This window comes from Lathyrus oleraceus, chromosome 7 (genome assembly GCF_024323335.1).
Source record: "Lathyrus oleraceus cultivar Zhongwan6 chromosome 7, CAAS_Psat_ZW6_1.0, whole genome shotgun sequence".
In the NCBI taxonomy this organism is placed as follows: Eukaryota; Viridiplantae; Streptophyta; class Magnoliopsida; order Fabales; family Fabaceae; genus Lathyrus; species Lathyrus oleraceus.
This window is the reverse complement of record NC_066585.1, coordinates 510,265,677-510,337,765: the sequence shown is the minus strand read 5'-3', so window position 1 is coordinate 510,337,765 and position 72,089 is coordinate 510,265,677. Positions and strand designations below refer to the sequence as shown.

Below are 72,089 nucleotides of genomic sequence, written 5' to 3'. Positions count from 1 at the left end.
GTCGGTTAGGGATGCCAATCAATCATTCTGACAACCATACTTAGTTCTATTTAACATAAGCAATGGTGGCCTATTTTTCTAGACACCAAACATCAATGATATATTCCAGAAGCGTGTTGAGCTTCTCAAAATTCTGAGGGAGCCTAAAAGGTTTCTTGTGGTTTTGGCTTCCTTGTAAAAGTTTCTCCTTTTATTTTATTGCTCTATTTAATTTTCACGGCTTCTTCAAGCCTTTGCACATTCTTCATAGCTTCCTTTCACACTCTTGATTCCTCATTTTCAACATTCTCAGGTATGTATTTTTCTTTCCCTTCCTTTTATAGTAGTTGTGATTAGGAATTCTAAGGAATTTCCAAAATAGGGTTTAGGTTAGCGTAAAGTTGTGTGATTTAAAGATTACGGTAATCCCTTTAAGGATTATGGCGGTGGTAGTGTTTTCTTTTTTTTTCTTTCTATTTTCACAAGAAAAAAAAGATAATAGTTTCCCCTCTAGTCGTGCCTAAGGACGCCGAGGACATTGGGACTTACTATGTTTCTGACAAATAGATCCTCTTCTTCCAAATAGAAGTGGAGGTTTTCTCCTCTGAAGACAAATGGATGGTTATCCTAGAGGCTTGTTCACCAACGGATAGGGTGACCATGGTTGTCTCTTATGATCATCCTTTCACCTATTTCTACTTATACCTCCTTTTTATCAAGGATATAGGGATTATCGTCCCTTTTTCCCCTTTGGTCATGGAGGTCTTGAAGGTTCTCAATGTTGTGCCCTCTCAGTTGTTCCCTAACAGTTGGGATTAAATTAGGGCCGTTGAGATGGTCTATAAAGAGTTGGACATTTCTCATACTGTGTGAGTTTTTCTCATTTTATGCTACCAGACCTTCAATAGGTGACTGCGTGTCTTTAAGCAGTATGTCGGGTAGGTCCCCCTTTTCATCTCACTCCAACCACTACAAAAAATGGCGAAACAGATTCGTTTGTGTGAGAGAACGAAAGGGTTCTCTTGTGGAGTTAGGGGTTAATGGTGCTCCCTTTTCCCTTCGCTTGGACGGATGATCCTGTGGAGATCACAAGTTATGACAAGAAATATCTTACCATTTATCATGGAATCACACACAATGATCAAAATATGACTGGAGGGCGACGATCATCTTGATGATTATCTAGGTAAGCTTTAGATAACTTGTTTATTTTACATGTATTATGAAATAACATGTGTAACAAATGCGTGTTGTTTTAAAGATCAGATGGTGAGGATCTCAAGGAAAAGATGGGAGAAAATCCAGGCTTCTCGTGGAGAGACGGATACTACCCATAGTCATCCAGAGGGATTTATTATCAAGGGAAGAAAAATATAAGTTGATGGGCTTTATCCTGATTCTCCCGATGTGAAGGTTGAAAGGCTAGAAAAGTTCCCTTCTCAAGTCATTGGTGTCGTATCTCCAGTTTTGGGAAAGGCGAGCATTTAGACCCCGCCTGAAGGAGAGGCTCAACCACCTCCTCCTACTTTATGGAGGTATGTAAGCTTTGAAACCTTTCAATTCATGAGTTCTCACCTCCCTTTCTCCGTGGAGTTTCCTAGTGACTTCCATACTCCCAAATCTAAATCGACTCTTACAATCGTAAGCATAAAGTATAACCTCCTGCTGGGGACGTTGATGTTGGAGGATGTTGATTGGGAAAGGAAAGATCGGGCTAAGAAGTAGCTGGATAAAAAGTTCCAGAAATATGTGGATGGTTATAATGAAAGCCAAATGATGTTGAAGGACTTGCAAAAAGACATGGATACTTGGGAGAAGAAGTTTGGAAATGTGAAGGTCAGGGCTGCGGAGATCAGTGCTAAGGAGAATTCCTTGTAGGATTCTCTAGATGCCACCCTCCTTTCTAAAAAGGAGTTGGAAAGGGAGGTGTCGGAGCTTACCGACGAGCTGGTGTCGACCTATGGCGACTACTTTGAGTGGGAAAAGAGCAGGTTTCCTTCTTCTATCCCAAGATGGATATGAGAAAATTATAATTCTATTAATTTGTACTCGATGGCCAGCTAGTCAATAAATAGGTGGTGGCCCATGCAGAGCCTAAAGGCTCTGCTCCTACCACGGACACCTAGAACAATAGAGGGGTGACAAAAAGAGGTGAATCTGGAGCCCCTATGCTTCCAGAAAGGAGGCAATTCAAGAGGAGAGCTAATGGCTTGGGTTTTCTTATGATGTTTATCGGCCCACAGTTGACTTTTGATATATTTATTTTCCCATAAGGATTAGGGAGGCAAGAATTCCACTTAGGGATCCAACATTTTTATTGCCTCTTAGGAAGGCAAGGATCCAACTTAGGGCTCCAGCGTTTCGATCTCCATTTAGGGCAACAAGGATCCTCATTAAGGATCCAATATTTTGATCGCCTCCTAGGGGGCAAGGATCACTCTTAGGGATATAACATTATAATCGCCTCTTAGGGAAGAAAGCATCCCTTTTAGGTATCATATAGTTTGATCGCCTCTTAGGGAGGCAATGATTCCTCTTAGGGAATCCATCATTTTAATCACCTCTTAGGGCAACAAGGATCCCTCTTAAGGATCCATCAGTTTAATTTCCTCTTAGAGAGGAAAAGATTCCTCTTAGGGAATCCAACATTTAATCACCTCTTAGGGAGGGAAGGATCACTCTTAGGGATCCATAATTTTGATTGTCTCTTAGGGAGGCTAGGATCCCTATTAGGGAATCTGACGATTTGGTCACCTCTAAGTGATATCTTTCTCCGAGATTTTAGGATTCTTGCAAAAAGGGATTAGCCAGCAAACACAAATTCTATAAAATAATAAAATGAGGGTCATCATTAAAAACCTTCGTCATATGCAAGGCATAAAGGGAAAAGAGTGCACCCCTTAAAACAACATTTATTTACAAATGGAAAAGATGCAATACTCGCCTATCAAAATTAACAACAAAATAAATAAACTATGGCAAAGAAAGCAAACAAATGTCAGTAGGAAAAGTGGCGCTAGAGGGCATTCCTTATGGGATTTTATTCTTTTATTCCCTCACTGGTTGGAGGGGGAGCCTCCTCTCCTTTGCAAGCTTCTCCCGGCGACTTCATTCTTGAGCCCACTTTCCTAGCATTCGTGCCTAAAGTGTAGACACTTTCAACTTGAGGCTCTCTAGGTAGCACCTTATGGTGATTTCTTGATCTCCTTGAATAACTTCTACTCGCCCATCAAATAGTGGGTACTTCATGCATAAATACAAAGTGGACAAGGTGGCGCCCAACTAATTAAAATTTGTTTGCCCTATAATCATATTGTAAGAAGATGGGGCATCAATAACTAACTATCTAACCTTAATTTCTTTGCCTTGATCATGCTCTTGAAAGATGGACTTTAGCATGATGTAGCATTTCACTTGCACTTGCTCCACATAGAATCCAAATAACGAGCCCTTAAAAGGTTTTAAGTCCTCTGGGTCGAGGCAGAGTCTTTCAAACGCATCCCAATATAGAATATTTGCAGAACTTCCCTGGTCTACGAGTATAATATCATATATTCCCTTAAATGCTCAATTCGTTGTCAGTTGAGATCAATTGAGTTCCTGTGTACTTTATCTTTTGTCAGTTGGAACAACTAGAGCTCTTATGTGCTCTAAATGTTGTCAGTTGGGACCAATAGAGTAACCAGTGAACTCTGAAAAGATTAATTATTAATAAAAGAGACAGACCAATATTAATAAGTATAAGAGAGGATATTTTTGGTAACATTAATAATTGGTCAATTGGTACTGGAAGATAAAATATCAATTGAGATATTTTATATTACTACCTAATATTATTATTATTATTATTATTATTATTATTATTTATTATTATATATATATATATATATATATATATATATATATATATATATATATATATATATATATATATATATATATATATATATATATATATATATATATATATATATATATATTATGTTATATATTTGTGTGGTTATAAGAGAAAGAAGGAAAAGTGGATAAGAAGAAAAGAAAGAAAGAAAAACTAGTAAAGAAGGAAAGAAAAGAAAGAAGATAAGAAGAGAAGAAAAGAAGAAGAGAAGAAGAGGAAGGAAGGAAGAAGAAAAGAGAAAGAGGAGGAAGCCACCACCACCATCATCATGTCATCTTCACTATCACCTTCACCAAACTTCATCTTTATCTTCAAGGTGAGTTCTTAGTTAGTATATCATTAGGGGGGTAGGGGGGACTTTATAAATTTGGGGGTTAGGTTTTGTGTGTATTGCATAATCATGAACTTGATGAATCCATGATGAGCTTGTTGTTGTTCTTACTCTCACATGCTTGTATGTCTTAATCCCTAACCTTCACATGTTGTCTTAGTGTATCATGGTGTTGATACCTTATGGTTGTGGTTGTTCCTATTGTGAGTACAAATTGTTATGAATGCATATTGGTTGTTGTTGTTATGATTTTGTGTCAATGATTTTGGATATATTAAGGAATGATTATATGAGGAAAGGTGAAACTATGATGAGTGATTTTTGAGGAATTAATTAAGTGGTTGTGTTAGAGAATTTAAAGGAAGTTATGCAGGTTGGAAAAATGTAATAACGAAGGAGTTTTTGAGGAAAAAGGAAGAACCAATCGATTGGTCCTTGGGTACAATCAATTGGATGAACTTTCTGTTGTGAAGAAGTGGAATTTTTTAGGAATCAATCGATTGGTCCTTGGCATCAATCGATTGTTTAAACTTTCTGTTTTTGAAGAAGTTGGAATTTTTCACAGACCAATCGATTGGCCTTGGGAATCAATCGATTGATTCCTTTGTATTTTTGTGAGTATGGAGTTCCAACCAATCGATTGAGTGGGAGGACCTATGCTCCAGCTTGGCTTTTCTTTCATTGTCTCTCATCAACTTAACTTCTCAGAATACAAGACTCACTACTCAACAAAATGTGCGTTACTTTGTATCCATCTCAAGACAAGGAATCCATTACACATACTTGTGACCATAATGTTGTTATCACATACTTCTATTAATGCCAAGGTATAACTTCCTCCCCTCCACTACATACTCTAGAAATCTTCGATGCGAACAGTCATCAACTACACGCCCATAACTTAGCCTTAATAAATATGGATGATCCCATTGTACCTTTATCTAAAATGTACCCCATTACAACAGTTGTATTATAACATTCACACTGCTTCCACACTCTGTGTTCACTTATCTTTCTATGGTAATTCCCCCAGTTCCAATTACAAAACCATTCTACTAGAATTCCTTAAATCCAATTACTTATTATTTTCTTCAACACAAATCTCCTTCAACCCATCCTACTAGAGCTTCTGTTGTTATATAATGCTTATTCTCTGTTCGACACAAACTCTTATAATTGATCCTTAGGTAACTCAACATTCCATAACAGTTTCTTACCAACACTAAACCTTTGACGAGCTATCCTGAATCCGATCTCCCTTCTAAGTCTGAATGTACTTGATTTATCTTCTAACCTCCATTTGGTCTGTACCTGTTTCACTTGGAACTGGCAGCCATGTCCTCGAGTCTCTCCTTAGAATTTACCATTAGCTTAGGCTCCCAACAGAAATAAACATCCTTATCTCTCAAGTTCTCAACCACTTGCAAGGTACCATTCCAAATATATATACTCCATGAAGTACTCTCGTTCTTCCAAAATATTTTAGTGGCCTTAGAAACTGAAACACTGATACACTACCTCACTTCCAGATCTTATGACATATGTGCAACATAACCATCCTTTCTCCTTCACCATACGGAATTACTTACAATACTTATTCCATATCAGTGGGTATATCTTATTCCACTAGCAAATTCACTTATTCCTCAAAATTATGACAAACTCATCCGATAGAGTTCCTCAACTTCTCAACTCCGGTAACACTGCAGAATCGCTTGAATGATACACTACTCTTCAATTCCATAATACCCAAATCACAACTCCTCTGAAACTTCAACTGGGATATCCAGTTCTCCTTACTTTCTAACTCTTGGTTGGAGCCTACTCTCAAAGAATAAGTTCCACCCACACTTCGGAGTCCTCGTGGTCGCTCAACCATGATCCTACCTACCACGCACATAGCATTAGGTTGATCAGGCCCAATACTACATACAGTGATATTAAGAATCATGTTGGCCAAACACACATATGAGGCAGGAATAGATTTACTTATGATGTTTCAAGGCTAGGTCGAGAATCGACCTGCTCTGATACCAACTGTAACAACTCGTATAATATATATCTAGAATAATATCATACAAATGTTATTAATTGGTACTTATCCAACATAAGTTCCTAATGGCATCAATATATACACATGTCCAAACTAAAAATATCAATGGAACATGTTATACAATAGTGCCTAAACAATAAAAATATAAGAACTATATGCAATATCTTCATTGCACACAACTCCACAGCGGAAGATCAGAATAACTACGTCCCATGAAACATCCATAGACAGCTTCTCTTAGATTTAACCTGCAAGGAATACCTGAAAAATAACAACAATAATGGGATGAGATAATAATCTCAGTGAGTTCTCCTATCCTATGGGTCCACTCGGCTCTACAGGGTTCCTACTCGATTCTAACTCAAGTTTTCACCTTTCGTTACCTGTGCATCATTCGCACCTTGTAACTAAGACTTGAGTAACTACGGGATAATCACAATGTATGGAAACATGTCACTTGAGTACATCCACTCAACAAATCACTATTCAGATTCACGAAACATCGATCCCCAACCGGACCTGCGTCTAGGCCAAGGCTTGGTTCACACATGTCCGTATGATTCAACTTTCACGGTGGATATCAGGTTCCCGTATGGGACTCGAACCCGCTTTTAAGACCATCACTCGTATGGGACTCGAACCCACTTTGAGTATCTTTCACCGTATGGGACTCTAACCCACTTAGGTGTCCACCTCTCCCCCATGTCCACCATGGTTGGGGCTCAAACCCAATTGAGGCACGAACCACTGGTGCCACATCCCCACTTATCGATTTACCTAAGCCCTTGAAGTGGTATGTGCATAATCACAAATAATTTTTAATAAGTGATTAATTCTCAATAACCAATAGGACTTTCGGAGCAACGCTCCTCATCAAAATAGGACTTTTGGAACAAAAGTTCCTCACCAAAAACATGATTAAAAACCTTATAAAGATGAGTGATGAAACCTAGGAGAATAACTTAATAAATAACTTAGAAAGATAATCTAGGCTATGGAAATGAGTATACGGTGATGCTTGGACGTAACGGTACTTGCGTGTGTATCGTGGACAAGTATTCACTTGGTAAAAAATCAATATGATTTGTATGGAATATGTGTGATTTATGTATGAGAATGGATTATGTTATGATGCCATGAGAATTGATATGATATCATGAGAATTGTTTGATAATTTTGTGAGGAACTTTTGTTCCAAAAGTCCTATTTTTATGAGGAGCGTTGCTTCGAAAGTCCTATTGGTTATTGAGAATTAATCACTTATTAAAAATTATTTGTGATTGTGCACATACCACTTAAAGGGCTTAGATAAAGCGGTAAGTGGGGATGTGACACCAGTGATTCGTGCCTCAATTGGGTTTGAGCTCTAACCATGGTGGACATGGGGGAGAGGTGGACACCTAAGTGGGTTAGAGTCTCATACGGTGAAAGATACTCAAAGTGGGTTCGAGTCCCATATGAGTGATGGTTCTTAAAAATGGGTTTGAATCCCATAGGGGAACCTGATATCCACCGTGAAAGTCGAATCTTACGGACATGCGTGAACCAAGCCTTGGCCTAGACGTAGGTCCGGTTGGGGATCGATGTTTCGTGAATCCGAATAGTGATTTGTTGAGTGGATGCACTCAAGTGACATGTTTCCATAAATTGCGATTATCCCGTAGTTACTCAAGTCCTAGTTACAAGGTGCGAATGATGCACAGGTAACGGAAGGTGAAAACTTGAGTTAGAATCGAGTAGGAACCCTGTAGAGTCGAATGGACCCATAGGATAGGAGAACTCACTCAGATTATTATCTCATCCCATTATTGTTGTTATTTTTCAGGTATTCCTTGCAGGTTGAATCTAAGAGAAGTTGTCTATGGATGTTTCAAGGAACACAGTTATTCTGATCTTCCGCTGTGGAGTTGTGTGCAATGAAGATATTGCACATAGTTCTTAGATTTATATTGTTTAGGCACTATTGTATAACATGTTCCATTGATGTTTTTATTTTGGACATGTGTATATATTTATGCCATTAGGCACTTATGTTGGATCAGTACCAATTAATACCACTTGTATGATATTATTCTAGATATATATTATAAGGGTTGTTACAACGAGAACTCATTTGATCTCACATTCATCATATCTAACGGTAATTACCACGGGGTCATCATTGTGAGGGTGGATGCCCGCTACATCCTTCTCAGAGAAGGAAATTATGGCTTCTGGAGCCTTCGGCTTGCCCTCGCACTCAACATTGAGGAGGTTTTCTATATTCAGAATTTAGCGAGCATACATTCACCTGGCGAAGCTAGTTTCCCCGCATCCGGCAAATTCTCCTGCAATAGTATTAAGCATGTGGCACACGATTTTTCTGCCCTTGGCATGCCTCATTTGCCTTGCTAGGACCGAGGCTCCCTGCATCGTATCGCCCTCGAGAGCATGATTTGTCTGGTCCACGGGAGGAATCTTCAGTGGTAACAATCTTCAGTGTGATTCCCTTTAACTCTATGGACATACTTCTTGAGGTGTCCCTCCTGGATCAGCCTCTCGATCTCTTTCTTGAGTTGATAAAAATATTCAGTGTGATTCCCTTTAATTCTATGGAACTTTCCCCACCTACTTGGTTCAGGACCTATCAAATTTGTTTTTGGAGCTGGAGGTGTGGGATGTTGTGCAGGTGAAGAACCTCGCGCCAGATCAGTTCATAGTGATTTTTCAAAGGCGTGAAGCTTTTCATCGTCTTGGCTACTCTCTTGAATGCAGTCTTGTCTTTGATGGGATAGTTACAATTACTCTTCCTCTAGTAGTACGAACCTTCGGTGTTGAGAACATACTCATTGACATCTCACGCATTCTTCTCTGTGTTCCTATGACGGTTGGCAAAGAACTGGTGTATAAGTTTCTTCACCAGTTCTTGATAACTAGCGATGGAGGTTTGAGGTAGACCTAAATACCATCGCAAGGTTGCATCCCTGAAGGTTCTAGATAGCAATTTTCACTTCAGGGAGTCAGTTGTTCCAATGATGATCATTTGTGTGTAGATGGAGGCGATGTATTCATAAAGATCACAATGTCCATCAAACTTGACCAGAGAGGGAGGTTTGAATCCTTCAAGAACATACGCTTCCCATATCTCGTCTCATAGTGGTTAAGGTTTCAACACTTCCATCTCCTCTATGGGATTGAACTCTTGTGGGCGCTTTCTCAAATTGTAGACGGTGTCCTCCAATGTTTAATTCTGACGATGTAGTTCGTTCATGGTGGCATGCATCTCCGCCAGGGCGTTGGTATCACTGCTGCCACTAGTATCCTCCAGTGTAGTAGAGGGTAGCAGTGAGTACGGTGATTGTAATAAAGAAGGTATGGCCCAGGTTAATTTTACGAGGGCCCATTATGGGTGCCATTGTACTGCTCAAAATGTATAGGTGTATGTGGTATCCCTACAAGGGCAGGGGATACTCAGAGGCCTTAGTAGATTTATAACAATTTAGAGTGGTTAGGATTTGTCCTCTGCGGCGAGAAGTCCTGTATGGTGGTACTACAGTGTTTACGATGATTTAGAGTGTGAGAGAATTCTTTACCTTGAATTAATTTTTAATGATAGCAAATTGTGTGATCATCATCCAAATGTTGGTTGTGCATTGCATTACATGATACATTTGTGTTTTTATTATGTCTTTCATCCCACTCTATTGTTGCATAACTGTACATATAAACCTACATTGATACTTCCCTTAAAATAACAATTAAAATGCATTTTATGTCAGTATGCATCAATACATAAGCCTCTGCATCGATACATACAGCAAGTGATAAATCACAAAACCTTTTTGTTCAGTATGCATCGATGCATACGAGTCATGCATCAATACATGGAAGGCTAAAGACTCTATGCATCGATCCACACTATCCCTGCATCGACACATGACCAATTGAAACAACCTGTGTATCAATACATGCGCATTAGGCATCGATACATACTAGTGAAATAATCACATGCATCGATACATACGAATTATGCATCGATACATGATTAATAAATTTCACCAAAAATTCACATATCTTACAGTATGCATCGATACACACTCTTATGCATCAATACATAAAGTTGTTTTATGTTATAACAGTAACTGTTTTGCAGCATATATAAGACAGGTTATGACAGCAGTGAAAATTACGAATTCATTGAGGGAAAACAATTGAACACAAGATCAAAAGCAGTGTTGGAGCAATTGTTTGAGAGCAATTAGAAACCTGAAAGAGACTTCATCTTCTTCATCTTCTCAATCACTTTTCTTCAAGAACATTTACACATAACCATTCTTGTTCTTTGGATTAAAGAAGCATCGAGATAACGTTCAGTGGTACGATCAAGGATCTAGATGTGGTTTGCAGTGGAACGATCGAGGATCTAGCTGAGTTGAAGATTGAAGGGGGTTTCTAGGAAAAACCTACTGGTTTGTCCTTCAAGAACTGGAGTGTTCTTGAGGGTTTGGGAGTCACGTTTGCAGAACATATTCAGCCGCAGCGTTGCGTTTGGAGATCGGGGGATTTCGCAAGCAGGTCGTGGAACCGGTGAATTGTTTGCAATTTCGTGCAGGAAAATCTTGATCGTGCTCAGATCAAGTGAAGGTTCATACAAGAAGAGGTTCTTAGAGTTTAGAATTCTGTCTTTGTATCATAACCTTGTATCAACGGATTCGGCAAAAATTGATAATCAAAGTTCTCAATTTCATTTGAAATTGAGAGGGAGACGTACCCACACGCGAGGACGACGTGGGGAACTTCCTTACCAAATCTCTGCGTATCGTATTCTTACCTTACTCCTCTTTACGTTTTAAAACTGTTTTCGCAATTTCAGTTAGTGTGTGGTGATTGTTCCTGTTGCAAGACAGCAGTGGCAAGAAAACTTTTAATCAAACTCCATTGTTGTTTATCATCGATCACATACACACCAACTGTTTGACAAAACGGTTAGCTAGATTTTATTCATTGGAAATAGACTTTAATGATAAGTGCATTCAATTAGTTAAAATTCTGGTGTAAATTGTTTCTGTCATTCTCATTAAAATCCAGCGTTAAACTTGCGTGTCCGGCTTTCTAGTAGCGGTTCAGAATAGACGGAAGTCGATTCGGGACTGATTTTTCCACCAACTTTGAAACCTCTGATAAAACTTTAAATCCGTTAAATTTCAAAGAGGTGATCTATTCACCCCCCCTCTCGATCACTAGCCACACCGTCTAACAAGTGGTATCAGAGCGCCGGTTCGCTGGTGCTCTGTGGCTGCCTGTAACAGTATGGATTCTGAACCAAAGGGGGCGTATAATAGAGCGCCTATTTTCAACGGTGAAAATTACGGCTACTGGAAAGACTGCATGCGAGTTCATATAAATTCTGTGGATAGGCTAGTATGGGCTGCCATTGAAAACGGTCTATTTCAAATTACTATGACTAATGCAGCTGGCGCCATAGTACCTAAACCAGAAGATGATTGGAATGAGAAAGATGAGAAAAAGTGGTCGTGTGATTGGAGAGCTCGAAACATGTTAATTTCAGCACTTGGTGTTGATGAGTATTATCGAGTATCCCATTGCACGACAGCTAAAGAAATGTGGGACGCTTTAGAAGTTGCCCATGAGGGTACTACTGAAGTAAAACAGTCCCGCATTAACACACTCAATCAAGAGTTTGAGCTCTTTCGCATGAAACAAGGAGAATCCATCTCCGACATGCAAAAGAGATTCACTCATCTAACTAACCGATTGAATGCTCTTGGAAAACCTATTTCCAATGAAATTGCTACTAATAAAATTCTCAGGTGTCTTAGCAGGGAGTGGCAACCTAAAGTAACAGCAATCAAGGAAGCCAACGATCTAACAAGACTTACTATTACAACTTTGTTTGGAAAGCTGGAAGAACATCAGCAAGCATTGGAAAGTCTTGAAAAATATGAGAACAAAAGTAAGAAGGAAAAGGAGAAGAAAAGAGACAAAGAGGGAGAGAAGAAGCCAATAGCTCTTGTGGCCTCTAGCTCTAAGTCCTCACGAAAAGAGCAAAGCGACAATGATTCAAGTAGTGACAAAGACTCGGATGATGAGGAAATGGGACTGTTTGTAAGGAGATACAATAGATTCATTCGAAAGAATGGAGTCAAGCATTCCGACAAAAATCTCATGAAGTTTCGAAAACAATCTACAAATTCGAAACAAGAAGAGAACAAGAAGAGTAGAGGAAGAGGATCCTGTTTTAATTGTGGTAAATCTGGACATTATAAAACGGATTGCCCTATAAAGTATAAGGATCAAAGAAAGGATTCACCAAAAGGGTACAGCAAACAAAGAAGAGCGTACATTGCATGGGAAAGTGATAGCGATTCATCAAGCACACAAAGCTCAAGTGATGATGATGAAGCAGCAAATCTGTGCCTTATGGCTCACACAAAAAATCTGTCCTACCACAAGAAGAAAAACAATGACAAAAAGGTAAAACAAGCCTACTACAATAATTTCTCTTCTATGTCTTTTTTGGAACTAAAAATAGCTTTTGAAAAACTGCATAACGAAGCTGTAGATGCTTTTAAAAGACTATCTTCCGACAAACATATTTTTTCATTTTTGGAAGGTAAAGTAAACAAAGCTGAAATTGAGTTTGAAGCGTTGAAAGCTAGTATTGCAGAAAATTCAAAAATTATTGACATTGACGGATGTAGTAGAGTTAGGTATTGTGACGCTTGTTATATTTGGCAAAAAGAGGTAAACACTCTTAAGGTCAAATTAGAGAAAGCGCTACAACCTAAAGTTACTTATGCCGTTGACCCCAAGTTATTTAAGAAGTCATTGAATCCTCCATATGCAAAATACTCTTTTATTCTAAAGGATTCAATGAACAAGAAACAACAAACACATCATCATGGTTTATGTCATTATTGTTGCCATGCTGGCCATACCATTGAGAAATGCAAATTTAGGAGATTTCTTGTCCCTAAAGGCATTTATCAATGGAAGCCAAAAGGCAACCATGTTAGCACTTACCCACTTGGACCCAATGAAAATTGGGTACCAACTTCTCTCTTTTGATGTTGTAGGATGAGTTCCTTGCCTCCGCAGATAGAAGGTGGTTTCTTGACAGCGGCTGCTCGAGGCACATGACCGGTGACATATCGCTCTTTATAGACTTCAAGGCAAAGAAAAAGGGATATGTTACTTATGGAGACAACAACAAAGGAGCTATACTCGGCAAAGGTAGTGTAGGTAATCCCTCCACCACTACTATTTCAAATGTCCATTTAGTTGAGGGACTTAAACACAATTTGTTAAGCATAAGTCAACTATGCAACATGGGCTATAAAGTGTCGTTTACAAAAACTTGCTGCATAATTGAACATGTTGAACAAAACATTGTGTTTAAGGGTGTAAGAGTAAACAATATCTATGTGCTGGACTTGTTTGATGTACCTTTAACAAATACTAAATGTCTAGTCACCTTGAATGATGATTCTTGGCTTTGGCATAGACGTTTAGCGCATGTTAACTTCGATTTGCTAAATAAGGTTGTATCTAAGGATCTAGTAGTCGGTCTACCAAAAATAAAATTTTCAAAAGACCACCTATGTGACGCGTGCCAAATGGGAAAGCAAACAAGGGTGTCTTTTAAATCTAAAAATGTAATTTCAACTTCACGACCCCTTAAGCTTCTCCATATGGACCTCTTTGGACCTTCTAGGACAAAGAGCCTAGGTGGAAATTACTATGGCTTTGTAATAGTTGATGACTACTCTAGATTCACTTCGACTATATTCCTTCATAGCAAAGATGAAACTTATTCTGCTTTTAAAAATTTTGCAAATCTGTCCCAAAACAAAATGAATTCCAAAATAGTTACAATTCGTAGCGATCATGGTGGTGAGTTTCAAAATTATCACTTTGAGAAGTTTTGTGACAAGTATGGTATTGAGCATAACTTTTCAGCCCCTCGCACTCCACAACAAAATGGCGTTGTGGAGCGTAAAAATCGTGTTTTAGAGGAGTTGGCAAGAACAATGCTTAATGAGGGTGGATTACCAAAATACTTTTGGGCTGATGCTGTCAGCACAGCCTGTTATGTTCTAAACAGAATCTCAATTCGCCCTATTTTAAACAAAACTCCTTATGAACTTTTGAAAGGAAGAAAACCAAACTTGTCACATCTTCACGTATTCGGTTGTAAATGTTTTGTTTTGAATAACGGTAAGGAAAACATTGGGAAGTTTGATGCAAAAGCAGATGAAGGTATCTTTCTTGGTTACTCACTGTCAAGTAAAGCATATAGAGTGTATAATAAGCGTTTACTTACTGTTGAAGAATCTGTTCATGTTTCTTTTGATGAGTCTTATCCGAAAAATGTCGGAAAAGGTATTTCTTTTGATGACGCAGGTGTATCTACAGAAGACATACTCAAGGAAGCTGTTGAGGAAACTGATCAGTCCAAAATACCTGCCCATGAGCAGGAGGAAGATACTAGTCATGAAGAAATTGAGGAAGAAAAGACAGCTGAAGTGAACGATCTTCCAACAGCTTGGAGATCCTCAAAAGACCATCCCATTGACAACATCTTGGGAGACATTTCAAAGGGAGTAATGACTCGCTCTAAGATAAGTAATTTTTGTTCTCACTTCGCGTTTGTTTCACAAGTAGAACCTAAGAATGCCAAAGAGGCCTTGATTGATGAATTTTGGCTAATGGCCATGCAAGAAGAGCTTAATCAATTTAAAAGAAATGACGTTTGGGAACTTGTCCCTCGTCCGCGAGATCATCATATCATAGGCACTAAGTGGGTTTTTAGGAACAAGCTTGATGAAAACGGAGTGATTACTAGGAACAAGGCACGTTTAGTAGCACAAGGGTATAACCAAGAGGAGGGCATAGACTATGAGGAAACTTATGCTCCAGTTGCTCGCCTTGAAGCTATACGTCTTTTGCTTGCCTATGCGTGTTCTAAGGATTTTAAGCTTTACCAAATAGACGTAAAGAGTGCCTTTCTCAATGGTGTCATAAATGAAGAAGTATATGTTTCACAACCTCCCGGTTTTGAAAATGCTGAAAATCCAGATCATGTTTACAAATTAAAACGAGCTTTGTATGGTCTTAAACAAGCCCCTCGGGTTTGGTATGAAAGGCTTAGCAAATTCCTGATTGATCATGGATATTCAAGAGGTAAAGTGGACAATACTCTCTTTATTAAACACAAAGGGAAGCACATTCTTTTAGTTCAAGTTTATGTCGACGATATTATATTTGGTTCAACTAACATACACTTGGTCGAAGAATTTTCTAAGGTTATGCAGGGTGAATTTGAGATGAGTCTAATGGGGGAGCTGAACTACTTCTTAGGACTGCAAATAAAGCAACTTGATGAGGGTACAGCAGTATGTCAAACAAAATACTGCAGAGAACTACTCAAGCGCTTTGGAATGAATGACTCAAAATCAATCGACACCCCAATGCCTACCAACGGAAATCTAGATAAGGATGAGCACGGTAAGTGTGTAGATGTCAAAAGGTTCAGACGTATGATTGGATCTCTCTTGTATCTTTCTGCTTCTAGACCTGACATCATGTTTAGTGTTTGTATGTGTGCACGCTATCAATCAAATCCTAAGGAATCGCACCTAAAAGCGGTGAAGCGCATATTTAGATATCTTCACGGAACACCTAAATATGGGCTTTGGTATTCCAAAGGAAGTGATTGTAGCTTAGTAGGGTACTCCGATTCTGATTTTGCTGGCTGCAAATCAGATAGGAAAAGCACAAGTGGTACATGTCACCTGTTTTCAAACTCCTTGGTCAGTTGGCATAGCAAAAAGTAAGTTTCTGTGGCTTTGTCAACTGCAGAGGCAGAATACGTTGCAGCCGGTAGTTGTTGCGCTCAGATTTTATGGCTGAAACAGCAACTACAAGACTTCAACATTCAACTCAAACGTATTCCTATCAAATGTGACAACACTAGTGCCATAAACCTTACTAAAAACCCTGTTTTACACTCACACACTAAACACATAGAGATTAGACATCATTTCCTTCGTGATCATGTTGAAAAAGAAGACGTTGTCTTTGAGCACGTTGATTCCAAAAATCAGCTTGCTGATATTTTCACTAAACCGTTGGCAACGGAACCTTTCTTCAACATTCGCCGCGAATTGGGAATCTTAGATCTTTCTCAATTGATGTCACAAGCATGTTACCTCTTAATTATATTATGCCTCACCATGGTTGATAAGAGCTGTTTTAGATGTCAATTATCCATCACAAGAGTTCTCCAACAGAGGTAATATCAATCCTTTCTACAATTTTCTTATTGCTAAGTGATTGTGTATGTTAGAACAAATGTTCTTGCTCTAGTTGATATAAAATTTGATTGCATATACTCCTTGTCCATATTGTGTGCACATTAACAATCTGACTTCTGAATCTCTCTTGAGCATAATCATCATGACATAGTGCATAATGCATATTCATACTGCATTAAAATTCATTAAAAGCTAGTTCAGCATCAGTATGCATCGACACAAACGAAGCAAGCATCGATCCATACATTCTGAAATTCAATTTTTTTTTTTAAAACTGCTTCAGGATGCATCATTGCATCCATCGCATGTATCGATACACATGCCCATTGTGAATATTTGGCATCGACGCATGACCATCTGCATCGATACATACTGATGCTATCTGAATTAAATGCATTTCTTTCTCTCTCATGCATCGACACATCAGCCAATCATATCACTTCCTATCTCAAGACTTCATATCATCTGCCCTCAAAAACCCCAAAACCAGTGGCTAACCCTAATCCTCCTCATCTTCACTCTCTCTCTAAAACCCTAAATCTCACATCACCATGCCTCCACGCACTATTCCAGCCAGAGCCAAAGGAAAAGGAAAGGGAAAGGAAACAGCCGGTACATCTCAGCAACCACCAGACGTTCCTGTCGCATTACGCGAAAAACCGGCGGGAAAAGAAAGAACAACAGAGCCGCCACCGTGCGTTATTTATCCCAAAAGAGGGAAAGGAAACGCTCAGAGTAAACCTGGGAAAGACATGGTCTCGCGACCAAAGAGGATGGGTTCGGGAGTCGGTTATGCGAAGGGAAGGTGTTAGGCACCCTACGCATCCGTAGTACTCTACGGGATCCACGCACAAAAGGAAGGAAAAATGGTTGCTAAACACTGCTCAAACTCACACACTCTGGCTGAAAGAGACAAAAGAGACTGACTGAAACTGACTCGGCAGGATGTCGCATCCTGGGCCTACTTAGTCTATTAGGCATAGACATCAGAGTCGAAGTAGTTCGGACCGGGGAAACGACACATGCTCGCTAGGATATCGTATCCTATGCATACGTATCTTCTCGGACGAGAGAAGAATCAGAGCATTCGTAGCTCGGCTGACACGCACACAAACAAACAAGGCAAAGGCAAACATGGAGCCCGAATGCCAATCACTGGACTTACATCAGCATCCGAACCAAACACACGCACACTGGAACCCAAATGCCACTCGATGGACTTACATCGGCTTCCAAGCACACAACAACACAACAGGTCGATAGGGAGTCGGGGACTCAGCCTATAACTGTCAAACACACACAAACAGACAGACAGCAAATGCTAAGGAGTACGGGGACTCGAGCCTAGCAAAGGTCAGACGACACACACAAAAAGAAAAAAGGGCGCCGGAGAGATCAGCTCAATCTCCTGCCTACATACTTCATCTGGTATGAAGATCAGGGCGATGTAGTTCCCCTACGCAGGGACAAGGATCTAGCCTAACCAGATAACAGAGGGAGACACAACTCTAGGGAGACTACGACTCGAGCCTAGATGTTGTCATGCAAAGTCAACCCTAAGTTAAGGTTTCTAGCTAAATGGCACACGGGCCGACCTATCCTAGACAAGGCTTGCACAGGAAGCAAGGGTCTCGATTGCAACTAGGGCAAGAGAAAGGGGAGGTCTCAATCGCAACGAGGGCGAGAGAAAAGAAGAGATCTCAATCACACAGGGGTGAGAGAAAAGAGTTAGTGTTAGTCAAACTCGGCAAGACATCGCGTCTCGTGCCTACGTATCTCACCTGAACATGAGAATCAGAGTTGCCGTAGTTCGGCCGGCTGGGAAAAAGGACTCGATTGCAACTAGGGCAAGAGAAAGGAAAAGTCTCGATCGCAACGAGGGCGAGAGAAAGGATCGCAACGAGGGCGAGAGAAAGGATCGCAACGAGGGCGAGAGAAAGGATCGCAACGAGGGCGAAAGCAAGCAAGGATTAGCTGTTAGTCGTTAGTCAAACTCGGCAAGACATCGCGTCTCGTGCCTACGTATCTCATCTGAACATGAGAATCAGAGTTGCCGTAGTTCGGCCGGCAGGGAAAAAAAACTCGATCGCAACGAGGGCGAGAGAAAGGGAAAGTCTCGATCGCAACGAGGGCGAGAGAAAGGAAAAGGCTCGATCGCAACGAGGGCGAGAGAAAGGATCGCAACGAGGGCGAGAGAAAGGATCGCAACGAGGGCGAGAGAAAGGATCGCAACGAGGGCGAAAGAAAGGATCGCAACGAGGGCGAAAGCAAACAAGGATTAGTCTAAACTAAACCTAACTTGCACAGGAAGCAAGTCTAAGCTAAACTAAGAAGCAAAGCAATCACAATCACAGATAGCACACACTATATACATACAAGAGGCTCACACAAGGGTTAGGTTTTAGTCGAGGGGTCATATCAACCTCAACAGACAAACCTCTGGAATGGGGTGAAGTGTGCTCTTAACCTTGACATTGAGAGCCAAGGTGAAGCAGATGAAAGGAGATGAGGGGTGTGCCTCATTGCTTCTATCCCTGATCAGGGAGAGCATTTGACAAGAATGTGTGGGTTCAGAAAGTGGGAACCCTTCTACACATTTAATACTGACTCAACTGTGCAATTGCACAAGATCTTGGGTTTTTATCTGAAATGCATCAACACAGTGGTGTGAGCAAGACAGAAGACACACTGAATAGCAGGGGATAGATTGCTTATCCCTTGGTTCTGCCAATTGCCTCTTCACTTAGGAGGTCTTTGACTCTGTACAAGGACAATTTAAACATACACAAGCATTGCCTCTTAAGGAGGGCTTCAGACAGTTTGCCCGGTCAAATAACAGACCGGGTCTCCAGACTACATGAAGAAGAAGTAATTATACCTCAAGCAAGTTGCTAAATAGCAAAGCAAAACAAGTTCAGAGAACTTAAGCAACTAAAGTACCTGAAAAAGTCAAAACAATCAGCAAACAGTTCAAAAGTTTAAATCAAAAGGAATTGGTAAACAGTCAATACAGATGGTCAACTGTGCAAGGCACAAGACCCAAACACATGAGTCAAACCTACAAAACAAAGGTTAGCACAATATATAATCCAACTCAATCAAATTTGAATGATCTTTGAGGCATTGGTGCTTAACCTGAAACAATAGCTCAATTGTAAGCTTAAAAGATCACTAGGACTAGCCTAGGGTCAAAGGTGAAAGAAAAAAGTCAAACAGCAAAGAAAAGTCAACCCAATTCATGTTCAAACATGTAAGAAGTAATCTCAATTGGATTCAAACTCAAATCATGCATCAATGTCATTTCATACACCAAAGAATGCAAAGCAAAGCAAAGGAAGCAAGCAAAAGGTCAACAGCAAGACCTCATTCAAAAGTCAACCCAAACAATCTCAAAAATTATCAAATAAATCACATTCAATCCTAACATCTAGCATGGCAAGCATGTCAAATTTCATTGTATTTGGATGAGAGGAAGGCAGTCAATTAAAATCATGAAGTCAAACCAAATTCAAGCAAGCATAATGAAAGTCAACAAGCATGGGTCAACTTCAAAAAAATATATCAAATTGAAAACAGAAGAGAAATGAATGAGATTAACACCAATGCAAAGCTTGAGATGTCTAGTTATCACATATGAAATTTTATGGTCATACAATATGATGTGAGAATTTCACAAAAGATTTGGCAATGTGTAGCACAAAAAGTCAACATATGACTAAGCATGGAAGAAAATTCTCAAATAAATTGGAAACAGCATGATTAATTCCAGGAAAATTCATACACAAACTAGACATATGAGAGATCATTCATGCAAAATTGGGGTCATTTGGATGTAAGGAAGCATGTGAACAAAAATTGGGAAAATGCATATTATTCATGTAGCACCAAATGTAACACATAACTTCAAAAATTTGTAACTCACAAACCACAAATGATAAATGCACAAACTTTATATGGAAATGAAGGTGAATGAGTCTAGTTTCACCACAAAAAGTTTCAAGCTCATTGGATACAACATGAGTATTTCACAATTGAAATGGCAAAGGGTGTCAAATATGCATACTTGTCAAGAAAATAATTATCAATTAAAATCCAGCCAATGAAAAATTAATTAAAAATCACAATCAAATACTAGACACATTCATGAACATGATGGAAAAAATTGCATGATTTTTGGATGAAAATTGAGAGAGAAATGAATTTGTGAACTTGAGTGAATAATTGGAATGAACATGAGCAAACAACATGGTTTAGTGGTCAACAAAGGTCAACGCAGTGGCAGAGTTGTAAATAACGCATCACTTATCAAAGCTGTGCGTTTTGGGCAAGGCAAAGGAAATGTTTTCATTGGCTGTTGCCCAATGAAACAGTAAACTGGCCAATCAACTCAAATTCTGGGTTTAACAAAACCCTAGGGTTTCTAACAGCATGGCCAAGGCATCGTTCTTCATGTAATCGATCAAAAATACCACCAAGTAAACAGCAACATGTCACATAACAATCATGCAGCAATCAAGTAGCCACAACCCAAACACGACAAACACAAATCATGTACATTTTCTGGGCATATTCAAAACAGCAGCAGGGCATACATTCATCATCCAATGTTCATCATGTTTAATCAAAATTCGAATGGCATCAATCACACAGCATGGCGTGGCATAATGAACATCAAGCAACATCAACCAACAATAAAACAAACATTAATCATGGAAATTCTGGACAGGGTAGGTTTAAACAACAGCAACATTCATCATCATCATGCAAAATCAACATGAACAAATGTGCCCAGAAATCAACAACATGTATACCAATAGCTTCAGCAAACTAAATACAAGCATTATATAGCAGTGGTCTTCACTGAATCAACAAAGAATAAGCAACTCGATGGAAAATAGGTTTGAGCATGCAGAATAAAATCCAGATTTCTCCCTCATGTCACAACCATTTTAAGCATGCTTTAGTTCATTAGAATCAGCTCAAGAAGACCTTTCATAAACATATCATGGCATGGCAAATAATGGAGATCGATTACTTACTTGGTTTTGCAGAAAATCGAGCTGCAGTGGTACTTTGATGGATATGGGTGTAAACAGATGGCCCTTGTGCTTTATGTTGATGGATGATGAAGTTCTTTCAGCTCACACTTGCTTGGAAACTCTCACAGCTCGATTTGCCATGGAATAGCTTGGAGAAAACAGAGCTTGAAATGATGGTTCCAGCTGATAAATGTTGCTGCAGCAGGACTCCAGATGGTGACTAGGTCATGGAATAAACAAAGGCTGCTCGAGTATTTGGAGTCTTGGCAGAAAAAAATGTCAATCGAGCCAAATGGGAAAAATGAGAGAATCAATATGTTTTCTGTGATGGCTGCTGTAGCTAGTCTCTAGGGTTGTGAAAATGAGCAGACAGATGTTTATATTGTCTGTTTAGAGTTGTTAATCCAAATGATAAGTTGGTTTAACTCAAAATGAACCAAATGCTATTTTTGCTAATTGTGTACAAATGAATCATGGAGGTGCAAAGCTGGTCGAGTTGGGCTTGGAAAGGCTGCAGAAGGACCATTCAATTTGCTGTTTTGTGTGTGCTTGTGAAATGCTGTACTTGATTTGCTTATATGCTCCCATTTGCAAAAATACCAAATTATGCATCCTATGTCAAAATGGTAGTAAAATGGTGGTATGAACATGATTTAGGGCTTGGAGCAAGTCACAAATATGATTTAACACATTTCCCAATTGGCCAAAGTGAGAAAAAATCAAAGAATCAAAAAGTCAAAGTTTGGTCAAACTTGGTTTTTTTAATGAAATAGGTCCAAAAAATGCCATTTTGATTGGCAAGGTTTTGGAGGGTGAAATTTACATTTTTGGAAAGAGGATGAAAAATGTGGTTTGTAGGAAAAAACCCCACCAAATTTGGCCTTATGGTTTGAGAGATATGCCCATTTGAAGTTCAAGATTTTGTGAAAATGATTTGATCATATCTTGACAACCATACATGGGATTTGAGAGTTCTTGGACTTTTTGAAAATGGGAGAACAAGATCTTCAACTTTCATGTTGGGCAAAAATTCATTTGAAGCTTGTATCATGATGCAAGTTGAGGATCAAGAAGTTTCCATTTTTGGCAGTTGAAATTACAGGTCCAGTTTCTATTTTGGGAAATTTTCTGATTTGCTTCAAATTCTTCCATGATGTTGATTGCCATGACATATGAGGCCTATTAGGACATGAATAAGCTCCTTCAAACCATTTCCATCCATCAGAACCAAAGAATCAACCACAGTTGACCAACTTTGACTTTCTAGGGTTTTGGACTGTCTATGTACTGACTGATGAATTCTGAACATCCAACCCTTGACTTGAACACTTCAAATGGACCTCCAAGTCATGTGAACTTGTTGGACAAACCCTAGGGCCTTCGCTCCTTGAGAAACACATCTGCTTGATTGGTGGACTGATCTCCTGATCAGTTTGACCTAACTCTTTGCTTGCTTGCTCTTGAGGCAACTGGGGACAATGCAAATGCTATGCAATGGATCATGATATGCTATGACCTAATATGAGATGGTATGCACAATGATAGGTGCAAATTTGAGGTGCTACAGCTGCCCCTATTCAATCAGCTGGGAACCCGAACGGATGATAGCGATGGCTGTCAGACTTTCAGGGTAAACAGGGATTGAATACAAAAGAACCGTAGAAATTTGCACCGACTGGGATCCACCAATGGAAACGTCCACTGGGATTTGATTTTTATTACTGGGTATTTTGTTTTTTTTTGTTTTCAAAAGGTACGGCCACATCCAGACATCGCAATGACGATGAATGGGAAAAGAAATCACAACTAGATGCCAACGGGCAATCTAGGAAACACTCAACGTTCACCAAGGCCAACGGAGAGGTAAATCCACAAGGGGACAGGTACAACTAGACGTCATAGGACGAATAGGAAGACTCACGTTTATCGACACCAACGGAGAGGAGGATATCTTCAACCAGACGTCATAGGACGAAAGGGAGACTCACGTTTATCGACACCAACGGAGAGGAGGAAAACTTCAACCAGACGTCATAGGACGAAGGGGAGACTCACGTTTATCGACACCAACGGAGAGGAGGAAAACTCAGCCAGACGTCATAGGACGAAAGGGAGACTCACGTTTATCGACACCAACGGAGAGGAGGAAAACTTCAACCAGACGTCATAGGACGAAAGGGAGACTCACGTTTATCGACACCAACGGAGAGGAGGAAAACTTCAACCAGACGTCATAGGACGAAAGGGAGACTCACGTTTATCGACACCAACGGAGAGGAGGATATCTTCAACCAGACGTCATAGGACGAAAGGGAGACTCACGTTTATCGACACCAACGGAGAGGAGGAAAACTTCAACCAGACGTCATAGGACGAAAGGGAGACTCACGTTTATCGACACCAACGGAGAGGAGGAAAACTTCACTAGGGAAGGGAGGGGGCGTTATGAACATCGAAAGAGGATATTTACCGATATCAAAAGAAGACCAGACACTTACGCATGACTGGAAATCACCGAAGGATGGTGTTTACCGACACCAAAGAAGACCAGACACTTACGCATGACTGGAAATCACCGAAGGATGGTGTTTACCGACACCAAAGAAGACCAGACACTTACGCATGACTGGAAATCACCGAAAGATGGTGTTTACCGACACCAAAGAAGACCAGACACTTACGCATGACTGGAAATCACCGACGGATGGTGTTTACCGACACCAAAGAAGACCAGACACTTACGCATGACTGGAAATCACCGACGGATGGTGTTTACCGACACCAAAGAAACAACACACGCGGGTGCTGACGGGATACTGACATCCACAAGATGACAGGGCAAGGCTGAAACACTTGCAGGGGGTCTCACTGGGGATCAAGGTCACGACGGCGAGCAAACAGGAAGGAACACCAAGGATACCGGGTTGTAGGTATGAAACGGGTGACCGACCAAACGTGAATTGGTTTGTGTTCCAAAACACTCAACATCCTGAAGAGGGCTAGAAAAAGCAGTCTTGTTAAAGGATGAACATTCGATTCCACAAGGAATACGAATCTTACTCTGCTGGTGATAACAATCGAAGGATTGACCAAAGAGTGCATGAGATATATTATCTATAGCCGTCAAAACGTAGATAATAACCTCGCATGGAAGATTATCCATAACCGGGTTGTAGGTTTGTTAAATGGATAAACGACCGAAAAGAAAAGCATCAGGGTACCAGGAATAGGTATGCAAAAGATGACCAATCAAAAGAGGACAAAGTTGCTAACTCGGAGCAAATATCCAAAAAGAAGGGGAAGACCCAATGGGGACAATACTGCTTGATCAAGGCAAGTATCCAAGGGGAAAAGACCATAAAAGCCACAAAGGGGGGATTACATCTACCGGTTTGTAGGCAGAAAACCACGGAAAAGTAACCAGTCATCATCGGGATGAGCAAAAAGGGTTAACTCCAACAAGGGGAGGAATGTGGGATTTTACAACTACCAGCTAGTGGGTAGAAAACCACAAAGATAGGACTTACAACTACCGGTTTGTAGGTAGAGGCCAACAAACAATATCCGCCAGGGGATGAAAGTGGGATTTTACAACTACCGGCTAGTGGGTAGAAAACCACAAAGATAGGACTTACAACTACCGGTTTGTAGGTAGAGGCCAACAAACCATATCCGCCAGGGGATGAAAGTGGGATTTTACAACTACCAGCTAGTGGGTAGAAAACCACAAAGATAGGACTTACAACTACCGGTTTGTAGGTAGAGGCCAATGGAAAAGTAACCAGTCATCATCGGGATGAGCACAAAGGGTTAACTCCCCCAAGGGGAGGAATGTGGGATTTTACAACTACCAGCTTGTGGGTAGAAAACCACAAAGATAGGACTTACAACTACCGGTTTGTAGGTAGAAGCCAACAAAATCCGCTGAGGATAAGATGAATGAGTGCCGGTTAGCGAGCGACTATTCATTTATGCCCCAGGGAAGTACAAGAGACAGTCAACGGGGGGCCAATTTAGGATCGATCCAAAAAGGCAGACTGAAACAAGACTCATCCTAATGAGGAAAGAACTCAATAGGGACAACCCATCCCGTGTAGGGAGGGAACGGAAGCAACCGTCATCCACGAGGATGTATCTCAGTGGGGAAATGGCAGGAAAGGATAGACACTTTCTGCTTAAGGGGTAGACTCTACATGGAGAGATCGGACGCACCCATATTTGCTTGAGGAAAATCTACTGGAGAGATTTGTATTACCAAATAGCAAGAAGCAACAATCAACAGATACCCGGCAACAGCTGCAACATGAGTATCCGAATGCTATGATTATGCATGTATGCATTATGCATGATGAATGTTGACAAACAGACATGTTCAACACGCGGGTCCAGGAATCAACCGTCCGGAGAGAAAACCAAAGCCACCAGAGAGCAAAGAAAATCCACTGGGGACTGGGATAATAGGGAACAATCATCATCCTGCAGGGGAGGAAGGCCACAAGAGGCTTCCGGAGGGATCGTCGGTCACAAATGGAGAACAGCGTTCAACATACTGGCGGATGCCACAACAACTCGTGATGAAAATCAGAGATACCGAGAAGTAACCAGATCTCTGATGAGGATACATAGGCATTGATAAAGCTCATCCTGCCAACAACCCCGCTGGGGGATCTATCTGAGGGCATGACATAGTACTGGGATGTCAATTCACCGAATACTGAATCTTCCAAGAAAAGCACCCATGCTGGGGGGGAGAGGAAGACTACTCTGCTGGAGAGAGGAAAGTTAAAGTCTTCAGTAAACACTCTGCTAGGGGAGCTGCCCCACAAAAGTATTTCAACAGCAACCTTGCTGGGAATGCCCCACGGTAGGGCTCAAACAGCACTCTACTGGGGATGCCCCACAATAGAGCTAACAGGGACTTGGAGGAAGAATCTGTACTGCCGGGAACATGAAGATGAACAACTTCAAACAACACTGCATCGGGCAAAATCACTGAGGAGAAACCATACGAGGTTCTGCAGGAAAAAGATACAGTCATGCTCGAGATACGAACAATTGTCTTACCTGTTGGTAATCATACCACCCCCGGGAGAGCACTGTGGGTCTCCTAAGTATCCTTCCATCATCGTGAATGTTCACTTTGTTTAAGAACATTTTTTTGAAAAATTTGTTTATTTTGAAAACAATGATACTTTATCAATGAAAACATGCAAAACGTTTGTTGAGTTGAAACAAATAAGAGTGCAAATAATTGGGTAAAAGCTCAAATTGATGTGATGGAATGGTAGTCTGCAAAGGGCAAGACTCCATAGATCTGTACAAGTTTGAAATCGGTGATATATATTGGAGAGGGCTACATTGAACATAATGACCTTTCCTCTACCATTCTGAATTTTCGATGTATTCGGAGCTTCAGTCGACGACGAATCGAGAATCCCTGACGGATGACAGATGTACAGCACAGTCTTGTCAAGATGCAGTTACTTGCCAAATCCCTAATTTTTGCCTAGATTGCCCCAGTGTGAGGTGTTCAATCTAGCGGGATGCAAATTCTCCTTTTTTTTCAATGTCTCTAACTTTTGCCTGGATCGCCCTTTCGGGTTTTCAATCCACCGAGACGCTCTTTTTTGCCTAAGTCGCCCTTTGGGGTGTCCGACCTAGCGAGCTTTTGCTTTTTTTTGTTTTGTTTTTAGGCGAAGTATTTCTTGACTGCATCTGGATTCACAGGACGAGTGAACTTCTTCATCCATTGATGTAAGTGTTAAAGCACTGCCTGAAGAGGCTCTCTTGAAAGCGTATGGACGTTCTTAGCTTGTAGAGTTCACTTGCCCCTGGAATCGGGTACGAAAGGCAAGACTTTCTTGAGCATAAGGTTCCTCGGAACACACGAGGCTTGACCTTCTTGTTGAATGCTTTTTCACTCTCTGCTGATATGACTGACCATGACACATGGCAGTTGATATCTTCCTTTCGATCGAATTCAGCATCAGTCAACTTGGGACTTTGAGGGTGCTATCTTTCTTTTGTTTTTCTTTTGATTTTGCTTTCTTTTGATTTGGTTTTGCACCCTCCTCTTTCTTTCTTCTTTTTTTTTTCCATTTATTTTTTTGATGCCCCAGTTGGCTGTTCTGCTGATTCTCGAGATGCAGCTGAGTGTGATCTTCTTTTCTTGCTCAAGAAGTCGGGAAATACCGTCAGGAATCCCTTCAACATCATCTTCGTCCGCTTCGAATACAGGGAATTCAAAATTGGGAGATGACGTCCGATCACTATGTTCAATGGGTTTGAGAAACAACCTGCATAATGATTTTGATATGAAAAGCTTTTTTGAAAATCAAACAAGACAATCGTTATGCAGATGAAAAGATTGCTTTTATTCTTGTTTTCTAAAGGTTTTTTGTGATCACCAATTTCATGCAAAAAGCGAAAAGGGAAAACAATTGGAAAAACAAATGTTTTAACATGAATTTATTTGAATGAAAATATCATTGCACAAAATGTTGCCAACAATGTCATCACTTCTCCTTTTGGCATGGGAGAAGGGTTTTTAAACAAAGTGATTATTACAAAGACTTATGAACAGACTGTAGGAAAGCCCACAGTGACCCAATTGTGACAGACACCACCAGGAATGATGAAATTGTTCAAGTCCTCTGCGTCCTCTTTCAAGATAGCAGCATCCTCTTCTTCAGGTTGATCGTCATGGATGAATCCTCCACTCTTGAACAGACCTTGCTCATTGCATGCCCCAGAACAGTAGCCAATGCCAGCCCGGGATTGGTTAACCAGGAATGAATCCATCAACACCACTTAATCTGGCAAACTCCTCTCTGAATCCACAACTCTCTTGCTCAGGATGATCCATCAATCTGGCAGAATCGGCTCTGGTATAATACCGGCAAAGTGCGTCTTCAAAATAAATGAAGATCGCAGGGTCAGACCACAGGACGGGAGACCGGAACAAAACACCCGCTGATGCAAACGATGCATGAAGTGTTTGTGCATATGCGTGTTTTTATTTCAAAGGAACTCGAGGGTTGTATTTGCAAACTTTGACATATTTAGCATTTTGATCATTTATGAGAAAATCTCATCAGATATATCAGGTGAAAAAATTTTCCCGGTTTTTTCATGTTTTGAAAATTTTTGCAAATAAACTCCTTTGAGTTCCTTGAAAATTTTCTTTTTTCTGATGATATGGATGCAGATGAATGTATGGATGCATGGATGCAACAAACATACTCAAGGGTCAAGCAAAGCACGCCAAACAAAGGTCGTGGGAAAGCTCATTGTATCCCTAATATCAATCATCCATTTTGGTGGATTTAGGTTTTCACCTTATCGACACCCAAGTTCCATTGATATTAACGGTACATGAACCGGCTCTAACATCCTTAATATCAACCAGCCGCTTTGGTGGACTTAGGTTTTACACCTGATCCGGGATCCATTGATATTAACAATGTTTGAACGACTCAACCACGAATCATGGGTTTGTTGAGAGTCACGAGCATGGAGTCTCGGTTAAGAACCACCCAAAGGGAGTGTACTAGGGTTTAAAACCTGCCAGACATGTTCTATCAGAGGTTCCCATAATCATCGTTCCATCTCTCGAATATTATCGGAGGAACGAATACTCGTATTCCAAGAATATTCTCAAGAGAAACTCTTATGAGTGTAGTATCGCGTAACAATCGTATCAGAACTGACATCTGAACGACCTCCGCACTACGGTCCTAAAAAAAATAGGCCAAGATGGGTTTGGTAAGCTAAGGTCCTTGGCTTCTGCGGCACATGATTGAAAGAATAATGCCTAACCACAAATAACTTGTGTGACATTATTAGTTCAACATGACCTCCACCAAGTGAATGGTCTCGCAAGTCAACTGGCTAAGGAATACTCCACACCAGTCAACAAGACTATGCCATTCTCCTATCCTAGAGTGCACTCGAGTTCGGGTATAGAACTCATCTCACAAAGGAAAACAGACAACCAGCCAGGCAGAAAGAATAATGAATATGAATGCAAACATTAATGCACACAATCAATGCAATCAATAAATGTACATATATACAATGAATGCAATAAAATACAACAAGCAGAAAGCAACCAAAACCCTAATCCTAGAGAGCGCTAGGAGAGACTCGCTCAGGGAAGATGGACCAGCACAGGTCAACTTCTCCTATCATCCCCAGCAGAGTCGCCAGCTGTCGCATTACGCGAAAAACCGGCGGGAAAAGAAAGAACAACAGAGCCGCCACCGTGCGTTATTTATCCCAAAAGAGGGAAAGGAAACGCTCAGAGTAAACCTGGGAAAGACATGGTCTCGCGACCAAAGAGGATGGGTTCGGGAGTCGGTTATGCGAAGGGAAGGTGTTAGGCACCCTACGCATCCGTAGTACTCTACGGGATCCACGCACAAAAGGAAGGAAAAATGGTTGCTAAACACTGCTCAAACTCACACACTCTGGCTGAAAGAGACAAAAGAGACTGACTGAAACTGACTCGGCAGGATGTCGCATCCTGGGCCTACTTAGTCTATTAGGCATAGACATCAGAGTCGAAGTAGTTCGGACCGGGGAAACGACACATGCTCGCTAGGATATCGTATCCTATGCATACGTATCTTCTCGGACGAGAGAAGAATCAGAGCATTCGTAGCTCGGCTGACACGCACACAAACAAACAAGGCAAAGGCAAACATGGAGCCCGAATGCCAATCACTGGACTTACATCAGCATCCGAACCAAACACACGCACACTGGAACCCAAATGCCACTCGATGGACTTACATCGGCTTCCAAGCACACAACAACACAACAGGTCGATAGGGAGTCGGGGACTCAGCCTATAACTGTCAAACACACACAAACAGACAGACAGCAAATGCTAAGGAGTACGGGGACTCGAGCCTAGCAAAGGTCAGACGACACACACAAAAAGAAAAAAGGGCGCCCGGAGAGATCAGCTCAATCTCCTGCCTACATACTTCATCTGGTATGAAGATCAGGGCGATGTAGTTCCCCTACGCAGGGACAAGGATCTAGCCTAACCAGATAACAGAGGGAGACACAACTCTAGGGAGACTACGACTCGAGCCTAGATGTTGTCATGCAAAGTCAACCCTAAGTTAAGGTTTCTAGCTAAATGGCACACGGGCCGACCTATCCTAGACAAGGCTTGCACAGGAAGCAAGGGTCTCGATTGCAACTAGGGCAAGAGAAAGGGGAGGTCTCAATCGCAACGAGGGCGAGAGAAAAGAAGAGATCTCAATCACACAGGGGTGAGAGAAAAGAGTTAGTGTTAGTCAAACTCGGCAAGACATCGCGTCTCGTGCCTACGTATCTCACCTGAACATGAGAATCAGAGTTGCCGTAGTTCGGCCGGCTGGGAAAAAGGACTCGATTGCAACTAGGGCAAGAGAAAGGAAAAGTCTCGATCGCAACGAGGGCGAGAGAAAGGATCGCAACGAGGGCGAGAGAAAGGATCGCAACGAGGGCGAGAGAAAGGATCGCAACGAGGGCGAAAGCAAGCAAGGATTAGCTGTTAGTCGTTAGTCAAACTCGGCAAGACATCGCGTCTCGTGCCTACGTATCTCATCTGAACATGAGAATCAGAGTTGCCGTAGTTCGGCCGGCAGGGAAAAAAAACTCGATCGCAACGAGGGCGAGAGAAAGGGAAAGTCTCGATCGCAACGAGGGCGAGAGAAAGGAAAAGGCTCGATCGCAACGAGGGCGAGAGAAAGGATCGCAACGAGGGCGAGAGAAAGGATCGCAACGAGGGCGAGAGAAAGGATCGCAACGAGGGCGAAAGAAAGGATCGCAACGAGGGCGAAAGCAAACAAGGATTAGTCTAAACTAAACCTAACTTGCACAGGAAGCAAGTCTAAGCTAAACTAAGAAGCAAAGCAATCACAATCACAGATAGCACACACTATATACATACAAGAGGCTCACACAAGGGTTAGGTTTTAGTCGAGGGGTCATATCAACCTCAACAGACAAACCTCTGGAATGGGGTGAAGTGTGCTCTTAACCTTGACATTGAGAGCCAAGGTGAAGCAGATGAAAGGAGATGAGGGGTGTGCCTCATTGCTTCTATCCCTGATCAGGGAGAGCATTTGACAAGAATGTGTGGGTTCAGAAAGTGGGAACCCTTCTACACATTTAATACTGACTCAACTGTGCAATTGCACAAGATCTTGGGTTTTTATCTGAAATGCATCAACACAGTGGTGTGAGCAAGACAGAAGACACACTGAATAGCAGGGGATAGATTGCTTATCCCTTGGTTCTGCCAATTGCCTCTTCACTTAGGAGGTCTTTGACTCTGTACAAGGACAATTTAAACATACACAAGCATTGCCTCTTAAGGAGGGCTTCAGACAGTTTGCCCGGTCAAATAACAGACCGGGTCTCCAGACTACATGAAGAAGAAGTAATTATACCTCAAGCAAGTTGCTAAATAGCAAAGCAAAACAAGTTCAGAGAACTTAAGCAACTAAAGTACCTGAAAAAGTCAAAACAATCAGCAAACAGTTCAAAAGTTTAAATCAAAAGGAATTGGTAAACAGTCAATACAGATGGTCAACTGTGCAAGGCACAAGACCCAAACACATGAGTCAAACCTACAAAACAAAGGTTAGCACAATATATAATCCAACTCAATCAAATTTGAATGATCTTTGAGGCATTGGTGCTTAACCTGAAACAATAGCTCAATTGTAAGCTTAAAAGATCACTAGGACTAGCCTAGGGTCAAAGGTGAAAGAAAAAAGTCAAACAGCAAAGAAAAGTCAACCCAATTCATGTTCAAACATGTAAGAAGTAATCTCAATTGGATTCAAACTCAAATCATGCATCAATGTCATTTCATACACCAAAGAATGCAAAGCAAAGCAAAGGAAGCAAGCAAAAGGTCAACAGCAAGACCTCATTCAAAAGTCAACCCAAACAATCTCAAAAATTATCAAATAAATCACATTCAATCCTAACATCTAGCATGGCAAGCATGTCAAATTTCATTGTATTTGGATGAGAGGAAGGCAGTCAATTAAAATCATGAAGTCAAACCAAATTCAAGCAAGCATAATGAAAGTCAACAAGCATGGGTCAACTTCAAAAAAATATATCAAATTGAAAACAGAAGAGAAATGAATGAGATTAACACCAATGCAAAGCTTGAGATGTCTAGTTATCACATATGAAATTTTATGGTCATACAATATGATGTGAGAATTTCACAAAAGATTTGGCAATGTGTAGCACAAAAAGTCAACATATGACTAAGCATGGAAGAAAATTCTCAAATAAATTGGAAACAGCATGATTAATTCCAGGAAAATTCATACACAAACTAGACATATGAGAGATCATTCATGCAAAATTTGGGGTCATTTGGATGTAAGGAAGCATGTGAACAAAAATTGGGAAAATGCATATTATTCATGTAGCACCAAATGTAACACATAACTTCAAAAATTTGTAACTCACAAACCACAAATGATAAATGCACAAACTTTATATGGAAATGAAGGTGAATGAGTCTAGTTTCACCACAAAAAGTTTCAAGCTCATTGGATACAACATGAGTATTTCACAATTGAAATGGCAAAGGGTGTCAAATATGCATACTTGTCAAGAAAATAATTATCAATTAAAATCCAGCCAATGAAAAATTAATTAAAAATCACAATCAAATACTAGACACATTCATGAACATGATGGAAAAAATTGCATGATTTTTGGATGAAAATTGAGAGAGAAATGAATTTGTGAACTTGAGTGAATAATTGGAATGAACATGAGCAAACAACATGGTTTAGTGGTCAACAAAGGTCAACGCAGTGGCAGAGTTGTAAATAACGCATCACTTATCAAAGCTGTGCGTTTTGGGCAAGGCAAAGGAAATGTTTTCATTGGCTGTTGCCCAATGAAACAGTAAACTGGCCAATCAACTCAAATTCTGGGTTTAACAAAACCCTAGGGTTTCTAACAGCATGGCCAAGGCATCGTTCTTCATGTAATCGATCAAAAATACCACCAAGTAAACAGCAACATGTCACATAACAATCATGCAGCAATCAAGTAGCCACAACCCAAACACGACAAACACAAATCATGTACATTTTCTGGGCATATTCAAAACAGCAGCAGGGCATACATTCATCATCCAATGTTCATCATGTTTAATCAAAATTCGAATGGCATCAATCACACAGCATGGCGTGGCATAATGAACATCAAGCAACATCAACCAACAATAAAACAAACATTAATCATGGAAATTCTGGACAGGGTAGGTTTAAACAACAGCAACATTCATCATCATCATGCAAAATCAACATGAACAAATGTGCCCAGAAATCAACAACATGTATACCAATAGCTTCAGCAAACTAAATACAAGCATTATATAGCAGTGGTCTTCACTGAATCAACAAAGAATAAGCAACTCGATGGAAAATAGGTTTGAGCATGCAGAATAAAATCCAGATTTCTCCCTCATGTCACAACCATTTTAAGCATGCTTTAGTTCATTAGAATCAGCTCAAGAAGACCTTTCATAAACATATCATGGCATGGCAAATAATGGAGATCGATTACTTACTTGGTTTTGCAGAAAATCGAGCTGCAGTGGTACTTTGATGGATATGGGTGTAAACAGATGGCCCTTGTGCTTTATGTTGATGGATGATGAAGTTCTTTCAGCTCACACTTGCTTGGAAACTCTCACAGCTCGATTTGCCATGGAATAGCTTGGAGAAAACAGAGCTTGAAATGATGGTTCCAGCTGATAAATGTTGCTGCAGCAGGACTCCAGATGGTGACTAGGTCATGGAATAAACAAAGGCTGCTCGAGTATTTGGAGTCTTGGCAGAAAAAAATGTCAATCGAGCCAAATGGGAAAAATGAGAGAATCAATATGTTTTCTGTGATGGCTGCTGTAGCTAGTCTCTAGGGTTGTGAAAATGAGCAGACAGATGTTTATATTGTCTGTTTAGAGTTGTTAATCCAAATGATAAGTTGGTTTAACTCAAAATGAACCAAATGCTATTTTTGCTAATTGTGTACAAATGAATCATGGAGGTGCAAAGCTGGTCGAGTTGGGCTTGGAAAGGCTGCAGAAGGACCATTCAATTTGCTGTTTTGTGTGTGCTTGTGAAATGCTGTACTTGATTTGCTTATATGCTCCCATTTGCAAAAATACCAAATTATGCATCCTATGTCAAAATGGTAGTAAAATGGTGGTATGAACATGATTTAGGGCTTGGAGCAAGTCACAAATATGATTTAACACATTTCCCAATTGGCCAAAGTGAGAAAAAATCAAAGAATCAAAAAGTCAAAGTTTGGTCAAACTTGGTTTTTTTAATGAAATAGGTCCAAAAAATGCCATTTTGATTGGCAAGGTTTTGGAGGGTGAAATTTACATTTTTGGAAAGAGGATGAAAAATGTGGTTTGTAGGAAAAAACCCCACCAAATTTGGCCTTATGGTTTGAGAGATATGCCCATTTGAAGTTCAAGATTTTGTGAAAATGATTTGATCATATCTTGACAACCATACATGGGATTTGAGAGTTCTTGGACTTTTTGAAAATGGGAGAACAAGATCTTCAACTTTCATGTTGGGCAAAAATTCATTTGAAGCTTGTATCATGATGCAAGTTGAGGATCAAGAAGTTTCCATTTTTGGCAGTTGAAATTACAGGTCCAGTTTCTATTTTGGGAAATTTTCTGATTTGCTTGAAATTCTTCCATGATGTTGATTGCCATGACATATGAGGCCTATTAGGACATGAATAAGCTCCTTCAAACCATTTCCATCCATCAGAACCAAAGAATCAACCACAGTTGACCAACTTTGACTTTCTAGGGTTTTGGACTGTCTATGTACTGACTGATGAATTCTGAACATCCAACCCTTGACTTGAACACTTCAAATGGACCTCCAAGTCATGTGAACTTGTTGGACAAACCCTAGGGCCTTCGCTCCTTGAGAAACACATTTGCTTGATTGGTGGACTGATCTCCTGATCAGTTTGACCTAACTCTTTGCTTGCTTGCTCTTGAGGCAACTGGGGACAATGCAAATGCTATGCAATGGATCATGATATGCTATGACCTAATATGAGATGGTATGCACAATGATAGGTGCAAATTTGAGGTGCTACAGTTCCTTCAAATGCCTTAGAGCTACTTCATCCTGCTGTTGCTGCTGAATTTGAGGAATCCTTCAAGACAAGGTTAGTCATGAAACCTCACGCCTTTGATAAAACAGATGCTATTCACCTACACCTAAATGAAGTGGTTGAACTCTTACATGCACAAAGACTTGGGTCGTTTCTGTCCACAAAGGATGATTATCATGAGGATTTCATTCGGGTCTTTTATGCTGGCTTACAAACTGGTAGAGGCTATATGTTCCGGTGTTCTATCGGAGTCAGAACATATACCTTTGAAGCCTCTGATTGGGAAACGGTATTTCAAATGCCGCTTCCGTCGATGGCTGTCAAGTCCTGGCATGACCTGCATTTTGATCCTGAATTTGACATGAAGGACTTTACTCCATCTATCCTAAAGATAGACAGACCGTTGAGTGATGATGAACACGTCACGTCTGGTATGATCAAGCAAACTCCGCGTATTCTTCACTGGATTATTACACACATTCTGCGTCCAACAAACAGTGGACATTCCCGGTTGGACAGGCCCAGCATACATCTTCTCTACATTCTGCAAAATAAGGTTTTCTTAAATTGGGCTAACTACTTTGTAAAACGTCTATTTTACGTGCGAGACAGCTCCAAGAATGTGGCTCTAGGTTATGCTTCTCAAATAATGAAAATTCTTAAGTTTTGGAAAGTTGCAATACCTATTGTTCCTCTCCTATCTCCATCTGCTGCTCAAGAGTTTGACTCTGCCACTCTATCGCATATGGGATATCGGTGGGACAAGGACCGCAAATGCTTCTATTTCTACGAAAGAAAATCCAAAACCAGAATTTACAATTTTTACGTACCTTCGGAACGCATCCATGTTGCTGAAGATCAGCCTGATGAAGAGATGCAGGATGCGGCTGAAACAGATGCACCACAAGCTGAGGCCAATGCTGGTTGGGGTGATTGGGTGCCACGAAGGTGGTCTCCTACCAACTATGTACCTGAACCTACAGCCCCTCCATTCTCCGGTGGTACTTCAGCCTCAACACCAACTGCGGACATCACCCATATGCTTCAACAGATGGAACTTGTCAACAAAGAACGCCATGAAGAAGCACGGTACTGGCATGTTCAACAATCTGAATGGCACAACGAGCATCGTGACTGGCATGATGAGCATACACGGATGTATCAGAATCAACACGCTTGGCACCAAGACTTGGTTAAATGGCATCAAGTTTTCTACAACGAAATGTCCGGCTTTATGGATGACTGCCGTGAAAATCCTGGGATTATAGACAGCTTTAGAAGCATTGAAGTTCAGAACCGATTTAGGCAATACTCCTTCATGGGCCAAAATCCAGACACAATGCCTCCTCCTCCACCTCCGCCAAGCTACCGAGATCCTGACAAACATGATGAGGAGTCCTGTGGTGGCCACAATCCAAATTAACCCACCATCTTTTCATCTCACTGCATTTCATTTCATATTGCTCAAGTTTTATTTTGTTGCACAATATATGGTTTAGCTTATGTAACTCTTAAACTCGTTCGTATCTTTAAAATGCTTTTCTATTTCTGTTTATCTCTATTGTTATTGCCCTTATTCGTCATTCTTTGTGAATGATTCTTTACTTTGAAGCTTCATTCTTTGTGATTGATAGCCTGTTATCCATTTTTTGCCATGTCCTGCTACACTATGCTACCTTGATAAATCTGTTTCTTCCTCTTTTTGATGTTGCCAAAGGGGGAGAAAATGCAGATATGCACAAACTCAGGGGGAGTATCACACATCTTGCCAAGAATTTGCCATCATCAAAAAGGGGGAGTTTGTGAGAGAATTCTTTACCTTGAATTAATTTTTAATGATAGCAAATTGTGTGATCATCATCCAAATGTTGGTTGTGCATTGCATTACATGATACATTTGTGTTTTTATTATGTCTTTCATCCCACTCTATTGTTGCATAACTGTACATATAAACCTACATTGATACTTCCCTTAAAATAACAATTAAAATGCATTTTATGTCAGTATGCATCAATACATAAGCCTCTGCATCGATACATACAGCAAGTGATAAATCACAAAACCTTTTTGTTCAGTATGCATCGATGCATACGAGTCATGCATCAATACATGGAAGGCTAAAGACTCTATGCATCGATCCACACGATCCCTGCATCGACACATGACCAATTGAAACAACCTGTGTATCAATACATGCGCATTAGGCATCGATACATACTAGTGAAATAATCACATGCATCGATACATACGAATTATGCATCGATACATGATTAATAAATTTCACCAAAAATTCACATATCTTACAGTATGCATCGATACACACTCTTATGCATCAATACATAAAGTTGTTTTATGTTATAACAGTAACTGTTTTGCAGCATATATAAGACAGGTTATGACAGCAGTGAAAATTACGAATTCATTGAGGGAAAACAATTGAACACAAGATCAAAAGCAGTGTTGGAGCAATTGTTTGAGAGCAATTAGAAACCTGAAAGAGACTTCATCTTCTTCATCTTCTCAATCACTTTTCTTCAAGAACATTTACACATAACCATTCTTGTTCTTTGGATTAAAGAAGCATCGAGATAACGTTCAGTGGTACGATCAAGGATCTAGTTGTGGTTTGCAGTGGAACGATCGAGGATCTAGCTGAGTTGAAGATTGAAGGGGGTTTCTAGGAAAAACCTACTGGTTTGTCCTTCAAGAACTGGAGTGTTCTTGAGGGTTTGGGAGTCACGTTTGCAGAACATATTCAGCCGCAGCGTTGCGTTTGGAGATCGGGGGATTTCGCAAGCAGGTCGTGGAACCGGTGAATTGTTTGCAATTTCGTGCAGGAAAATCTTGATCGTGCTCAGATCAAGTGAAGGTTCATACAAGAAGAGGTTCTTAGAGTTTAGAATTCTGTCTTTGTATCATAACCTTGTATCAACGGATTCGGCAAAAATTGATAATCAAAGTTCTCAATTTCATTTGAAATTGAGAGGGAGACGTACCCACACGCGAGGACGACGTGGGGAACTTCCTTACCAAATCTCTGCGTATCGTATTCTTACCTTACTCCTCTTTACGTTTTAAAACTGTTTTCGCAATTTCAGTTAGTGTGTGGTGATTGTTCCTGTTGCAAGACAGCAGTGGCAAGAAAACTTTTAATCAAACTCCATTGCTGTTTATTATCGATCACATACACACCAACTGTTTGACAAAACGGTTAGCTAGATTTTATTCATTGGGAATAGACTTTAATGATAAGTGCATTCAATTAGTTAAAATTCTGGTGTAAATTGTTTCTGTCATTCTCATTAAAATCCAGCGTTAAACTTGCGTGTCCGGCTTTCTAGTAGCGGTTCAGAATAGACGGAAGTCGATTCGGGACTGATTTTTCCGCCAACTTTGAAAACTCTGATAAAACTTTAAATCCGTTAAATTTCAAAGAGGTGATCTATTCACCCCCCCTCTCGATCACTAGCCACACCGTCTAACATAGAGGACCTAGTCACGTGAGGTGGAGGTTCTGTATGCCAGCGTAGTGCTTAGGGTATTCTATTCAAGGTATGATTTGTCCCTTCTCCTGTTAGGGGAGAAGTATTTATAGAGGCCTTTGGGTCTAAGGCTTAGGAAACCCTAGAAGACGGTAATCGCTCCCCTTTGACTATAGGAGGTTGTTGACCACCTATTATTAAGGAAGTTATGGCATGACTCATTCCGGTATTGACTTGGTGGGGCGATAACGGTATTATACATGTCATCTGTTCCCGAGCGAGACCTCATACTTCGTAAAGGTAGCGCCTAACCGATGTTTTATTGAGCAAAGATCCTGGAGTTGCACCTATTTGGGATTCTCATAAATGTAATACAAGAGAGATAATTCAGCAGATTTGGAAGACATCAGTCCCCTCAAAAGTCATAGTTTTTGGATGGAGAACAATGATCAATATACTCACAGTAGAAGAAAACTTGCAACATTTATTATTTTCTAATCCTATAATAGTAAAGGTGTCGTACAAGATACAATTTAGGCTAACAATATAAATGCCAGATGGATTGTTAGCTAGGGAACATTTCAAGGAATTCTCAAAGCAATTGACAGGAAAAATTAAAAGGAACAATGCATCTACGTTTTGGATTGCGATCTGCTGGAGTCTATGGAAGAAGAGGAATGCAGTGCTTTTTAATAATGATTATATGTTGTAGAGGATATCGTAACAAGTATAAAAGTTACATCATGTATTTGGCATGTAATTGGAAGAAAAAATAGGATGTGCAGATTTTTTATGATTGGTGAAAGAATCCAATAGAGTTTCTAAAATTATAAAATTCCTTTGTAACTGGGTTGGATACCTCTCTTATACTCATTCAATTAGTTTGCTTCTTCATCATTAAATACTTAATGTGGAGAACCTATTATGGAAATTAATCTATCACACGCTGAAAATTATTGCAGGATAATTTCCTTGTATAGTTGTGCCGCAATGTGCCAACCATTGTGTCTTTCTGAAAAGTTATATGCATGTAAAAACCAAAACCAGCAGACACAACTCTTAACTTGTTTATCTATTGGTATATATATATTTGCATGTGTAATAAATCTTAAGAGTAAAAAATATAATCATTCTTACAATTTTAATTAATTTTGTCAATACTGCAATGGTTTCATCAGTTACTCCACTTTGTCCAAAGGAACTTGAAGACAAATCAGTGTTGTTTAATGCATCAATTAGTGAAAAACATGAAAGCAATTGTCTCAATCTTGAAGATGCGAACCGTACAACTACAACTAATCTCGATGTCAAGAACAAGCTTTCAAGAAGTGTTTTAATCACAAAAAATGGTATTAATAATTAATTATCGCTTTTTTATTTGTGTAACTTGTGAAATATTACGGAGACCTAACAATTCATGAACTTTTTTTAGGTAGGAAAATTCCAATTTTTAAGAAGTCTAGAATTCCTACGAAGAAACGTTCGCCGGTGGTGTTTGTGAAGTTGGCACCAATGGAAAAGTTTCATAGACAACTTCTTGACGAGTGGAATGAACAAGTGAAGCTAAGTGAGTCATCATCGGAAGAAGATATTTTATTGTTTGATAATAAGAACAGTTTCATAGCAGATAATGAAATAGGTCTTGGATGCATTCTTCTTAAACCAGATTGTGACTCTATGTAGAAGTGATCATTCATATATGAATAAATGGGACATGTATAGTTAGTGTAAACTGAACTAGTTTTACACTAATGATAAATAAATATCCAAAACTTTGTGATGATTTTTCATTTGCGATTATAAGATAAATATGTGTGACAGTTTTCATTTGGAAGATATATATTTTTGTGACCATATTGTGAGTTTTCATTATTCTTGGTGTTAAATAATGTCATCTACAATGTTTTAATTAAACTCTTGATATACATATTATTATGAACAAAGTAATTTTCTCATTAGAAGTGCATACAAATCGAATATTTTGATACATTTAATTTGTAAATCTTGCAGTAGGCATAAAAGTTGTTGTAATTCATATGTAATTGTTGCAAGTGCACAATATTTGCCTCATTGAAGATAATGAGACTATAAGTTGCTTCTTAGTTCTCCACAAGATTAGTGCCTTGCTAAGGAAGGAACACAACCTTGAAATTGACTTTCTTGATTTTCTCATGGAATGTCGGATTTTGTTGTAAAGTGTATGGTACTTCGAAGCTCTTGAGAGTGTAAGTTGTTTCTTAGTTCTTCACAAGTGACTTGCCAAGAAAGAAACATAACCCTGAGATTGACCTTCTTGTGTCTAAACACCCTACCCAATTAAAATTGAAACTCAATTGGATTGTTGAATCTCTAGGGAACATACTACCTCGACCTCGATAGATTTTAAGGGCTTTAAGGACTCTATAAGCTGTATTGAAAAGGGTTGTGGTAGAAAGTGATATTATTTGGCTTATTTGTTATGTGTAGAATGTGATCTATAGTTTAAGTGAAGGATCAGATATTGTTGACACAAGATTTTAAACTAGTAAATCCCGAGTCTTCTAGAAAGTCAAGGTAATATTTCCTTTGAAACAAGGATATGTCATACCTTGAATGTGTCACTTTAATGCCAAAGAAATGCTTTAATTGCCCTAAATATTTGATGTTGAAAGAGTTATGTAGTTCAAAATTGTTTCTAGTGATTATCATATCATCTACATAAACTAGTAAAATTGCAAATGAGGATGAAGTGTTTTTTTATTAACATTGAGTGATCAACATTAACTTTCTTGTAGTCGTATTGTTTAAGGTATATTGTGACTCTCTCATGTCACCTCATGCTAGCTTGTTAAATCCCATATATGAGTTTAACAAGCTTATTGGTTGGCTTTGGTAGTAGTGACACAATGAGGGACAATCATGTATACTTCTTCTTGAAGCTCAATTTGCAAAAATGTATCATTGACATCTAACTTATGTATGTTCTAGTTATTAAGAGAGGTCAGTGCAATTAAAGTTATTGAAATTCTGGTTAGTTCACATGGAAAAATGTTAACACAATGTATGGGACAATATATATAACTTGCTTATAACAGATTAACAATTAAGGGGAAATAAATCATAAGGCAACAAAAAAATACAAAGAATTGTTAATCCAGTTCGGTGCAACGTCCCCTATGTCTAAGGGGCTTCTAACCCAAAAAAAAAATCACTCTCAATAGTATTAGTACAATTAGTCTTAAATGAAAAAACCTAGTTCAATGTCTTTCTACTTAATACTACCTGTGACTTTCTATTTAGGACTTCCCATAAATATGAGAATCCCTCTCACTTTCTCTTAATCATAACCTTAGTGATCAATACATAAAACGAATTTAATGATTGTTGAATTACAACTCAACTAACAAAACAACCTCTATCTCTTTGATATAGAACTTAGGCGTTATAGAGGTGCACAAATAACAACAAGTACAAAGACTCCAATATCAAACTCTAACACACTAGATCTTCAATTATTGCACTCTCATTCTTGTTAGGAATGAGTCTTCTTATATAGAAAAATATTTGTTAGGCATGGGCATCTGAATTGAAACCAAACAAATTTGATATATATTTACCAACTTCAACTTGAACAATAGTGTGTGAAATGGTCTAGGGAGTGTAATGATTTTATGAAGAAGTCTGCCAATTGGTCTTGGATGTAATTAGTTAAAGCTTCATAACTTTTGTTGCTTGCCTCCCTCTCACAATATGCCAACCTATTTCGAGATGCTTGGTTCTCTCATGGAATACAAATTCGCAGCAATATGTAAGGCTTTTTTATTGTCATAGTATAAGAAATTTATTTTGATACATTTAATTTGAAAATCCTGTAGTATGCATAAAAGTCGTTGTAATTCGTATGTATTGATGCAAGTGCATGATATTCTGCCTCAATGAAGATAATGAGACAATAAGTTTCTTTTTAGTTCTCCACGAGATCATTGATTTGCTAATGAAGAAACACAACCTTAAGATTGACCTTCTTGGTTCTCTCATGGAATATCGGATTTGCTGCAAAATTTAAGGCATTTTTGAAGATCTTGAGACTGTAAGATGCTTCTTAGTACTTCATAAGATCAGTGAGTTGCCAAGGAAGAAACATAACCCTGACATCGACCTTCTTGTGTTTAAACACCCTACCTAATCTGCATTAAAATTTAAATTCAACTAGATTAATGAATCTGTATGGAATATACTACCTCGACCTCGATAGATTTTAAGGTCTTTCAGGACTCTATAAGTTGTATTGAAGTGGGTTGTGGTATGAGATGATAGGATTTGGCTTATTTGTTGTGTGTAAAATGTGATGCCTGGTCCAGTTGCATTTAAGTATTATAATCTACCCACATGTCTTTTACAAGCATGAACCTCTTGATATTGAGCACTTGAGTATTTTTTAAGTTTAAGTGAAGGATCGGATATTATTGACACGAGATTTGAACTAGTAAACCATGTGTCTTCTAGAAAGTCTAGGCATTATTTCCTTTAAAACAAGGATGTGCAATACCTTGAATGTATCACTTCAATTTTAAGGAAATACTTCAACTCACCTAAGTCTTTGATCTTAAAGGAGTTATGTAGTGATGCTTTAATAGATTTGAACTCATCAAAATTGTTTCTAGTCATTATCATATCATCTACATAAACTAATAGAATTGCAAATGATTATGAAGTGTTTTTTTATTGACATTAAGTGATCAACATTGACTTTCTTGTACTCATGTTGTTTAAGGAATATTGTGAGTCTCTCATGTCACCTCATGCTAGCTTGTTAAATCCCATATATGGGTTTAACAAGTTTAAATACATGGTTGGATTTTGTAGTAGTGATAATATTAGGGACAATCATGCATACATCTTCTTGAAGCTTAGCATGTAAAAATGCATTGTTGACATCTAGTTTATGTAAGTTCTTGTTATTAATAGAGGCCAAGTCAATTAAATTTATTGAAATTATGGTTCGTCCGTAAGACAGATGTTAGATACAATGTCAGGGATAATGTGTATAACTTTCTTATGATATATTAACAGTTAATTGGAAATAAATCATAAAGTAATAAAGAACACAAAGGATTGTTAATCCTATTTGGTGCAACGTCACCTATGTTTGAGGGACTTTCAACCCAAGAAAGGAAATTCACTCTCACTAGTATTAGTATAATTAGTCTTAGATGAACAAACCTTGTTCAATGTCTTTCTACCTAATACAACCTGTGACTTTTTATTTAATACTCCCTGTAAGACCCTAATTTTGACCCTAAGATCCCTCATGGCATCATATCATTGTTCATTGCATTTTGCCTCAAGGATCATAGCATCTTGGATCCTTACCCTAGGGTTGGGACTTGTGTGAGTTAGTTTGAGACCACCAAGCATGCTTGTATTGTATATTATTGCTTTTCTTATTTTGTTTACTAACCAAAAGCACAAAAATATGTCACTAACTTGTTTGTTTTTGAAGCTTAAGCAGTCATGTGATCTAAGGCTCCTAGGAGGCCCTTATGCCCATTGAAATGGCCAGATGAAGATGAAAGCAAGCATGACAATGGTTCCACAAAGCTCTCGATCATCATATATGTCTCCCAAGTATCTCAATTTGTCAATTTGATCAAGACAAACCAAAGGGCTTGAGCATTGCTTCCCAAGGAAACCCTAATTCAGTTGTGTATTGATTGTGCCTTGCTCATGAAGCAACCTCAACCTATGATCAAATACAATCAATGGAAGTTCTTTCATTCATCATTTTATGCATATATGAGCCTATGTGAGTATCCTCAATCATTCATTCATCAAGTTTTGAAGTTTGGACTTGAGAAGTTGATCAGTTAATTCATCTGACTATTTTGAAATCCACTGAGACATAACTTCTGATGTGTTTGTCAAATGATGATTACCCCAAGATGAAAAATGTTCTTAATAACCATATGAAAAACTTTCATGTTCATAAAAAATTCATTTGAAACTTGGAAGGTCATCATTCATTTCAAAACATTATAGGTCATTTTGACTGAAACCCTAATTTTGGATCAACTTCCCTAGGACCTAACTCCTTCATTTTTTATGATTTTGAGGTGAGACAAAATTAATTGGAAATTTTAAGATGTCTACTTCAATTGTTATATTGGACAAAATTTCATAATCCTAAAATAAACACATGTGATAATACAAAACATTATAGGTCACTTTGGACCAAAGCCATTGAATCTTGAAAAAGTCCAACTTCAAGTGCCCATAACTTTATCATTAAAAATCCAAATGATGCAAAATTTAATTTCAAATTAATTTTATTGAAAAGATATAGAACTTTGATGTTGAAGGTTTTTTCATTTGAGGCTTGTATCATTGAAACAGAAGGGCTTAAAGTTGGTCCTTTTTGGCAAATTTTCCAAATGCATGTTTTGTACCTTGAACTTCATGGCTAGTTTTCAATATTTTCCAAACTCCAAATGGATTTTTGTTCAACATAACTTTTTTTCCTTGTGTCCAGACCTTTCCAACCATTACCCACATGCCTATGTTTGGATTTTCCAATTGGTACTTTCGAAGAGATGAAGTTTTGTGATCAATTATGCATTCCATGTTAAAACTTCATGCACAATCCATTGCCTTGCCATCTGCACGTCCAAACTTGCTTCATTTGAGTTCAGCATGTAAAACCAATTGATTTTGGGCCTCACATGCGCCTGTACAGGCCCATGCATGGAGGACCCAACTTCATGCACACACGAGTTTTCCACCTCCTTGCATCAGCTCCATCTATAAATAGAATGCATTGCCTCACTTGAATCTCAACCTGAAGGCGCTTGAATCTCTGCAGAAATCATTTCTCACCCTCTCACCAAAAGAATTTGAGTTTTCACTTTCATTTTTCAAGTGTGATTTTCAACAACATCAGTTGATTATCATCATTAATTCCTAAGCCTAGCTCTCATACCAAGCATCAGGATCAAGCTGCAAGCAAAGGATTGGTTGAATTGTGCTTATAAAAGTTGCTCTACAAAGGTTTACACCCTAACTGTTTTGCTTCGAATCTCATTGATTATTGTGCATTGCTTGTGTTGGTTTGCATTTCTGAAGTCCTCATGTGAGAGGCAAGCCAGTGGTGGCTTTAATTTTATGAATTGGTGAAATTCAGAATGAACACCTAGTTTTTCAACCTCGGATTTCTTCTTCCATAGGAATCTTGAGCAAAAACTAAGGTCACAGGGGTGATGTACATCACCCCAGCTTTCATTTGGTATATGGATCGTGAGTTTTGGTTGAGGTTGTAAAACCTGTAACTGGTGGCCGGATTAGTGAGCTCGCCGGAGAAGACGGTGGTTTCCACCACCGTCCCTTACGTGGAAGCGTTTTGGCCATTGGATCCAAGAGCTATGATCTAATCTTGGTTGTTGCTTTGCTTGACTTTTTTTAATTCAATGTGTGGTAATGTTGACCAAGGAACACAATGAGCGCGCGCTTCCTAGCCTTCTGATCAGCCACGTCAATTAATGAGCTCCGATCAGACGCTTGTGGTTTTTTCTATTTTATTAATTTCTGTTTTATTTTCTTTTATTCCAATTATTTTCAAAAATTCATAACTTCTTTATTTGGAATCACAAAAATATGGGACCAATTGCAAAAAATTTCTCTTAAATTCTAGTTTCATAAAATGATTCTTAATTATTTTTGTGATTCCATTTAATATTTTTTGTGAATTATTTCTTTTCTGATTGTTTTTAATTCATATAAAATACCATTTGATATTCAAAAATGCCAAAAATATTTTCTTAACATCTTTGGATAATGATAAGTCTATAAAAAATATTCTCATCAATTTCTTAATTGATTTGAGATTTATTTGAGATTTTAGTCCAATTATGTTATTTTTCTTCATTTTTAATTGTTTAAAAATAGTTTCTGTTTTCAAAAAATGTTGAGAAAATTTGTCAAACCTTGTTTGACCTTGTTAGACTTATGATGATCCAATTGGACTTATCCAAGTTGATTTGAATTGGATTTGAAGTTTGACCTTTTTTTGTTCATTTTATTTTATGCATTATTTTAATTCCAAAAAAAATACCAAAAATATGTTTGACCTTTCTTGACTTCTAATATTCATTTCACTTCTGTTTACCATTGATGGATGTTGATTCCATTCATGTTTGATCAATGTGTTTTGATTATGTCATTTGATTTTCATTTTGTACATTCTATCTTCTCCTCCTTTCTTCATCTTTTTTCTTTTGACCAATGAGTTAATGATTTATGATTAGCCTTGACATATGAGAGGCTTAACCTTCTTTGATCCAAATTAAATTCAACTTGATCAAAGATCAAGTGAATTGCTTTGTGTCCAAGATAGGTTGCTTCTTGGTCAAGCAAAGAACCTGAAATCCATACAAGGTCATTCTTCTTTTCTTTTGGAATGGCAAGTTGTAGGAGCTTGGCTTACTAGTCATGATCTCTAACTTGTGTTTATTTGCCTATAGTTTTATTGACCGGCCTCAGATAGGTGTGACTACTACCTTACTTCACTTACGATTGCTTAACATAGCGCTAAATTGCCTTATGGCACACTAACACTAACTACTAATTACTAATTTTTAATTCAAGTATTTAATTCTTGCAATTTACTTTAATGTAATTTAATTTCTTGCTCATTTATTCATATTGTATTTTTCCTTTGCTCATTTGAGCTCATGTTTATGTTTATGCCATTTGCCTTTTGCTCACTTGAGCACATTATTATGTAAATATACTATTGCCTTGTGCTTGTTTTGTTTTGTTTGTGTGAACACAATGCAAAAGGAGAAAGGACTTAGAATTAGGACCTTACCTATGCTTAATGGAGTTTCAAGAGCAAATAGGCCTCATGCCTTTAGAATGCTAAATATGTTGAAGAGCAACTAGGCCTCATGCCTTTAGAATGCTTAATCTTGAAAGATGACTTTGAAAGGACCCCTAATCTAAACTCTCTCTTTGTCCATTTCTATTATTGCATTGTGGAACTTTTTGATTTGTTTGTTCTTGTGTGATAGGGATCCCAAACTTGAGCTAATTAGAAGGACCATTGTCATGAGCATCCAAGATAGGAGAGACAAGTCCCATTGGAAGATTCTAGGAGCTTGATTGAATATTTACTTGATTGCTTGAATAATTGCTTATTGCTTGCTAAGTCCAAAGGAAAGGAGCATCTTGGATCATCTTTATGATCTCAAGAAAGGAACTCCAAGGGTTTTATTCTCTTCCCTCATCTTTGCATGTTTAGGACCTAGCCCTTCTTCTTCTCTCCACTCTAACCCAAGCCAAACTCACTTTGTGCAAATGTTGACATTGTTCTCAAAATTAGAAACCTATGCATTATGCCTTTGATTTTTCAAACTCTTTTCATAATACTTATTTTGAATTGAACCTTAAGTCAACTTTGACTTCTTTTTGTGAATACTTCTAATTGGTAAATTCCAACTCACTTCAAATTCTTTTGTGGTTCCAATGGCCACCTTTGCCAAAGCTTTTCATAAACATTAGCAATTAGGTTTGAGTTATCATAGTGGTTGATGTAAACCTCACCGTATCCTTAGTGATGGGACTATAAGTCTTCCATACTTATTATAGGGTGGATCCCTCACTAGTCTCCTCACATGGTGGATTGTGGTTTAGGTTAAGTTTTCTCCCTTTGAAAACAAAAACCCTTCAGGCTTTTGACCAATCAATTCACCAATTTATTTTGAGATTTTTACCCCGAACTACGAGGTTTTGATCCTACTTTTGTGATGGTACGTAGGCAATGGGTTTATCCATTCAAACAACAAAATTGTAAATAATTTGTATATTCTTTTCTCATCTCCCCAATCATGTTTGCACAAATATTTTCACAAATACCAACCTACCATACAACATTTGCAAAAAAGGCTCCCTTAGAGTACTAAGGATGTTTTGGGTGCTTAAAACCTTCCCATTGCATAACCAACCCCCTCACCCAGATCTCTAACATTTTTATTAATTTTTGATTTGATAAAACTTCTCGGTTTTTGTTCGCTTTCTAACCTTTCCTTTGGATAAATAGAAGTGCGGTGGCGACTCGAATTGTATGATTTACTTTTGATTTAGTCAATAAATCTAAAGGTAACGAATACCCCGCTACACTCCCCATAAATATGAGAACTTATCTCACTTTCTCTTAAGAATTAACCCTAGTGATCAATATATAAAAAAAATTAAAGATTGTTAAATTAAAATTCAACTAACAAAACAACCTTTATGCCTTTGATATGGAACTTAGACGCTATAGAAGTGCACAAATAACAAGTACAAAGACTCAAATATCAATCTCTAGCGCACTAGATATTAAATTATTACACTCTCGTTCTTGTTATGAATGAGTCTTCTTATATAGAAAAATATTTGTTGGCTCTGGGCATCTAAATCGAAACCAAACAGGTTTGATTTTGATGCTTATTTGATTTTGATGTTGATTTGATTTGATTTGCTATACATTAATGTCCACCAAGAGATTTGATCTCATTTAATTTTATTTGTTCTTGGACAATCTTTTTAGTTAATCTTCCTTAAAGTACACATTGCTAAAAGATACAACTCATAAATGAAAAATCTCATGGGAACCAATCAAACATACGCAAAAATTCTCACGTAACCTGGCTTACAGACGGAAGCCAGATACTGCACTCATGCTTGTCCCACTTGATGCCTCTACACAAATTACATCTTGTATTGCCAATATTATTTTACCTAAATCAGTCAATCAAAGGAATACCAATCTCTCCCTTTGAAAAATTTTGGCTAAAACAACTTTAAAAAAGTTTACAACATTTGTAGGAGTAAATTTTCAAAAATATCACAATTATGAGGATTCAAAAACAGCACACCACATAATACACCATATTATAGCATATACAACAACAACAAAGAACAAAGTCATAGAGATTTCATCAGAGATCATGTAAGGTGTTGTTAATCATGACACAATAGACTCATCTACATAAATGAGAACATATGCACACATCATCACAACATCACTACTCCCAATTTTTGCCACAATATAGAAAAGGTATGGAAATGAATAGCATACCATCAAACACAAGTTAGGATCAAAACTGAGAACCAAATCTGGAATAACTTGAATCATTGTCAAAGTGCATAATCATTGTCATTGTTAAGGAGCCATTATAGAACCAGTAACAAAAAATTAGAACATGCTCATATACAAGGGTCAAATAAACTTAATCAAAGGTGGACAAATAAATAAACACACAAAAGTGTGTGACTTCATCGTTAAATAAAAGAAATAAGTTGTTGCTTATCTGGTGTTAAACAAAAATTCCTGACCGGTCTTATGCATGTGACGATATCAATAATTCCAAATGCCTTAATCTGATTGTCCGAATGAAAGGGGAGAAAACATAAAAAAAGTGACTAAAGAACAAAGCATAGTTGGAGAGGTGTCTGAAAGGAAGACCTAGGTTTGTGGTCTTACTATATTTAGTGTTCTTGTGAATACCTTTGGTGTCAAGTGATTACCAAGAAAACTAGGCTTAGGACGATCGGAACGAAAACTCACATATGAGTGTTGGTAGCTTCATTTTTGTATGCTCTTTCATGTAGTGAAACACTTGATCTGAAAATTTTCATAAGCAAGCTTTGTTGTTTGAGGATAAACAACAGTTTATGTTTAGGGGCGTTTGATAAGTGGTTTTCGTACCGTTTTTTGTCTGATTTTTATTCATTTAACGTATTTAATGCTTTAGATGTGTGTTTTTAATGTTTTCAAGTTTTAATGAGTGTTTGACGTGAAAAAAGATCGAATATGAGAAAACCATGGAAAAACGTCAAAAGTCGGAAAATCCTCATACAAAATCCAAGGGCTGCTACGGCCACCTGTAGTGGCTACGGGTCATAGCAGCAAAGGCATAGGGTTCCCCACTTTTAAAGTTTCTAGTACATGAAGCAGAGGCTTGCTACGGCCACCCGTAGCAGGAGGGCGATATACACTTTAGTTCTTTCCTTTTTTAGACCGACTATCATGTTTTTGGACATGATTTGATTTGAGATATTCTTATGTAATGGCTATTGAACAATGATATTTTTCCTAGTTTTCGGTTTTTCTATAAAACTTATAGTTGGTTATGAGTTTAGGGCCCCCAATTTTCATTATGCAAGAGTTTCTACGTATTTTATTTGTCTCTTTACTCAAGTTTTCATTGGATCATTGGATTGAAGCTTATCAATTCAAGTTTTTTTCATTACAATTGTTTGTCTAATTCAATTGTGTATTATGAATTCATCTATTAACATCAATTTGATTGTTATTGCCCTCACCATGAATGAGTAATCCATTGGGGACTAGGGGTTATGGGGATCATCTCCTGACCGTTTGTATGATCTGCCACAAGTAGATTACAAGTGTATTTTGTCTAAATTTATTTTAATACCTGAGTTCATTCATTTCAACCCTTGTATGAAAGTAAAGTGTTCTCAGGTACTAACTGTAGTCTAAAAGGATATGTGTCGGTAACGAAGCGCATGTTTTTAAACAAACAAGTCCAATACAGCGAAAGCGCTGGGATGAATTTGAGAAAGTTTTATAGCTAAGAAAAAGTAACGAATCATTGACGAATAATCCGACCATGCGAAAGCAGACGAATTATTCGTCATCGATAGGGCAATGCGTTGGCGAAAGCAGGTGTTGTCCACATTAATCTATTTTTAATAAATTATGTCAAAACTCTCGTAATTGAAGTGACTTAGATTGTATGAATGTGTCGGAGTGAGAACCATAACCATATGTCCTATTTGCCTCCATTGTGATTTAAGTGATTTTTTAATTGAGTCATTTTGATATAAGTGCTTTTTATTTAAGTTGTCTTTATCAAATCTCAAATTATTGATTCCTCTAGATATACATCAATAGAATGGAATTCGGTACTTAAACCATTGGTCTATATGGTTCGATAACTTTTTACTATTTTGCACAGTCGTGAACCCGCGGCATGTCAGTATAAAACGAAATACGAATTGTATATATTTCACAACAAACATAAAATATTGCATACAATTCCATCCAAAAACACATAAATCTCAACAATTGTGAAAAATATAACAAACCCTGGAGGAGGATGAGGATCTCTCTCTACCCTTATGTAATAACACATATATTAGATTAATTCCCCCTACCTGAATTTCCAGCATCTAAACAAGTTTGGTTATGGTGTTCTTCTTCTCCCTCAAACCCTTGTCCTCCTTCTCTCACACTTGCCCCTTTTTCCAAATTCTCACAACTTCTACGTATCAGTAACTTTGACTCCCCTATCATATTCTATTTATTTTAACCAAAAATATAATTAACCCTTTGTCATACTTTTACCCGTCAATTTTTGTGCACTCACTCCTTACTACACAAATTTCAACAAAGTTTTAATTTCTACCCCCTTACCTCTTATTATTTATTTATTTGATTATTATTATATTATTATGATCAAGTAAACTAAAACAAATTCCCATAAATCAAATAAATTACACAATTCATTTAAAATAATTTAAACCACTCAAATAATTAAATAAAAACAATAAAAATTCAATTAAATAAATTAATCAAATTCGAGGTGATAAACTTACGTAATCAATAAACTAAGCTAATTTATGCAGCAACCTCCAACACATCACTTGGCTACTGTTTATCATGTGTTGCAGTATCTCGAATACACTCTTGGGACAAAAAAAAATCTCTGCAAACTCATCCCTTAGACTTACTTCCTTCGCCGATGCAAATTTTGGAAGTTGCAAGGTTACACGTAAATCCACTACTGGTTTCTGCGTCTTTTGGGGAGATGCCTTAATATCTTAATGTGTCTGTCAGCTTTTTTTTAATGTCTCTATGTGATAATATAAATTGTAGTATTATTTTAATTAAATTTAAATTTATTTTAAACTATTTATTAAATAGTAAAAGATAATTGAATAAAGTAAACCACTATATAAAAAAGAGAAATTAAGGATTTAAAATAAAGAGAAGTTAAGGAGGGAAGGGAAATTAAAATAAAAACTAAAAAGGATGTATTTGAAAGTAAAAAAGTTACACCAAACTTATGTTTTCCCTTTTATATATGAATTTAATTGAAGTACACTAACAGTGTAAAAGAATTTTATATCGTCAACTAATCATGACCGATAGATATTAAAACAAATTTGATTTTTATTTTAAAACCCTATAAAATAATATAAACGGATGATGGTGATGAATCGACAGTGTCAAACTTTTTACATTGACAGTGCATAGTAATTAATCTCTTTATATATTCATATGGATTACAAAAGAAATTTTTTAATTAATATTTATTAAAAAAATTGTTTAAAGGACTGAACTTGAATATTAACACAAGAAGAGAAGCGTGAAAAAAAGTGTGTTATTTGTGTGAAATCTTATAAACAATTATGTAAATAATGGCAGTCAAAACTGCCACTTTATTACTAATATTATGTCAATTAGTTAAAATGTCATGATCCACCATAAATACTGACAGTTTTTACTAAATGCAATAATTAAACCACCACAATTCACACCATTTTTTGTAGTGAGCCTTGGACTTGCTTACTAATCCAGAAGGCCCTTCTCAAGTTGACATTAGTTAGCAATCGAGGATCGGTTCTAACCTATGATATTTACTTAAAGTTCATAATTCTCTTTTATTCTAAAGATCTAGGATTACGATACATAAGGAAGGTGATGCAAAGACATGTTTCTTTCATGCAAGTGTTAAGATTAAGAGTAGGAGGAGTGATATTATTTTTTAAGGTGGGTGATGTGTTGTTAGAAGGATCTAAGAGTTTAAGTAAGAGGGGATCTCTTATTTTTCATGCCATTTCCAATAGCCTTTCTCCAATAGACCTCCATTAGATGGTATTTTATTTTGAACCCTTTCTCTGGAGGATAAGTGCGAGCTTATCTCTCTGTTCCTCCTCTTAGAGATCGATTTAGTGATATCTCAGGATGAGGGTAACAAAATTCCAATACCTTACGGTTTTACATTCTCTTTCTTCAAAAGGTTCAAGCAGTTTCTTATGACAGATTTAGGAATGGTGATTCTTTAGTTTCATAGTTTTTTTTCTCTTCCCGTAATTTTACCTCTTGTTATGTTACTTTTGTTTCCAATGTCGGCTTTCCTTTGCATTTGGTTGGTTCATCGTACAAACTTGTTACAAAAGTATTTGCAACAACACTTGCAACTGTAATTGAAAGTTTATGTCTCCTAATCAGTAGAATTTTGGTTGAATGGGTTGTAGCGACTAATAAAGTTGTTAATTTGGTTGAGAAAACTAAGAAAGACTTTCTTATTTTCAAGATTGATTTTGAAAAGGCCTATGATTTTGTTAGATGGAGTTTCCTTGAATCACTACTATAAATAATACATTTAATAAAAAAAATTCATCTCGTCCAATAAAAAATTGAGGTATAATGCCAAGGCACGCCTGTTTTATTTTAACTGAGGGAAAAAATAATTCAAGACATGTTTTGAATCCCAACAAATGCAGTTTATGTTTTTATTTCTTTAAAAGTGGTGTGGTGTCTTTCTTTCTTTATATATATATATATATATATATATATATATATATATATATATATATATATATATATATATATATATATATATATATATATATATATATATATATATATATATATATATATATATTAATCCTGGATAGCGGAGTGGAGCAACCAACCCCGAAAATGGGATAGCGGAAAAAAAATTTGGACTAATTATATGAATAATCTACATATATTATTATTCATCCCAGAATCAATATATTTCAAAAGTAAAGAGAAAAACAATGATATGAAAGAAAAAATAACCTGAAAAGGAATAGAAAAACAATGAATAGAGAAGAACATGATAAAGAATAAAATAGATACGGAGAAAGCAGAAGAATCGCAATGGAGAAAGGTGAAAAAACATAAATGAGAGGAGAAAACTAGGACGACTACAATAAATTTTCCAACTTTAAAATTTTTTAAGTGTTAAAAATTCTTTTCGCACTCAAAAAAAGCCCTGAAATCAAAAATCCGCTCCAAGCTGGGAAGCACTCCGCTCCCGCAACCCGCTATCCCAGCTTTCCCGGTCGCTATCCAAAACTGGGATGTGCACCTCTCCTCCATAGTAGAGGGTTGTTGCACCGGGAGAGAATCTCGGGATAGCACCTGGAGCGGCCGCTATTAATAACTGATATATATATATATATATATATATATATATATATATATATATATATATATATATATATATATATATATATATATATATATATATATATATATATATATATTTGTAAATTAATGATCTATTCTTTCGGTTTCTACTATAAAAGTACTTTTTAAACAAATTTTACCTTAAGCCTAACTTATATGTAGTCAACTCAAACTCATACGCATCATTATTTGATATGGATTGCAAGATAGAAAAAATCGTCAATGTTTTGTGTTGTATGTTGTTCTTTATTTTGAACAAAATATTTTTTCTGCTCTTGCAATCTATCTCACATAATAGTGTTGATGTTGTTGTTATATCTTTAGAATAATATTCCTATGTTATCGATCAAAGAAAACACTTCATATCTTATTGTATTCCTCAGTTGACAATATTGATAAATTTATTCCTAAATATGTGTAAATTACAAGTAACTGTAGCACATAAAAAATGGTGAATGATAAAAAATTAAAAAGGAAACAAGACATGTTACTTTCAATTTTGTATCATTCACAATTTTTTTGCAAGTAATATATTATCTTGTTTTTTTTATAAAACTGAGAGAAAAATCCTTATTTTATTTTATTTTTTAATTAAAAAAACAATACGCCCTACATTCATACAGTGACAATACTCAAAATATTAGCAACACATCAATCCACAAGAAACTCTACATTCAGATTTTTTTTATTTACTCTTTGTGTGCATATTTTTCAAGTTCAAAGAATTGTGTGCATCCAATTTCAGATAAGTTAGTTTTAACCCTGGGGAAAAATTATGCACCTGCAATTCATCCCCAAAAATAACAGCGACGATGATGAATCGGATTTGTCAAAATCTAGGTTTGTTTAAACAATGTATTTTAATCTTTTGTGTAAACAATGTAATTTTATAAAAAAAGTTACTTCCCTTGATATTTTAATAAAAACCGAGAGGTGTGTGGCACTTAGGATAAAACATATTTTATTGTATTTTTTATTTTAAAAAAACACATTTTACCTCGGTTTTGAGTCATAACTGAGAGAAAATATAAGTATGTTTATTGAATTTCTTCATCGTCATTAAACAAATATTTGTCGTTCATTTAATGAGTATAAACGTTCAAGACATTGAGAAACTAATAAATGAAATATCCAATATTTGATTTTCTTCAAGGTTCCATGTTTTTTTTAATTAATCAACTTTTTCAAATTATATACTAAAATAACCATATTTTCAATTTATTTACCAAACTAACCATGTTTTAAGAGGAGGCGCCAACCTTTATACCGCATGCATTATATTTTTACACACAGGCGCCACTACAATTGACACATGCATGCAAATATAGGAGTATGTGTCACTGCAAATGGCGCATGCATGTAAAAAAAAATAAAGGAGTGGTCACATGCAGTGGCACATGCCTGTAAAAAAAATAAAGGAGTAGTCACATACAGTGGCGCATGAATGTAAAAAAAATAAAGGAGTAGTTACATGCAGTAGTGCATGCATGTAAAGAAAATAAAGGAGTAGCCACATGTAGTGGCGCATACTCCTACATTTGTATACATGCGTCATAATGAATCGTGTCTATGTGTAATTAATCAAAATATGTGTCATAAGGGTTGGCGCATCCTTTTATCGTTCAACGGAAACATGATTAGTTTGATAAATAAACTGAAAAAGTATTCAAGATTTACATTTTTACTTTAGAACATTTAATTTGTTTTTCAATATTTGAAATTAAAAAGTTATTACAGGATAATTTCCTTGTATAGTTGTGCCGCCATGTGCCAACCATTGTGTCTTTATGAAAAGTTATATGCATGTAAAATCCAACAGACACAACTCTTAACTTGTTTATATACAGGTATATATACATTGGCATGTGTAATTTATAATCATTCTTACATTTTTAATTAATTTTATCCATACTGCAATGGTTTCATCACTTATTCCACTTTGTCCAAAGGAACTTGAAGACAAATCTGTATTAAGCAATAGTCTAACTCATTGTCAACCAGAGCAAGAAAATAATAACCTTGAAGATGCGAAGGGTGCAACCAATTTCGATGTCAAGAACAAGCTTTCAAGCAGTGTTTTAATCACAAAAAATGGTATTAGTAATTAATTATCGCTTTTTTATTTGTGTAACTTGTGAAATATTATGGAGACCTAACTATTCATGAACTTTTATAGGCAGGAAAATTCCAATCATCAAGAAGTATAAAATCCCTACAAAGAAACGTTCACCTGTGGATTATGTGAGGTTAACACATACGAGATTGACACCGATGGAAAAGTTTCAGAAACAACTTCTTGACGAGTGGAATGAACAAGTGAAGCTAAGTGAGTCATCATCAGAAGAAGATATTTTATTGTTTGATAATAAGAACAATTTCATAGCAGATAATGAAATAGGTCTTGGATGCATTCTTCTTAAACCAGATTGTGGCTCTATGTAGAAGTGATCATTCATATATGAATAAATGGGGCATGTATACTTAGTGTAAACTGAACTACTTTTACACTAATGATAAATAAATATCCAAAACTTTGTGGTGATTTTTCATTTGCGATTATAAGATAAATATGTGTGACAATTTTCATTTGCAATTCATAAAAGATAGATTTACGTGACCATATTGTGAATTTTAATTATTTTAAACTCTTATATTATTAGGATATGTTGAATTAATTCGGAGACCTTGTTTTAATTTAAAAAAATTGATTTAAACTATTAAAAAAATATAATTTTAATAATTAAAAATAAAGCACCAAAAATAAAATTATATAACAATTAAATAATTTATTCAAAATTAAAAGAATTGTTTAAACTTTAAATATCATCTCATATAACTTAAAAGATTCTCTATCTACTTAAAAAGAGTCTTCATCTGAATACCTTTTAAGTAAATTGATTAATTAAGTCTTCATATTTATTGTCTTTAAAATATCATTTTCAATTGTTATTGTTAATTCATTAAGTCTTTCTTGTGACATGGTAAACCGAAATAAGTCTTTAACAACTTCAAATGATAATAGAGTCGTCATCGAAATTTATTTATTTCAAAAGAAAAGGAAAAATATCAGTAAAATCCTTATAGAAAAAAGAAAATGGTCATCGCAATCAAATTCGGGTTCGAGAGTCGGTTGTGCAAGGGGAATGTATTAGTATCTCTCACATTCGTTGTACTCAATGGAAACTATTTGGTTAACTTAGAGTTGGAAATAAAAAAAGGAAGGACAAAAAATAAGTTTTTTATTTGGGTGTCTGACGAGACGTTGAATTTCGCTCCTACGTATCCTTAGGTGCGACGGGGAACTCAAGGCTACGTAGTTCTAGGTAGCAAATATTTGTTGATCGAATGATTTTAGCGAAAGGTACTTAATCGCATTCGAGTAGAAAACATTGTTTGTTACCCAAAACATGGAAAAGTGAACATTGACATTGCGTCAGAATTGACAACATAACTTTGAGTCTCATCGTGTTATGTTCTCGTCGCACTTGAGCGGAAAGAATTCTTACTTCTTGCAGAAACGAATTGCTTTGTTTGCATCGTCTCAGAATGGACAAAGCATATGTTTATGAAAACATTTTGGCATCGTGCTAAGGCGGAAAAGATAGTTTTATTGGTTGAATTTATTTTAGGTGGATGATGAGTATTTGAACAAGAGATAGTTACGGCTAGCACTCAAATAGTCGGGGAAGAAAGAAGATATTACGCTTGCCCCAATCCTTTTTCATCCATATTATTTATGAAATTTGTTAGGCGAATTACGTTGTAAGTCTTTAACGGAAGACGAGTATCCAAACGAGAGCTAAGATGGCTACTACTCGAATACTCGGGGAGAAGAGAAGATATTACGTTTGCCCCAATCTTTTTTCATCTAATAAAGATCAAACTAAATTTGATTAATTATTGTATTTTAAACGAAAGACAAATATTCGAACAAAATGTAAGTACGGCTAGCACTCGAATACTTAGGGAAAAGAGAATAAAGATTTTCCCCAATCCTTTTTTAACCGATTTTTATTGAGAAAAATATTTTTAACGCGCTTCGAGTAAGCAGAAAAAAAAAACTTGATGTTGATCAAGTGTTTTATTCGTGTTACTTTGAAAACGGCTTATGAAGTGGTTTAATTTGATTTTGAAATTGGAGAAATAATTGTGAAACATTTTTCAAAAAATTGATCGATGTTAATCAAGCATTTGACTTTTGATTTTTGGAAAATATCAACTTTAATTATTTATTAAAAGACTTGTTGATCTATTAAAAATATGGATTTTAAAAACAAAATAATTCAATATAATACTATTTTATATAAAAAAAACAAACAAAATAATAAAAAAAACAAATATATGAAATAATAAAATAAAGTACAAGAAAATAGAAATACATAAATAAATAAATAAATAAATAAATAAATAAAAATAAAATAAAGGAAGGAATGGGCCAGTGGCCCATTCAAATGCACCTGCAAGGGATGTAACCCATAGAAGACCGCAACAACAAGCAACATAGAGCAGGGCGCAACATGGAGGTCCCAAATACAACCTAAAGGCCAACAAAAGGAGAATCAAACATGGCCACGTGATCCAAATCAAATAGTGATGGATTGATCCTGATTCAAACACATCAAACCCCTTGGATCAATCCAACGCACCAAGAGAGAAGGCATACGCTAGGGCACCCTGTACAGGGCCTTGTATTGACTCTGGTAAACCCTTTATCCACGACTTAGAGAGCGCCACGTGGGGCTCATCCAAGGGACCAAAGGAATAATTCAAAATTAGTTGGCACGTGAGAAAATAAGTCATTTCTTTCTCTCTCCTCCTTCTCACTCTCTCATTCTCTCTTACTTCCTCCGCCCACAAACACAAAAGAACCAAGAATCCTTACCGAAAAACAATCAAACTCGATGGTTGGTGTGACGGAGATGAAGAACACGATGAATATTCTTCATCTCCTCCCGGATTTTCAGAAACCTAACCAAAACACTTCAACTCAAACATAAACCCCCATTATTTTTCCTTCCTTATTCCAAATCTAGTGTCAATTCCACTAAAAACCCAAAAATCTATTATGATTACAACAAACTTAAATTGGACTTTATCAATCTATTATAGATAGCAATCAACAATGAGTAATTGTTGAATGTATGAAAAAAGAGATTGAATATGAAGAGGAAATTCTAAGTGTGTTCTTAGTTTCTCATGTGAGAAATGATGCATGAAAGCATATTTATATTTGTGTATGTGTGTAAAAATAATAACAAACAAAACAGAATTTTTACAAGTTTTGTAAAATGAACTGAATGTATTGACTTCAAATTCGAAAGAGTCAATACATAAGGCTAAGGAGTCGATACATACCCATAAGGAGTTTATACATCAAAGGTAGAAAATATTGTGAAAAAAAATCCTTCAGTAGGAGTCGACTCCAAACACAGGGGAGTCGAGTCATCCTTTTTATGTATCGACCCACACCATCAATGTATCGATACATTGATGGCAGAGATGTTTGTATGAAAAAATCTTTCAGATGGACAAGACTTCAAATACGAATGAGTCGACTCCTTCACATTATGTGTCAACCCATTCATCCTTTGTATCGATACATTCATATCAGAATCATTTTCTTTTAAATCTCATTAAATATGTATTGATACATAGCCATTTTGTGTTGATCCATTGACTCTTTTTCAAAAAACTCATAATTTTAACTTATAATGGCCTACTTAATTTTATTTTAAATATCCTATTATGGTGATGCACATCTAAACATAGACAGTAAGATTGAATATACACAAAGTACTAAGTGGCATAGGTTTGACATCATTGAAAACATATCTAAGAGAATAATGCACTTGCATACTCCCTTTTTTTATGATGACAAAACTTACGAAACACTTGGTTTCTTTATCAAATCTCCCTTTGAATATGTGCATCAGAAAACCATGTACTTATCCCCCTTTGACAACATCAAAAAGAGGCAAAGAGGAAAAAAGTGAAAAGTATCATTGAAAATACACAACAACATATAAATCACTCAGAGTCGTCGCAAAGAGCAAAAGATCCAACTAAAATGTACACTCACAAAAAATTGTGTCTAAGTGAAGCAAAACATATACATAAATACATAATGAAACAGGCAAAAAAAAAACAGATGAAATTCATAACATAATTGTTAGAAGGTTACAATATAATTACATGATAAACATAAAGACATGAAAACATAATGCATGCATAAGAAACTTTGACCACAAGGAAGCCTAACTAATGACCACGACCTCAACCTCTACAATCCTGAATTTCAAGTCTCCTACCTTTGTACCAAGAAACACATTCACCACCATAGTCATATCCAAGAAATCACAAATTTCCCTATAAAATTGTTGATAGTGGTGGTGATTGTCATTTTGGTCACGAATCATATCACGGATGCCAGCTTGAGTTGCAGCGTGGTTGGAAGCCATGTTTTGATGAATCTCATTGAATTGCTCCGTAGCATACGAGGCAAAACTGTTGAAATTGTTGTTCTGGGCTGTTAGGTGTTCATGAACCTCTCTGAAACGCTCTACTTGAGCCACTTCAAACTCATCACACCTACGTTAATCTTCTTCACGGCGCTCGTGTTGCTCATTATGCATGTTCTCCAGCAAGATAAGAATAGATGATTTCTCACCAGTTGAGCCAACACCATAGGGGTTTCCATAAGTAGTGTCATGTTGAGTCCATGAGTTCTACTACCACTGACCCTATCCATATGGGTCTTCATCTTCAGATACACCGTGTTATCAATCATTATCATCATCAAGGTGAGTGTCAACCATATATGCATCCACATTAGGAGCTTGTTCTTCTACCTGTCGTTCATCAATACCAAACTCATCTGGATCATCATAATTATAGATGATTTTTACCATATATCTTCATCTTGTAGTAGTAAACCTGTAAGAACAAAAATTGTTCTACAACAGATTCCATGATTTTGATGATAACAAAGGATGAAACCAAAAATGGCACCCTAACGAAAAGTTTCTAAGTGTGCAGGGTTCTAAGGAAAGAAGGGAGAAATCATCAGATACAGAATCATATCAGATACAAATTATCAGAAGACCAGAAGCATCTGAAGTAGAAACACGTTCAAGAAAGTCTAACTCTGAGCAAAACAGCAAAATATCAGAAGCATCTGAACAAGAAGTACGCTCTAGAAGTTCTGACTCTGAACAACGGTATGTCAACTCCAGAAGTTCTCAGCGCTATCTGAAGAAACCATCAGAACTCAAAAGAGATCAACATCAGAAGTTAGATAGCAAGATTCCAAGATCTCCAGAAACACGAAGACTCTGATTATGGAATTGCTAAATAAGGAAGAGTAACGTTAACTTCAAATAAAGCTATGGAAATGGATTTCCTAATACAGAAAGAGACGTTAACTCCAAAATTCAAATGAAAAGGAACTATTTTTGGAAAGTAGTCATTCAAGGAGAGAAAGTTGTTTTGGCAACAAGCAACATAAGTTATGGCACTAATTATTATTCAAGAGTTATTATCTGCTATGATTTTTCAACGGATCCTTCTCTTCTATATAAAGGATTGCAAATCAACATTGAGGGTACTACAAGATTTTACTGAAACATCAACACACATAAAAACGTTTTATTCTCTCAATCTTCACGAAGCTTTTGCTTAGTACGTGAAACACTTTGTTCTTACTGTTGTAATATTTGCTTATCTTAGAAGCACTCTAGATTACATTGTCTTTCATCTATTGTTTTTATTTTCCTCAAGTGACTCTGCGTAGTCTGTATACTTGAGAGGACTAAGAGATCTTTCTCTTAGACGTTGTTTGTAAACAATCTTTCAAGATTAGTGGATTAAGTCCTTGTTGAAGGCGAAATCACCTTGGCCGGGTGGACTGGAGTAGCTTTGTGTTATAAGCGAACCAGTATAAAATCCTTGTGTGATTTTCATTTTAAAAAAGCGCTTATTTTCCAAAAACAATTCAAACCCCCCTTTCTTGTTTTTCTCACCTTCAATTGGTATCAGAGCTTCGGCTCTGTTATTGATTTTCGAATCAAACACTTAACAGTGTAGAGAGATCCAGAACGAGAAAAACTATGGCCCACACAAATGAAAAGGATAGTTACAATGCTAAGCCTCCTGTCTTTGATGGAGAGAAATTCGATTACTGGAAAGATAGAATCGAAAGTTTCTTTCTAGGCTATGATGCTGATCTCTGGGACATTGTCACAGATGGATACAAACCTCCTGTCACAGAGGATGGAGCTGAAGTTCCCAGAAGTAAGATGTCAGATGATCAGAAGCGAGTTTCAAAAATCATCACAAGGCCAGAACCATACTCCTCAATGCTATATCTTACAACGAGTATGAAAAGATCACCAACAGAGAAACAGCCAAAGACATACTTGACTCTCTGAGGATGACTCATGAAGGAAACTCTCAGGTCAAAGAGACAAAGGCTCTGGCGCTTATCCAGAAATATGAAGCTTTCAAAATGGAAGATGATGAAGCCATAGAGGCAATGTTCTCTAGATTCCAAACTCTGATTGCAGGTCTCAAAGTTCTAGACAAAGGATACACAACTGCAGACCACGTCAAAAAGATAGTCAGAAGTCTGCCAAAGAAATGGAGACCCATGGTTACTGCTCTGAAGCTGTCAAAGGATCTGAACAATATCAGTCTTGAAGAACTTGTCAGTTCCCTCAGAAGCCATGAGATAGAACTAGAGGAAGATGAGCCTCAGAAAAGGAACAAGTTCGTAGCATTGAAGTCCAGATATGAAAGACGCAAACCTGACAGAACCAAAGCTCTCCAGGCAGAAACTGAAGATACTGATGACTCTGAACTAGAAGATTCTGATGATGAAGAAGAATTGTCCCTCCTGACCAGAAGAGTTAAACAACTCTGGAAAAGGAGGAACAACAACTTCAGAAGACCAAGACCCAGAGGGGATCGATCAGAATCAACCTCAAAAGGTAAAACTAACAAAGATATTACTTGTTATGAATGTAAAGAAATAGGTCACTACAGGAATGAATGCCCCAAGCTAAAGAAAGACAATTCTAGAAAAGAAAGCTTCAAGAAAAATACCTTCAGGACAAAGAAAGGATTAATGGCTACCTGGGATGATAGTGAATCTGGGTCATCAGAATCTGACTCTGATGAAAAGGCCAACGTGGCACTTATGGCTACCACATCCAGGAGCAGCTCAGATGAAGAATCTGAAGAGGTATTTTCTGAACTCTCTCGATCTGATCTAGAATCATGCTTGTCAGAAACTCTTAGCTCATATCAGAAATTAAAACAAAAGCTTAAAAACATAAAAGGCTGTCTTAAGGCAAAATTTGAAGAATGTGGCAAGTTTGAGATGACAATTCTAGCGCAGGAAGATACAATCAGATCTTTAACATTAGAAAGAGATGGAGCAAAAAGAAAAAGCTTAGAATTAGAAGAAGCGTTGTCTCAAGCACCACAAACTTCAAATAAATTAATTTATGAATACGAAGAAGCCTTTCAAGAATTTCTGAAAAATGGAATAGGTAGGAGTATTATGGCATCCATGATTTATGGAGTCAGTCAGAACAATAAAAAGGGAATTGGGTATGATCCTAAGGAAGATAAAACTTCTACTAGTGACCAACTTAAATCTCCATTTTCGTATCACTATACACACACACAAGAACAAAAATTTGAAAATGCTAGAAAACCCAAAGTTATAAGAAACTCTGGGAAAACTAATCAGAAAGGACCCAGGAGATTCTGGGTACCGAAAGATAAGATTGTTTATGTTGCAGATATCCTATGCAGCAAAGTTCAGACACCAGTCATGGTACCTGGACTCTGGATGCTCGCGACACATGACGGGAAGAAAGTCTATGTTCCAAAGTCTGGAACTTAAAGACGCTGGGTTTGTAGGCTTCGGAGGAGATCAGAAAGGAAGGATCAGAGGCTCCGGAACTATTGGTAATGGTACTCTTCCCTCTATATCTGATGTCCTTTACGTAGAAGGATTAATGCATAACTTGTTATCCATAAGTCAATTAAGTGATAACGGTTATGATGTAATCTTTAATCAAAAAACATGTAAAGCCATTAATCAGAACGATGGCTCTGTCCTTTTCACAGGCAAGAGGAAAAACAACATTTATAAAATTAATCTTTCTGATTTAAAAGAACAAAATGTTAAATGTCTGATGTCGGTTCATAAAGAGCAATGGGTATGGCATAGACCCTTGGGCCACATTAGCATGAGGAAACTTTCTCAGCTAAATAAACTCGAGTTAGTCAGAGGCCTACCTAAACTGAAGTTTTCTTCAGATGCTCTGTGTGAAGCATGTCAGAAAGGAAAATTTTCAAAAACATCCTTTAAAAAGAAAAATGTTGTTTCTACCTCTAAGCCTCTGGAACTTCTCCACATTGACTTATTTGGTCCTGTAAAAACAGCATCAGTCAATGGAAAGAAGTATGGACTAGTCATTGTTGATGATTACAGTCGCTGGACATGGGTGAAATTCCTAAAGCACAAGAGTGAGTCTCACTCTGTATTCACTAGTTTCTGCTCCAAAGTGCAAAAAGAATTTGACTCTAAAATTATTAGAGTCAGAAGTGATCATGGTGGAGAATTTGAAAACAAAGATTTTGAGGAATTATTTGACTCTAATGAAATATCCCATGATTTCTCCTGCCCTAGAACTCCACAACAAAACGGAGTTGTAGAGAGGAAGAATAGGACACTCCAAGAGATGGCCAGAACCATGATCAATGAAACTAATGTGGCAAAGCACTTTTGGGCAGAAGCTGTAAATACAGCGTGTGACATTCAGAATAGAATCTCTATAAGACCTATTCTGGAAAAGACTCCCTATGAACTGTGTAAAGGAAGAAAACCAAACATTTCATTTTTTCATTCTTTTGGATGTTCTTGCTTTATCTTAAACACTAAAGAACATCTGAACAAGTTCGATTCCAAAGCACAGAAAGGTATTATGTTAGGATACTCAGAACGCTCTAAAGGCTACAGAGTATACAACACAGAAACCAAAATTGTGGAAGAATCAATTCATGTCAGATTTGATGATAAGCTTGACCCTGAAAAGTCAAAGCTAGTTGAAAATTTTGCAGATTTAGAAATCACTCTTGCAGGATCTGATAAAGCTCCAGAAGCAACTGTTACTCAGAACTCTGAAGAAATTAAATCCCCAGAAATCCCAAAGAAAGTTAAAAGTCGTATCAACGTATCTGAAGATTTGATTCTGGGAAACAAGAACGAACCTGTCAGAACCAGATCTACCTTCAGGACCTCTGAAGATACTCCTCTGGGACTAGTGTCTCTGATTGAGCCTACGTCCTGTGATGAAGCACTTCAAGATAACGAATGGGTTTCAGCCATGCAAGAAGAATTAGATCAATTCACAAAGAATGATGTCTGGGATCTTGTTCCAAAGCCCAGAGGCACTCACGTTATTGGAACCAGATGGGTATTTAGAAATAAGCTAAATGAGAAAGGAGAAGTCGTCAAAAACAAAGCTCGACTGGTAGCTCAGGGTTATAGTCAACAAGAAGGTATTGACTATAATGAAACCTTTGCTCCAGTCGCAAGGTTAGAATCTATTCGTCTTCTTGTATCTTTTGCTATTAACCATTCTATTAAATTATATCAAATGGATGTCAAGAGTGCATTCCTTAATGGTTATATATCAGAAGAAGTGTATGTCAACCAACCTCCAGGTTTTGAAAATCCAAATTTTCCAGAACATGTTTTTAAACTTAAAAAATCCTTATATGGACTTAAACAAGCTCCCAGAGCTTGGTATGAACGTTTAAGCAATTTTCTTCTGGAACACAATTTTATCAGAGGGAAAGTTGACTCCACACTCTTCTGTAAGAACCTTAACAATGATCTCATTATATGCCAGATATACGTTGATGATATTATTTTTGGTTCAGTTAACGCCTCTGTTTGTCAAGAATTCTCTGAGTTAATGCAGGCAGAATTTGAAATGAGCTTAATGCAAGAACTAAAGTTCTTTCTGGGAATTCAAATTAATCAAACTTCAGAAGTTACATATGTTCATCAAAGCAAATATATTAAAGATGTTCTGAAGAAATTTGACATGGCTGACTGTAACTCTGCAAAAACTCCCATGCATCCGACATGCATTCTTGAAAAGGAAGAAGTAAGCGCAAAGGTTTGTCAGAAGCTCTATCGAGGTATGATAGGCTCTCTTCTCTATCTGACTGCTACTCGTCCTGATATTCTCTTTAGTGTCTGTCTCTGTGCCAGATTCCAATCAGATCCTAGAGAATCTCATTTAACAGCAGTTAAGAGAATTCTCAAGTATCTGAAAGGAACTCCTAACATGGGCCTGATGTATAAGAAAACATCAGAGTATAGACTTTCAGGTTACTGTGATGCAGATTATGCAGGAGATAGACTAGAACGAAAAAGCACATCTGGATTTTGCCAGCTTCTGGGAAACAATCTGATATCATGGGCCAGCAAGAGACAGTCAACTATTGCTCTATCTACTGCAGAAGCAGAATATATCTCAGCATCACTGTGCATAACTCAGATGCTCTGGATGAAGAATCAGTTAGAAGATCTGCAAATCTTCGAGAGTAACATTCCTATCTTCTGTGATAATACTGTTGTCATTTGTCTAAGTAAGAATCCCATTCTACATTCCAGAGCTAAACACATTGAAATAAAACATCATTTTATCAGAGACTATGTTCAGAAAGGGATAGTAACATTGAAGTTCATTGATACAGATCATCAATGGGCAGATATCTTTACTAAGCCTCTAGCTGAAGATAGATTTCTTTTTATCTTAGAAAATCTGAACATTCAAAATTGCCCCGAATGAAGTATGGCTCTGAAGATGTAAAATGAGACTCTGACATAAACAAATGTGCTTCTGCCTCTGACTCTGATACTTCTACCAGTTAAGAAGATATCTGAGTTAGAAATCTCCAGGAACCAATCCTTTGGTATTCCTGAAGATCAGATACATCAAAACACGTGGAGCACTTAGCGTCTAACCCTAGAACTTCTAGACAGCTGTCCAGAAGAAAAATCAAAGGGCAAACGTTTAAGATCTCCTCGAGCAGTGTGCATACTGTTGGGATTAGACATTCATTAATGAGCCTTAATCATTTTTCCCCCAAGCGCGCTAACTTGTGCTTTGTGCTAACGCTGAATAGTGTGTCGTTTTGCATGTGTTTTCGTTTAGGGTATTTAAACACTTTTCTCAAATTTCACACACTTATCACTCTCACTCACTCTCAAACCCTCTCTGAAGCATTTCTACAAACTCTTCATCTTCACCTTCTTCTTCATCAACTATGGATGCTCAACAACAACAAGTTTTCAACTTTTCTCAACAAATGGAATCCAACGCCACAGCCCAAAGTTCAAGCATTCCAACTCCAACAGTTACAGGAGTCTCCATTACTCCAGTGTACAAGGAACCCCATGTTCTTGATCGTCAACCTCATATCAACCTAGCAACTCCTTTTGAGGGACTGGATGTGTTATGTGAAACACTGGTGGACTTCGACAACATGAGGAGAAATGGAGTAGATCTTACTGAAGAACTCCGTCTACAAGGGTGGGAAAACTACTTCCAAAGGCTTTATGGCCCTGTTTACCCAAATCTCATCAAAGAATTCTGGAGATTTGCTGATGTTGATGACCATTTCATCGTCTCCTTCGTATTGGGGGTAAAGATAGTGATTACTGAAAAGTCAATTGCTTCTTTACTAAACATGGAGAAAACTGGAGTAAAAAGGATTTACAACATCAACCCTAGGTCAAGGCACATTGCTGAAGAAATCAATCCAACCATCTTCAAACTCAACACTGAAGGAAATCCTTCAAAGAACAAAGAACTTCATCAGAACCTCAGAGTATGGCTCAAGATCATTCTGGGAACCATTCATCATCGCCCAGCATCAAACTCCTCTGACTACATCAATGCATATCAGAAGTGCATTCTGTATTGCATTCACAAGGGTGTGAAGCTCTGTCTTCCTGCACTTCTCTTCAGATATCTCAGAGACTCTGTAAGGGAGACAAGAAACAACATGAAACCCAGATCCTACATCCCTCTGGGAAGGCTTTTGTCTGATGTCTTCATAGAAAATGGGCTGGTAGATCATCTGGAGAAGAACAGACTGATGGAAGATCTGGCGATAGATACTGGAAAGCCTCTGAACGCCAGAAATCTGAAAAACATGGGAATTCTGAAGAAGATTCAAGTCAGACCCACTATGGACACCTCCTGGGATGCCTTGAAAGATCAGAGGAAGCTGCCCCATGGTCTTGCAAGGTTCTTCAAGAATGAACTCGTAGATGCAATCCTCCACTATCTGCAGCGTCTGAAGGATGAAGGAGTCGACATATCTGACTTCAGATTGGACGATTGTCTAGAGTCAGAAGAAGACTTTGTCAGATTCAAAAGAGGTCCCTCTAAGAATAAGTCTTCAAAGGCAAAGAGAGCAAGGCTAGGAGAAACTTCTGGAACCAGATCTCCAGCGCCTCTGCAAGTAACTACTGGTACGTCTGCTCCCTCTATTCCCTCTGAACCTCTTATGGCTTCTTCTTCTAATCCTCTCCCAACACCACCTATATACACATCCTCTGAAACCCCACCTTCTACAACCAGAACCTCACAACCTCTACCCAATTTTAATCTTGCTCACACTACCACTTCCTCTTCATCATCTTCAGCCCCAGAATCACCTCCATACCTTGACCTCTCCTCTGACCCAGAATACTCTGACCCTAACTCTCCAACCTTAGCCCAAATTCAGGCTCAAAACCTTGCTTCACAACAACCAACACAATCTGAAGCAACTTCACCTCCCCCAGAACAAACAACCAACATTCCTTCTGAAGATCAACCTTCTGAAACTCAACCCTCTGACCTCCACACCTCTGATATCATCCTTCCAAACACCTCCGTTGAACCTGAACCTGAACCTGAAGCTGAACCTGAACCTCTAACATTAAATCCCAGCCCTCCAACCTCTTCACCTCAAACCTCTGAACCTAACCTCTCCGTACCTACCCTTGAGGAAGCCATAATGCTGGTCGCAGGGGCTTCAGTACAAAAGGTCAAGTCTCTGACCATTAACTCTGAAGTCAGTGATGATCCTGACTCTGTAAGGACACACTGGAACAGAGTCATTGGCTGGATGACCTCTGAGGCTTTTAAGCTGAAGAACATCTCTGAGCAAGTCAGAAATGGCTACATCAGAGATGCTGAGGCAAGACTCCAGGAAAGACTTGCAAGAGAAGCTGAAGCCAGAAGGCTGGAGGAAGAGAGACTAGCAAGAGAAGCTGAAAAAGAAGCCAGAAGGATAGAGGAAGAAAGAGCAAGGGAAGCTGAAATCCTAAGGGTAAAGGAAGCTGAAGTTAAAGCTCTGGCCGATGCTGCTGCTGCTGCCGAAGCTGAAGCACAAGCTGCTGTTGAAGCTGAAGCAAAGGCTGCTGCTGAAGCACAGCAGGCTCTGACTCAGGGGGAGTCCTCTTCTGTCGTTCCTATGGTTCTCCAGACGCTGGAAGAACTGAAGAAAGATCAGAAGGAACTCCGTGCCAGAATGGATAAACAAGACACTGTCAACGACAACATTCAGAACATGCTGGCTCAATTGCTTCAGAGAATGCCTCCGCCTCCCAACCCTTAGGCACTTAGGATTTTGTTGTTTTGCTTTCTTTGTTTCTGATGTTTACTTGTTCCTTTTGCCTCTGTTGCTTTTTATCTGAATACAATGTTTTTCTCTTGAATTATTTTTTTTGCTATGTCTTTTTGATTCTGACAAAAAGGGGGAGAAGTCATTAATAGCTCTGATGAAAATACCGTCTAAATACCTTAAGCACTCTGCAACATATTTTTCTTAAAAATAAATTTATCTAACACTAGACTTAAAGAAATTGCAGAAGGTATCAAGAAACCTCATTGCTTGGAAGCTCTGGTAAGGACTTCTGATCTCCCTGGCCTAACTCAGGGGGAGCTCTTGTCTATCTAATCTGATATTGTTTATGTTTCATCTGCTAATTAAGTTTGTTTTGTCATCATCAAAAAGGGGGAGATTGTAAGAACAAAAATTATTCTACAATAGATTCCATGATTTTGATGATAACAAAGGATGAAACCAAAAATGGCACCCTAACGAAAAGTTTCTAAGTGTGCAGGGTTCTAAGGAAAGAAGGAAGAAATCATCAGATACAGAATCATATCAGATACAAATTATCAGAAGACCAGAAGCATCTGAAGTAGAAACACGTTCAAGAAAGTCTAACTCTGAGCAAAACAGCAAAATATCAGAAGCATCTGAACAAGAAGTACGCTCTAGAAGTTCTGACTCTGAACAACGGTATGTCAACTCCAGAAGTTCTCAGCGCTATCTGAAGAAACCATCAGAACTCAAAAGAGATCAACATCAGAAGTTAGATAGCAAGATTCCAAGATCTCCAGAAACACGAAGACTCTGATTATGGAATTGCTAAATAAGGAAGAG

The 72,089-nt window shown here is 37.7% G+C and overlaps 2 protein-coding genes across 2 annotated transcripts; both read left to right on the top strand.

Moving 5' to 3' along the window:
* The first annotated feature begins 40,457 nt into the window (after positions 1 to 40,457).
* Positions 40,458 to 40,975, top strand: LOC127104654 (uncharacterized). The gene is made up of 2 exons (XM_051041830.1): positions 40,458 to 40,641; positions 40,725 to 40,975. Exons 1-2 carry the CDS (start codon positions 40,458 to 40,460, stop codon positions 40,973 to 40,975), a joined length of 435 nt encoding a protein of 144 aa, XP_050897787.1.
* Positions 40,976 to 57,472: 16,497 nt separating this feature from the next.
* Positions 57,473 to 57,998, top strand: LOC127104653 (uncharacterized). The gene is made up of 2 exons (XM_051041829.1): positions 57,473 to 57,650; positions 57,733 to 57,998. The coding sequence occupies exons 1-2, from the start codon at positions 57,473 to 57,475 to the stop codon at positions 57,996 to 57,998; spliced, it is 444 nt and encodes a 147-aa protein (XP_050897786.1).
* Positions 57,999 to 72,089: the final 14,091 nt, after the last annotated feature.

Bases quoted from the DNA above. Each gene is read 5' to 3' on its own strand.
- LOC127104654 (XM_051041830.1), top strand. From the start codon at position 40,458: ATGGTTTCATCAGTTACTCCACTTTGTCCAAAGGAACTTGAAGACAAA. The intron at 40,642-40,724 runs GTATTAATAATT...AACTTTTTTTAG, and splicing joins TGTTTTAATCACAAAAAATG to GTAGGAAAATTCCAATTTTT.
- LOC127104653 (XM_051041829.1), top strand. From the start codon at position 57,473: ATGGTTTCATCACTTATTCCACTTTGTCCAAAGGAACTTGAAGACAAA. The intron at 57,651-57,732 runs GTATTAGTAATT...GAACTTTTATAG, and splicing joins TGTTTTAATCACAAAAAATG to GCAGGAAAATTCCAATCATC.